At 36.2% G+C, this 58,009-nt stretch overlaps 4 protein-coding genes and 1 pseudogene across 4 annotated transcripts; 1 reads left to right on the plus strand and 4 right to left on the minus strand.

Annotated features, from left to right (window-relative positions):
- Window positions 1-2,661: 2,661 nt before the first annotated feature.
- LOC110681831 lies at window positions 2,662-3,844 on the minus strand. The gene is made up of 2 exons (XM_021857963.1): window positions 3,449-3,844; window positions 2,662-3,360 (listed from the first exon to the last, which is right to left on the minus strand). The coding sequence occupies exons 1-2, from the start codon at window positions 3,699-3,701 to the stop codon at window positions 2,744-2,746; spliced, it is 870 nt and encodes a 289-aa protein (XP_021713655.1). The 5' UTR covers window positions 3,702-3,844; the 3' UTR covers window positions 2,662-2,743.
- Window positions 3,845-7,274: 3,430 nt separating this feature from the next.
- Window positions 7,275-9,079, minus strand: LOC110681730 (annotated as a pseudogene).
- Window positions 9,080-11,368: 2,289 nt separating this feature from the next.
- LOC110681832 lies at window positions 11,369-20,227 on the plus strand. The gene is made up of 13 exons (XM_021857964.1): window positions 11,369-11,688; window positions 11,844-12,008; window positions 12,791-12,889; window positions 13,004-13,129; window positions 13,224-13,292; window positions 13,363-13,459; window positions 13,567-13,669; window positions 14,957-15,143; window positions 16,208-16,321; window positions 17,085-17,216; window positions 17,319-17,399; window positions 17,689-17,805; window positions 19,835-20,227. Exons 1-13 carry the CDS (start codon window positions 11,587-11,589, stop codon window positions 19,946-19,948), a joined length of 1,506 nt encoding a protein of 501 aa, XP_021713656.1. The 5' UTR covers window positions 11,369-11,586; the 3' UTR covers window positions 19,949-20,227.
- A 140-nt stretch (window positions 20,228-20,367) lies between these two features.
- LOC110681833 (phosphoglucan phosphatase LSF2, chloroplastic-like) lies at window positions 20,368-24,869 on the minus strand. The gene is made up of 5 exons (XM_021857965.1): window positions 24,342-24,869; window positions 22,525-22,730; window positions 22,245-22,415; window positions 21,848-22,070; window positions 20,368-20,824 (listed from the first exon to the last, which is right to left on the minus strand). The coding sequence occupies exons 1-4, from the start codon at window positions 24,604-24,606 to the stop codon at window positions 21,867-21,869; spliced, it is 846 nt and encodes a 281-aa protein (XP_021713657.1). The 5' UTR covers window positions 24,607-24,869; the 3' UTR covers window positions 20,368-20,824; window positions 21,848-21,866.
- Window positions 24,870-44,216: 19,347 nt separating this feature from the next.
- Window positions 44,217-46,598, minus strand: LOC110681835 (adenine/guanine permease AZG1-like). The gene has a single exon (XM_021857967.1). The coding sequence runs from the start codon at window positions 46,218-46,220 to the stop codon at window positions 44,433-44,435; it is 1,788 nt and encodes a 595-aa protein (XP_021713659.1). The 5' UTR covers window positions 46,221-46,598; the 3' UTR covers window positions 44,217-44,432.
- Window positions 46,599-58,009: the final 11,411 nt, after the last annotated feature.

Raw genomic sequence — 58,009 nt, forward strand, 5'->3', positions numbered from 1 at the left:
TTCGGAAGAGGCTTGCTCCGGGGAGGGATAAACCGGCTGGCGTTCCCTCACCGTAATCCGGCCTCCTCCCTTCTTAGCCTTCTTGGAACTCTTTCCACTCTTAGTCATGGCGACTGCCGGAGTGTTTGATGACTGACGCGAAATTTAGTAGCGTTCCCCACAGACGGCGCCAAATTGTTTCGGATGAAAACAATCGAATCTCGGAAGATCCTTTTATCTTGAGGGAACTTGGTCTCGGTCCGAACGACGCAGGAGCCGAGGGTTTCCTGCACAACAAATACACGTAAACTAGCCTCGGGGGGGACGCCGAGGAAGGCCCCTCCGATGCTTAAGTCAGTATATTAGAGAGAGAAAAGCTGTGCAAGAGTTTAGTTGCTTGAGGCTTTATTGTCTTACCAAGAATTGACCAAATTGTTGGCTTTTATACCTTGGCTAATGAAGGAGGCGGATTGGGCCCGGAAGTCAGTTGGGCTGGGCCAAGCTGATTGGGCCGTTGACTGACCTTGACATGGCTTTGAGGATGTTGATTTTTGACTTTAGCACATTTGGAGAGTTGAACCTTAACCTTGGGCTTTTAATTGGATCATTCAGTGACCAGGCCCAATTGGACTAAATTGGACCCAAACAGTAATGATTGTACATCGGGTTAATATAGGTGAACTGTTAAACATCGCCCGCAAATTCCTACATAAAGCCCACAAAATAAGAGTGAAATGACACTTTTGCCCTCAAACTAAAAAACACAATTTCTCTCTCTACTCTCTACTTCCACTTTCTCTCTCTAAATTATTTCCAGAGCTATGTCGAGGCGGCCCGGCAAGGAAGTGGCGGCACCGGCGGTGGGCGGAAGGCGGTTTGCCGGCCAGAAGGTAATTTTTTAAATTTTTGTAATTTTTTTTTTAAAAAAAAAAACCTCCGGCGACGGTGGGGCGCCAAGGCGAGACGCCACCACCACGGAGGAAGCGCCTAGGCAAGACGCCCATATGGTGGTGACGGCGCCTAGCCCAGACGCCACTACCACGGCGGCGGCGCATAGGCTAAGCGCCACGGCCGTGGTAGTGGCGTCTGGGCTAGGCGCCGCCACCACCGTACGGGCGTCTTGCCTAGGCGCCTCCTTCTCTTTTTTTTTTTTAAATTTTTTTTTTGTTTTTTTTTAATTTTAAATTTTATTTTCGAATTTTTTTTTTTTTTTTTTAAAAATTTGTTTTTCTTTTTTTTAAATTGTATGTTCCCTTTTTTTTTTTATCTTTTTTTTTTTAAATTTTGTTTTTTTATTTGTTTTAATTTTATGTTCTATTTTTTTTTAAAAAAAAAGATTGTTTCTGGTTTTAATTTTTAATTTTATGTTCCTATGTATTTTTTTTTTTTTGAATTATATTTTTGTATGTAAAAAAATTATAAGTTCCCTTTTTTTTTTATAAATTTTCTTTAAAATTTTGATGTTCTTCTTTTTTTAAGTTTTTGCAATTTTAAATTTTTTAAGTTTTGTTAGTTTTTTGTTTTTGGTTTTTTCTTTGCATTTTTGATTTTTTGTTTTAGTTTATGTTTTTCATTTTTTAGTTTGTTGTTTATATTTTTTGTTTTTGGTTATATATTTTGTTTTTGGTATATTGTTTTGTTCATATTTATATTTTTTTATGTTTATATTTATATTTTTTATGTTTTTATTTATATTGTGTTGTTTATATTTTTATTTTTTATGTTTATAATTTTATTTCCGTTACTTGTTTATTTGCTTTTGTGTTTATTTTCGTCCTTTTTTGTATTTATATTTTTTGTTTTTGGTAATATTTTTTGTTTTTGTTTTTGTTTATGTTTGTTTTTTTTTTGTTTGTAGTTTATATTTTTTGTTTTTGGTATATGTTTATGTTTATATTTCTTATGTTTATATGTATATTGTCTTGTATATATTTATATTTTTTATGTTTATAATTTTATTTCCGTGACTTGTTTATTTGCTTTTGTGTTTATTTTCGACTTTTTTTAATTTGTTTTCGTTATTATGTTTCGTTATTTACTTGGAGTTAGGCATCGCAATTTGGACCTGGTGCGGGGAAGAGTATTGACGTCGTGAGGAGTACGATCTACTCAATGGAGAGCTCGGGGCCCAGACACGTTAGATCCCGTGGTATTTCGGCCTCGGCCCGCAGAGAACGGGTGCACTGTTCTGCGGACGATCAAGATGATGATGATGATGATGAGGAGGAGGAGGAGGAGGAGGTCGAGGAGGAGGAGGTCGAGGACGAGGATGATGCAGATGAGGATGTCGACGATCAGAGTGGACCATATGATGATTACGGTCCATTCAGTCAGAGGCTTGATGATACGTATGAGACGCATAGGGTAGATGTGCGTAAGGGTCGAGATGGTAGGTTTGTTAGTAGATCTGGCACATCATATGCAGTTGGGACACCGACTTTTTGAGGAAAGGGACTGCATGACGAGTGCATCAGGCAGAGCTGTTATTGACGATCTGGAACGGACTCTTGAGCAGTGGCAGTGGGCGTCACAGAGGGATTACTGATATTTGAAATTAGCCATTATCTTTTTAGTTTGTAATATTTGAAATTATTGTTCTTAGTTTTTAAAATTCAATATTATCTTTTTAGTTTGTAATATTGTGAAATTATTGTTGTTAGTTTTTTAAAATGAAACATTATCTTTTAAAAATGAACACATAGAAATGACATAGTATTGACAATACAAGGCCTCATAGTAAAAGGTAGGTGTACATCAACAAAAACTACATGGCAATTAAATTGTTCCACTGTTGCACGCGAGCATGGTACAAAGCATCCCAACCCTCCACGCTTGCTCTACGAATTTCATACCACTTCGGTATGATATGTGGGACCGGAAAATCGGGTGACATGTCTAATCGGATAAAATGTCTGTATGACGGCCCAAGAAATCCAATAGCAACGTCCCTTACCGGTCTGGTGACGGTCTCGCGCGAACACCAGGGCAGAACCGTTGTACATGGATAATAGGCTCGACTATGTAAACCAAGGCCGAAATGCATGACTGCACACTTGTAGATGTTTGCAACGGCAAAGAGATCAAGTGGCGCATCGAACCAATGATTTTGATCGCAAGGTCCCCCTCCCCACCGGATACGCTGCAGAGACCTATCCAAGTCCTCGCCGTACACATGGCCATACACATCTCGGTTTGATGCGATTTCACTGTACATCAACTGCCGCACTAAACCGTAGTTGTCTTCACCCATTTGAAACACATCCGCCACAACCCGAAATCCGCAGTTACCATCTGCAATGACATCATTCCACCCGTCCAAGAATGGCATCATGATATTAGGGATCCTGTCCTTATATGGAAAATGTTCAATGTCCATTCTCCCTGTTACACACATCAATAAACACAATAAACAAGTCAACAGTAAACTAATCAAACAGTCAACAAAAGAAATTGAAGTCGAATGTCTTACCGGTGCCGGGCATATTCACCGACGACGATGATTGGCTGCCACTTGATGAGGATGTACGACCACGGCCACGGCCACGGCCACGACCGCGAATGTACTCAAACGCACTCTTGTTCCGCCGTGGTTGTCGACCCCTAGGTCGCTCGACCCCTTCCGGTTCCTCGGTATCCAAACACGATGTATTGAACATGTCATGAAGTATGTGTGTAGCACTACGAATGATCGAAGGGTGACTGGAGGACACTTGGTCAAACATCAACTGAAACTGCTCCAACTCCTCCTGTTCACGGTGAACCGTATGCGAAACAGCATGCTCTCCGATAACGAGCGTCCGCCAGAATGGATGAACCTGATCGACATGTAACGACGCCCTGTCTTGCGTAATTACGCGGTGAATGGTGCATGCACAAGGTAATCCATGAGTCACTGATATAGCACATCCGCACCGAATAGCCACTTCATCGCCCAACTCCCTCATCCTGGTATACTCGCTCAGAATCAACCCCAAACAGTGGTGTGACACACGACCGTGGAGAATCTTAAATATGAAATGGCCATACAACATGCCATGTCGTCGTCTGGAGTCCTCGAGATAGTTCTTGATGCCGTTCCTCTGAGTATCAATAGCCTTGTTTATTCTCTCGAACAGTGTATCCAGAGCAGCCGTGGAAGAATCAATCCAGTCCTTCAAAGCTCTATGAGCGCTCTCGACTCTGCATGTCGTAGTGTTCCCAAAATGAAGAACTTGGTTCGTCCAATATTTGACAAACTTTTCCCTCTGAGGTACCCACTGGTGCATCACATAGTCTACGATTGGCGGGCACCACTTGTACGCATCCTTGAAGTTTTCCAAGGCTCGATCGTACTCTGCCTCTGTGGTAGCTTGCATGATCTTCCGCCACTTACCATTTACCAATGTCTCTGCTGTTACTAAATTCTTGTTGAAAAGATTGTAGGCTTTGACTTTCACGCAGTTGTTGATGTGCCATGTGCACAGTAAATGGCTCGACTCCGGAAACAGCTCCGCTATAGGGGCAAAAAGACCTCCCTCACAATCACTTACGATGGCCGATGGCTGTACATTTGGGCCGATCAATCGCTTGTTGAGCATCTTCGAACAGGCCATCATGTACAAAAATCCCACTGTAATCATTTCCGTCTCCACCATAATCCTGTAACAATAACATATAACGTATAAATATAATTACATTAAGATTAAATTAATACACTTAACACAAAATTATCACAAACGCAATTTCTAAATTTTAAATTTCTAAATATCATTTTTATATTTAACGCATAATACATTTAAAAAACAAAATAATAACACACATTTCATTTCAAATTTATCAAACATAAATAAACAAACAAATTAAAAAAAAAAAAAAAAAAAAAAAGAAAAACAAACAAAAATAAAAACAAACAAACAAATAAAAAATAAAACAAAAACAAAAACAAAACCAAAAAAAAACAAAAAAAAAAAAAAAGGGGGATTAAATTAAAAAATAAAAAAAAAAAAAAAAAAAAAAAATATATTCCCCTAGTGGCGCCTGGCCAGGACGCCGGAGCCACGGCCAGGGCGCCTGGTTAGGACGCCGGAGCCACGGCCGGGACGCCTGGTCAGGACGCCGCCGCCATGGTGGCGGCGTCCTGGCCAGGCGCCCTGGCCGTGGTTCCGGCGTCCTGGCCACGCGCCACTACCATGGTCGAGGCTTCTCCACCAGGCGCCGTTACCACGGTGGCGGCGTCCTGGCTAGGCGCCACAACCACGGCATGGCCTTTTGGCTAGGTGCCAGCCACCATTTCGTCCTTACGATGCGTTACGAACCTCGTTTTCCGATGACGACGGCGATTCTCCGGTGATCCTCGACGATCCGGTGCTGCTCCACATTTTTTTAGTGCGAAAAATTTATCTTCGGTTAAAATTATAAAAAGGGCAAATTTGTCAAAAAATTATAAAATGTGGGCTTTATGTAGAGATTTGCGGGCGATGAATAACAAGTGTCTTGTGATAATACATTAATACCTTTTGCCTTATTTAGTTCAACTTATTTTACTTATTTTAGAAATAATAAGTTCAAATCAGATCAGAAAAAATAAATTTAGATCATATCAAATCAGAAAAGATAAATTCAGATCATATCAGATTAGAAAAAAATTAGTTCACATCAGATCATCGTTTTATAAGCAGCTTTCTATCACTAAATATCTTTAGTTTCATAATGAAAAACTTATGAAAAATTTCATTTTTTACAAAATACACATTATTACTAATCTAACAAGACCCCACTTAATATATTTTTCCTTTATAGATTATCGTACACTTAAGGTCAAGGTTGGTCAAATCAAACAATTAGATCAGATTAGATAAGCAAAAATAAACTAAACAAGCCCTAAATCAAGCTGATTTACAAATATAACAAGATTAACAAAATAAATTAACATGCTGCTTTAAGATAAACATTAAAAATAATAGAGTACAAGAATTTTTTGTTACACACCGTGTACAATAATTTTACAATAAATTGCTCGGCCCATTGTAGGGTAACTTAACCTACTTTGGAGTAATATAATATGTACGTTGTGATGAATTGATGATTGCCTTTTCGATCACATTAGGAGTATTTTTACGATGCAAAATTCTAATACAAAAATAACTTTTTCCATACAAAATGTATAATTTTATTATTTACAGAGTACTGGAGTAACTTTAAATCATTGTAAGCAATAAGTTTTGTACAAAGCGAAATTCCTTAGTTTTATTGAAAAACGGTTAACATAAGGGTGAGGGTATAATTTTATTATTTACAGTACACTGGGATAACTTTAAATTATTGTAAGCAATAAGTTTTGTACAAAGCGGAATTACCTTATTTTTATTGAAAACGGTCAACATGAGGGTGAGGGTAGCTTTAATAATTTTTATGGTAGCTTTAACCCCTTATAAGACTAGGGTAACCTTTAATTTTATAATGATTTTTATGGTAGTTTAATGTGTATTTCCTAATGGATATAAGTTATAAAATCTAATATAATTAATTTAATACATTATAAAGTGTTATTCTAAGAGTAAAATAAATTTATCTTAGGAAAATGTTAACTTCAATAGTATATAAGGTAACTTTAACCCGTTTTACAATAATTTAATAAAAGTCCGCCTTAACCAATAATTTGTGTATTTTAAGTTAACTCTAGATGATAAAATACAAATATTTATACTTTCTCCGTTCTTTTACAGCGCCTTTTTGGTGCAGTAGGCCACACCGTGTGGGCTGCTGCCAACTCAACAAAAATAACGGAGTCTGACGCGCATAACGAAGTTTGACATTTACGCGCAATTTCAAGTAACCCCTAATTTCAAGTAACCCCAAATTTCAAGTAACCCCTAATTTCAAGTAATCCATATTATAAGTAACCCCTAATTTCAAGTAACCCATAATTTCAAGTAGTAACCCCTAATTTCAAGCAACCCATATTATAAGTAATCCCTAATTTCAAGTAACCCATAATTTTAAGTAACCCCTAATTTCAAGTAACCCATTTTATAACATACCCAAAACAGAAGACAAAAACAAGTAACCCATATTATAAGTAACCCCTAATTTCAAGTAACCCATATTATAAATTTCCCCTAATTTCAAGTAACCAATACAATCAGTATCCCCTCAACAGTTAACCCATATTATGAGTAACACCTAATTTCACGTAACCCCTAATTTCAAGTAACCTATTTATAGATAATTTAAAATATGAAACAAAATGACGCAAAACAAAACCGATTCAAAACTTAGGTCAACATTCACAAAACAAATACAAAAGAAACTAAAAATTAAACAAATACAAAAGAAATTCGAAACTTCTTCAACCTAACACTCGCAAAAACAAAATCAACCCTGACATACATACAGGTAACCCTAAAAATTAACAATACAAGTAACTCATCAGAGCCACAACAACAGAAAAGTAAGCATATGCAACACAGCAACAGAACAAAAACAAAATTTAACATAAAAGAACTTATAATTAAGCATATGCAACCAAATAAAAAAACGAAACTTAGGTCGAAACACTCGCAAAAACAACAATACTGTAAAAAATAGGGCAAAATGCATATGATTTTCAAAAATTCTTAAAAATGTAAAAAATAGGGTTTGAAGATTTATCAGATCAATTGTTTTACAAGTAGACGATCTTTTCTTTCCCTTGGGATTTATGATCTTCAATTTCACCATTTTCAACAATTGCAAGAATAACATAGAGAATTTAGAGGAGAGATAATAAAAGAAAATTGCAGGAGAAGATAGAATTAAAGCAAATTGCAAGAGGAGAGAGAATAAGAGAGAGAAAAATTAAAGAAAACTGAAGCAAAAATTAAATAGAAGTGACTGGCCTCAGGGTTGGGCACAAATTTTTTTGGTAGTGGAAAAAAGGAAGAGAGAGAAAGATAAAAGTACAAAATTGCCATGTGATTGTAAACCTAAACTAAAGATTTAAGTGTTAAAAGATAAGGGTATATAAGATATTTGTAGTGTGAACACAAATATTTACTTTCCTAAAATGGTTATGGTTCAATATTTGTGAAACTTCCTTAAAAGACAAGTAGTGCAATATTTAAAAAACGGAAGAAGTATTAAACTCGATCTGAAATTTGTGAAAAAAAAAAAAAAAAAAAGTACAGGAGACTTGCCAAGATGAAGTATTTAATCAACTCATCTGTATAATATTGAGGATCCTTTTTTTTTTAAGGACAACAAAACATGCAACATTGACCTCTTTCTATCCTCGGTTAATCTTCCCTCCTCCTCCATTTTCCTATGCTCTTTTAACATTACTTTCATGATCTCATTGCAATCTTCTATGATCGTCTTTAGCATATTCTCGTTTGACCAATAAAACACCTTAAACAGCTTTAAGATAGGCAAGAAATCTTCTATATTTGAAACCCCACTCCTATTAAAACTTTGCTTTAAAAGTTTCTCAAACCTTCTAAAACATTCTATCCCTTCATCTCCCTCTTCAAAGTTACTCTTCCCCATTACCGACTTCATCATGTTGTCTAAGGTTAGCCCAAATAAGGCCGAGTTCATTTCCACCACACCATCTCCACTACTACTTTCTAACTTCATAATCCGACGATAAAGGATTGGGCCACATTGGCCCGAATCTTTGATAGGATCTACAGTCGTTTAGGAGATAGAATCTCAACGGCTGCAATCCTTCGTAAGTTTTTCCAATGGGCCCCATATGGGGCCCATGCAATAGTTGTGAAGTTATTTCCATTGTACTTTCCAGAGAGGAGCTTAGGCCGGTTCACAAAAACATCATTCCGGACTAAGCACTCCTCCACAATAGAAGAGGATGGCACAATGTGCCGAGCTCCAAACCTGAGATAGAGAATTGGACCATATTGGGCGGACAACGCGCTAGAGAACGATGGAGGGGCTTGTAAAAGAGGTAGAGGTGGCCAATGACGGGGAAAGAGAGAAAAGGGCTTGGTGGTAGTTTGATCTTGAGATTGTAGCGTAGGATTGTATGCTTAAGAGTGTAGTATGTGGCTAGGAAGAATGCTACGTATTTAGTAGCTATGACAGTTATGTTATATATATCACTATTAATTGTTAGCAATTGCATCTTTTGGACGTTGTGTTGATATACATGCCTACGTTATGTCACAATTTTATAGCATGAATGATAATGAAGGGTATAGGTGAGAATTCATTAAGATGCTCAATTATGGAAGGTTTTCTTCCAAAAATGATTCACTGGCTTGTCTAAACAGGCGGTTCATAACTCACGGAGCAATGTGGGCCACGTGGCGACATTTTGTAATTCAAACTTTCTTGTTTTATACAGCACGAAAAACATTTGTTTAAGAAATAAACTCCTTCCTACAACTTATTGGCTTATTGCATTTACTACCTCCGTTTTTTTAGTTGACACATTTTTATTATCACGCTTGCTTATGTACAATTTTAACGATTAATATCTCTAAATATCGATATTGTAAAATTAAAAAAAGTACGAGTAGATATTAATAAAATATACATTGGGATGATTCAAGTAAGATCCCATATGATTATGTCTTATCGTAGCTTTAAATCACAAAAACTAGTCAAAGTATAGTTTGTGAATAGTGCAAAACCTAAATGGTGTCAACTAAAAAAAGGAGGAAGTGCTTCCTAGGTTTTTTAATAATTGCAAAACTTTTACTTTTATAATACGTAGTATTGACTAGTGTTTAGTCCGGGTGATGCCCCAAAATAATACGTACTACGTTAAATATTATTGTATTATATATAGTTTTCATGTACTTCATTATATTTTATACAGATGAATTTGACTTTTTTTTTTATTTTTATTTTATATCTACATATTAATTTTAAATACTTTTTATTTTAGATTTAGTTTAAGAAAATAATTTGTCTTTTAGTCAATATATATCTAGTATGGAGTACTACTTAAAAAATAGCAAATGTAAAAGTATATATATATATATAGTAGTAGTTCATCATTATTTAATGTATTCCCCTTTAAACTTAAAATAGGGTGAATGGTGGATAAAAGTACTAACTTATCTCTAAAGAGGAGTACTAAATTATTTTTTAACTGATTTTTTATTTTCATAATTAAAACTCCCTCCGGTTTTTTTTATAAGGTAGAGTTACTATTTTCGTTCGTTTTTTTTTGTAAGTTAGAGTTTTTCATTTTTGGAAATCTCTTACAATTTAATAATATATCTTTACCCACTAATGTTCCCACTCTTTCTTACTTTATCACTAGTTTAGAACCCGTGCAACCCACGGTATTACTAAACTTTTTGAAGAATTCTAAAGATATTATAGTTCGACCACTATTTATACAAAAAAAAAATGGTGATTTATTGAAGGAAATTCAAATAACTTAGTCAAATTTAATTAATCACATAGCTCATAGCTTAGTAGTGTGTAGACACAAATTGACACAAACCTATAACAATGATAATGAAATTATTAAAGAATTAGACCAATAATAAAAGAAATTAATGTACTGTGGAATTTATAAATGAGATACCATTCTAAAATAATTATTCAATGTAAAAAATTCATAAATTTGAGTTTATTTATAAGATATATGTTAGGCTTCCATTAGAGGTGATCATAAGTGGTCCGTCTCAATAGTAATATTGTTAAAATTGTTATGAAAAAGGTTAAGTAAAAATAATTAAAAATTCCAAAGACAATAATTCAAAACAAAGAAGACTATCGTCAAAGTTTTTTTGGTAGATTTTTTTTTTTTAATTATTGAAAGAATATAATTATTCAAGTACTACAAATAAGATTAATTAAAATGATTTCAATTCCACTTAAAATTATCTAGGAAAACGACTCAAAAAATATTACTCGTATTTCCAATAATGTATAAGTTGACCAATTTAAGAAATAATATTGAGTTTGAAACAAATTTGATAAATTTAAATCTTGAATTATAGGAAACAATATATTAGTTGAAACAATTACAAAAGAAACAATAGGAAATAATTAGATTCTACCTATACATAATAAAATCTTTTCCATAATGGCTAAAATGAAAAGAAAAATAAAAAAGAAAAATAGGTTTTGGAGGGAAAATTTTGAACCAAGATTTGACAAGTGTCAATTTTGGTGTCTGTTTTAGTATTACTTTATTTTATATATATATATTTATTGATTTTTCACTCCCCAATGGTCCCCAGTCCCCTCTCACACTACTTTACTTTTCAATAAAATAATAACCTTATTTACCCCGCTAACTTTTTATTTTATTAAACTACCTAAAACTCCGCGCAATCTCATCTCTAGCCTATAAAAAAACGGAGGGAGTAAAAAAAATTATCGAGCTGCTCACTAGCTTAAGGAATCAAGTTATTGCTTGTTCAATGAGTCAATTCGTGCTTGTTAAAACTACAAGTTGAGTTGAATTCGAATTGAAACAAGTTGTTTTGACCGAACGTTTACCGAGTCCATATTGAGAGTTTGGTACTATCGAGATTTTGGCCGTGGGAGCAGATAATTTGGGCTTATAACAGTTTTAACGACAAAATCCAAATACACTCCCAAGTCCCAATTCTCGTTCATTACTCTCCCCTGAGCTAAAAACCCTTCAATCTCGAGGAGAGAGAAACAATGGCTGATCGCCGGCGACTGGCAGCGATTTTGTCGGCGGTCGTTGACGTCAAACCTCACGAAATCTCGCCGCTTCTTCACTCCGCTGGATCTTTCTTCTTCGTATGCAATTTCTCCCTTTTTTTTTTTTTAATTTTTTTAATTTTATTATTCAGTAATTTTTATGATCTCATTTTCCGCAATTGTTCTTGATTTTGATGATTGAAATTGAGTGTTTATATTATTTATTTTGATTTTGATTTTGTTGAATTGGACAGATTTTGAGTGCATACTTTGTGGTATTACCATTGCGAGATGAAGGAGCAATATCATTAGGGTTATCAAATCTTCCTGAGCTTTTTATTGGATCGTTGGTTCTTACTTTGATTGCTGCTCCTCTCTCTACATTGCTCTTTTCGCTGCCAAATCTATCCAAAGGCAGGGTATTGACTTTTCGTTATGTTGTTAGCTTGATTTATGTGAACTTGTTGTTCCCGAACTTAACTTGTATGAACTTAGTGCTCCGAACTTAACTTATTTGAACTTATTGGCACTGGATTTTATATATGTGAACTCATTGGTCCCGAACTTTTAACTCATTTGATTTATGAACTTATTTTTCTTGAAATAAGCGAAAATTAGGTGCTGGGAAGAGTCGGAGTTGAAGTAGTATAATGTTGTTGTGTGTAGAATCAAGGGTTGATTGAAAAAGGTCTTATTATTTTAGGAATCAAAGGGTTTATAGAAAAAGGTCTTATTGTTGTGTGTAGAATTAATGATTAATTGAAAAGGCTTTAATAATGTTGATGGATTCGGAGATCTTTTTTCTTGTTATGCTGTGACAACTGACAAGTGATAATAAGTTATGAAACATCATTGAGTAGTGAAATGATACATTCCGATCTAATCCAAATTTGGAGGAGTTGCTGAATAGAGACAGAGCTGTTGTGTAATAGTGGCATTATTTTCACTTTGCAACTTGCAAATCTGATATCAACTGTGATAGAAGTAGTCTTTTTGCTGAACCATTCAGTGTTAACTTAAAAATAATGGTGGTTCTAGAAAAGTGAAGACCTGATGGTTTAGTTGTAGAAAGTCTCGATTCATGTTACTTGGTGTAAAGTTCGTGTTACATGCTGTCTATCGGAGTTTAAAGCTAGTATTGACACTGCACAAATATAGCTGTTTCTGTGCCATTATTCATAGATGATTTTTAAAATTTCAGGCTCTGGTGTTGATACACAGATTTTTTAGCTTGTCACTTGTCATATTCTTTGTTTTTTGGCATACTTCAACAAATGGATCTTCCACATCCAATAATAAGGTGAGATAACTAATTCATTACGAGAAAATACTTATGAATGCAGTCTGCTTTAATGTTGGGATTCTGTTTCTTAGTTTTTTATTAGTTCTTAATGCTTCCTGTTTTGGGACTCAGGATTCAGTTGATGTGCATTCAGAACATGATCAAAATGTTGGCGGGGAGCATTCCAATGTTATGCACTCTAGTTGGGATGACCTCTCATGGTATTACATCTCAGTGAGAATTGGTTTATTCCTTTGGGTATGGTTATGTCCTCCAGCTTGAAGTTAAATGCTTGCTTTAGTATTTGATATTTTACGATTCTTATTTGATTTTTCTTCTTTGCTTATTGAAGATTGCTTTGTTGAATTTGATAACTATCTCTTCAACGTGGGCAAGAGTAATCGATGTAATGGATAGCGAGGTTAGTTACTATCCTTCTGTTGATTGATGGATGAAGGCTTTTGGAGAATTTAACTTGGATTTATATCCAGTCAGGCTCAAGACTGTTTGGGTTTATTGGTGCGGGTGCTACACTTGGTCAGCTGTTCGGATCATTATTTGCGACTGGAATGGCTTGGCTGGGACCTTGTATGTGATTGTCTTGTTATGACTTCAATACTTGCTATGGATTTTTTTTCTTTTTTATTTGTTTTTGCTTTTGTTATGACACAGTCCTTGATATCTGTTGCTTTCAGTTTTACTCCTAGTGGCTGCTTTTCTAATGGAACTAGCTGCACAGTCTTCTAAAGGAATTAGTCAAGGCACACCCCATATTTCTGAGGAAGACACTCCAATGATGTAAGATAGAGTACCAATTTCCTTTTTCTTTTGTTAATCCCTTGTCTGAAACTTAATGATTATAATGGTATGACCTAGGTATGTTCTATGGTTACAAAGCCTTATGCCTTTGAATGAACTCAGGGTATGAGATAATAAATATGTTGATTGTGGCCTTTGTGAGAAAATACAATAAATGAATTAATAGGACTAGAGAAAATGATGGTTAGTTGGATGTGCAATGTTACAAGGAGAGATAAAATGAGCAATGAAATGATTTGAGACAGGTGAACGTTATCTTATTTGTAGGGAACGTTCTACAATTTGATATGGATGCCCAATGTCACATCAGTGCCAAATTTAATTGATTTCCAAAAGTTGGTCAGTCAATTCCTGGTAGACTTTTTCTGAACACCAGTTTACCAAGAGTATTGAGACTTCAGTTAGGCTTTATGCAGCGTTATCTGGCCTATAGAATGTGGGTAATTGCTAATGGTCTAAGTAAGGAGACTACACGCGTTTGGACTTTGAAGAGAATCTATCTCTTTATTTATAAATTGGTTATATTTGTGTGAAAACATAATATGACTTTTTTTTTTTTTCCAATTTTAATTTGATGTGTGTGAGCTCTCTTTGGAAGAATAAGTTTTCTACAAAATTCCCATGGTAATATGACTACTTAAATTAATATGTGTGCTCACTCTCAAAGCAATAAACTTCTAATTCTTCATATCCTCTCACTCTCTATGATAATAAGGGTTTGGGGAAGCTTATGGAGAAATAATGTTTTATATAAGTGTATATAGCTTGTATTGTACTTCCTATATGGCCTCTATGCTGACTCTAAATTTTCTGCCGCAGTCAGGGGCATATAAATTGAATGTAATCATGTTTGGAATAGTGCACAAGGATTGTAGTATGGTTTGTTTTATGTACATAGAGCTATTATTGTTTGAACTTATTTGAGTTTTCTGGAGATACATTGGGTAGCATTAGTCTTAGAGAACTTGAATTTAGATTTGTACCAAATCAATATCTCTTTCTTTTGTTGGAGCTAAATTTTTAAGCTAGAGGCATAAACACAAGTATCCTGGGTAATTTCGGGTAGCATCAGTTTTTGAGAACATGCATTTACGTTTGTATCCAATCGATTCTGTTGTAGGATTTGATTTATTCAGTGAGAAGTATAAACACATCTTTTTCAAGATAATGTTCTGCCTGTTGATCTATATGATTTAAGAGGAGGATAACTCCTAATTTAAATATTCAGTATTTCAGAATCTTATTATTTTGACTTGCTGTACACAGTAAACTGGATGAAGAACAAAGTGGAGCGATAAAGAAAACATCAACGCCTAAGGAATCTTCTCCAGAAACACCTCAACTTTTGGCTATGTTGGATGGCTTTAGGCTTATACTCTCCTCATCTTATTTGATCTATGTATCACTGTATCTATGGCTGAGTGCTGTTGTCTCATCATTCTTTTACTTCCAGGTAAGATAGCTTATGTTTCATGGCAGTTTGGTTGTGTGTTATGCATGGATATTTTGAATGTTGTATCTTTGTGGAAGATGTTATGGTGCTTCGTGATAACTTTGCAATCAAACTGCCCGTATTTGGTGGCAATCACTTCATGAAATCCACCACTGTTGTTGATATTTATTCGATTGTCAGTAAGTATAGGATGATGATGAGACAAAGACATTAGAACATGAAGCCTGTAAACACATCTAAGCTGCTTGAGCAGTCACAATACTATGTGGAAATTTTCATTACCCTTTTGGGCGCTTCTGTTGTATTTGACCAATACATCATTGCTAATTAAATGTTTGACATGATTGCTAGGATAACCCTCGCTGGGGTGTATGTATTTAGTATCCACCTTGTGATTGTGAGGTTGACCTCATAATCCCTTGAATTTTTGTAGTTTTTTTTGTCCAATAATTTTTTTTCTTTATCTGAACTTTACATCAGCAACGTGCATAGGGCCTCATTATGGCAATGAGGTTTCCTCTAATGACTGAGATTTATTGAGAAAGTTGACCCTTGTTAAGTGGAAGACTAACTGTATTTCTAAAAGGCAGGGAGGGACCAGGAGAATTGCGGTTGACTGGGCTGTCTTAATAGAGTACTAGACTTGCAAATTTTTAATAACAGTGAAATTATGATACCGTTGTTAGAGGTTTTCATATCTGACCTGCAGAGAGATGACCCTTTGTCGATATTGTTTATTCTGCATAGAATGATCACTATTTCTTCTTGACTAATGTTGTTCAGATGCTTATGTGTATCCTCATAGTCCTTAATGTATTACAGGTTGCTTTCATAAGGTTTAAGGATTTACCTAGTAGTAAAGTCAGTATCACAGTTACTAATGCTGAGTTAAAAGTATGGTACTTGTCTTTGGATGGGCCATATGCTCTTCTTAGTTAGGGTTAAGACAACTTTATCTCTGATCTATGAGCCTTATATTTGGTTTTCTTTTTAATATCAATTATATTTCTCGTGAACTAAGTCACATTAATTTTTGCTTATTATTTTATTTACTGCTGTTTCAGAAAGTTTCTATAATTGCCCTGACAACATCAAGTGCTGCTGGTAGAATGAAATTGTTTGCGGAGATCAATAGCTTTATTGCCCTTTTTATATTTTCAGGGCAAATCACCTTAACGGTATGTTATGCTAATTTATGAAGTGGCAAAATGAGATGCATATTGTGGAGATTTTCAATTTTAATCTTTAACTTGTGATTCTATCTGAATTTTAAAGTATTATACAAAATAACAGTCTTCTAATTTTGGAGGTGTGGGCCTTGCTTCGCATATGTTTGCAACTTCATTATCAACCTTATGCTGAGACTTTAGGCCTCTGTTCTGGATGCACCTCAAGTCTTTTATCTACCCCTTTGCATTTCTATATTCCTAATTTGATCGCTTATTGAAAGTATAATCATATATTCATCTATGCCAAAGAGGGTCATGTCAAGGTGGAGTTGATTCACATGACACTGACCTAGTTCTGCTTATGTGTTGATCATATATTCATCTTTGATGTGTTCTGTTGCATTTAGGTAGAGGCAAGGCTTTCTCTCCGACCTTTACTTAGCTACCTATACCTTAAATGAATTTCTAAAACGTCATCAAGAGTTGCATCCTTCCCCAAATAGATGTCCCACTATCAAATTTTATATCTACCAAATCATGCCTCTTCTTCTTTGATGTCCCATGATTCAGTTTATAATGCTCTAAAATGATTTTCTGTTCCTGTTATGGAAAATTTTTAAATTGTTTTTTAGCTTCCTAACTGCTAAGTTTTTATATATAAGCCATTATTGTCCGTTTGGTGCAAATCTATGGCTTTTGTAAGTGACACTCTTATTTGGAATGCAGGTTATTGGTATTGCTAATGCAAATGATTTTGTGTTCACTAAAACAGGGTCGCATACTTACTGTTGCTGGTGTCACTGTTGCTATTAGCTCTGCTCCCTTAGCTGCTTTATTCAATTTAGTTGCTATATCTGCATGGCCAACTTGGATTGTCGTTGGTGTTTGTGAAACCCTGAGGAAGGTTTGTTTTGTATAATTTGCTCTATTTAGTTCCACGTATAGAAACTTAAATTTAAAGGGATACTATTGAATAAGTCATTGCTTCACATTCTCCCTTCTACAGGTTGTTATGTATGTTGTAACTAGGCCAGGAAGGGAACTCCTGTTTACTGTTGTTTCACAGGAGGAAAAATACAAAGCCAAGGTACGCATAATTGCTGCATTGAACATGATCTTAAAAATCTTACTTACTCTACCTTATGCTATTAATCAATGTTATAGATATAATAGGCTATGTAAGAAGAGTATCATTCCACCTATATTTTTTTACTATGAAAATTCACTTGAGGTTCCAACCCCTCATTTTCTTAAAAAAAATCTTTCTTTTCTGGCCCTTTTCCTTGCTTTTCTTTCAAAATCTGTCACAACACATAGATCTTGCTGGGCTATTTTTTTGTCTACTGACTACCTTTCTCCTTAAAATACTGATTCAGGTGTGCATAGATGTAATTGTGCAAAGGCTTGGAGATGCCACCGCAGCAGGGATGTTCAAGCTGTTTTTTGGATCTTTTGAGGGGAAAACATCAACAATATCATTCTACGCCCTTCCTGTAAGTCTTAATCTGCTTGTTTAAGATGTTTTAGAGGCAAATTTGAAAAGAAGCATGCTGTGGTTCCTTCTAATAATAAGTTTAGGTCTGCACCCAAAAATAAAGAAAGGTTTAGGTTAGCAATAAGGTTTGGAATTTAATTGAAAAGGGGAAAAAGTTGACAATATGTACAAGGATGTTTTTCTCTTCAAAGTAAATTTACAGCAGTCTGAAATTGATATCTGTGAATCGGTTTGAAGTCCATGGTATTGATGCTTATTATTCAGGCCTTAGATTGGGTATCTTACTACAGTATTGGCTTGCAAAAGAGAACTGCTTATTACGAGTTAAGAGGTTTTATCATCCCCTTTTGCTTCCCTTGCTGTTAAGAGGTTTTTTCGTCCCCCTTTTGCTGCCCTTGCTCTCTAAAGACTCTGTTTATATCATTATCCCTTTGCATTGTTGAATTATTTCAGTTCATTCTAGAGAAGATGCCTGTATCCCAGCTCTTCTTAACACGTTTTTAGTACATTGATAATTGTCACAATTTCCTCTTGGTGACCTGATAAAACTCTGGCTTTGATTTTAACTTATCCACACCTCTTGTAATTTTTAGCTACATCCCCATTACCAAGACACTTTTGGTTGAAGGTCATTTATCACGATTTGGGTTGAACTACCATCTGATTCTTCTTTATGAAATATATTATCCTTACCAAGCCTCTAGATAGTATTTTCAGTTATCATTGAGGGTAATATGGACAAATTGTAAGTTTAAAAGAAAATTTAAAAGTGGACTATTGGTTACAAAAATGCAATACTCTTACAATTGTTAGCTTTCTTTAAATCTTCATCCCTGATCCACATTAAGTTGATTGAACCTTGAAGCCCTTGATGAACTTGAGGTGATATAGCTCTGTAGCTGACCAGTCGCTTGACTATTTATGTCTTATATCTAGGTTGTCAACAATAAGATTAAGCAGTTGGCATTAAAATATTTCATGTGTCCTGCCAACTGCTTCACCTTATTGTTATCAAAACCCTTTGGACTGGAAGATGGCTAGATTTACAATCTCACTGTGTGTGCTCTTACACATCGCTTGTTCCCTGTTCCCACTCACAGGAGGCCTCCTGTCTCTGCAATGACTGATCACATTATTTGCTGTAGTTTTATGCCCTTTTTATTCAAACATATGAGACTCTGGCACACTGTTTTGTGGGTTGATGTGTGCCTACGTTATCTCACCTGTTGGATTCAAAATTTGCTGGATAGCGTAAGTTGCATGTATTCTGCTCTTAACTTACTCCAGCTATCTAGTTACTACCTCCGTTTCAATTTATTTGCAATGATGTGACATTCACCAATTTGTTTGTGAGTGGTAAATGGAGAGAGAAAAATAAAGTTGCATGTGATGAGGAGAGATAGAAAGAAATGACAAGTAAAAAAGGAAAGAAAGCATTGGTTGTATTTAATTTGTAGTATGCATTTATGGTAAATGTTACTAATAAATCAAAACGGAGGTAGTATGTAATTTTTCTGGGTTAAAACTTAAAACCCCTAGAAATTTCCCTGAAGTGAAACACTATCTGGTTTCTGCTCTTGAGGAACATTCTCCGAGTAATTTTTACTTTCACCCAGCGATAACTTTGTCCAAAACTACTATCCAGATAACCTTTTTTTTTTTTTTTTATTTTATTTGGAAGGATACTGTCCAGATAACTTATTAATGTGAAATTATGAACAAAGGCCGAGTAGAGAACCCTCTGCGTTCCTGTAGGCAATAGCTTAATATTAACGACGTGGATAGTCTTTTCTTTCATTATTGTTATGGAATAATCCCTTATTCAGTTATTCTTTTGACTTATTATTTACCAGTATCTCTGATGTGGGAATCACCCTCTCCATACGAGAAAGTTATCGAGTGAGGCAGCTTCTTGCTTCTAGTCAACTAGTGGCTGTCCTGAGATGATCATTTTGTTTCTATAACTTATCTTCCTTTTGCCTTCTTGCACTGATTAGAATAACTTATTTCTGTTTGTTTGAACATAGGTGTGTTTATTGTGGATACTTACAGCATTACACTTGGGAAATCAACGAGAACAACTGGTAAAGCTTCAGGCTCGTACTGTAACCTCAGATTGTTGTGAAGATGATCTCAGATGACACATGCCCATCTGCTGTAGAGTTTTAGATTGAACTTAGCTTTAATGCAATCACTGAAAATTTTGTATACAAATTCTTGTAGACCCTTTTAATACAATAGAAGAAAAGATCCAAAGTTATGCAGTAAAAAAAATTCTGTACAAACACTACCTCTGTTTCACATTTTTTGCAACGATTAGACATTTTTCTTCTTTACTTTATGTCAAAACGTTGCAAATAATATGTAACGGAAGTAGTATTTGTTTTTCATCCAATAATATAGCGTATCTTATGTTGCTACGGTATCAATTGTATAATTTACAAGAGATTAGATTGTGTAAAACCACCTTAAGATGATAATATATAGAGATTAGAACACAAGCTACCCCATATCTTATGCGCAATCTCAATTTGTAACGACAAAAAAATATAAAGCATGGTTCTGCAAAAACTAGAAGGCCATATTTCAATCAAGGACAAGATATACATCACAAATCTTCATCCTTCTAGTAGTATTAGGAACATTCGTCCATTCATCACTGCAAGAGAGTACATATAACATTAGAGACACAGAGAAGGGATGATCTTTATAAATTTCTTGCCTATTATTACACCTTTTCATCATTATATGATAAACTATAATAACAAGATACAGATATATGTTGCACAGTAACACTTCCACATGTATTCAGCTCGGTGGAGCTCCACGGCGCTATAACAGTGTTGGTGTAATAGCTATAGAGGACCACCATACCATTTCCTCAACCACCTGATAAGGCAATTTTTTTATGATGATTCCACGGTATTACTTTACTTTTTCAATGAGTAGTCTTATGATGAATATACAGAATCACTCTTGACTTTCTAGCACGCTCTTGCAGCTCGCCTTTGCCATTCCTGAAACCGACCAACAATTGAACAATTTATTCAGAATCTACAAGAATATGAATGATATTATTTGTGTTTAATGTGAAGACATTAACACTCGTTATACCAGCCATATATATGTACTTGCAGTGTAATCCATACCATATTTAACCTGTTTGATAGATTCGTCCGTTTCAAATGGAGGCAATAGATCAATTCTTTGGGTTTAGATATTATTAGATTAAATCAAATTGTTTAAATTTATTCTCTGCTTCTGCCTGAATGTGAGCAGTATACAGTCACAGGCATAGCATTTCAAGGGTTAAATTGGCAACAGGCTCTCAGTAATAGCAAGGGTAAGGCAGCATAGAAATGGCACCTCCAACCCCCACGGGCAGAAGCATTAGTTCCATGTTTATGTTGACACTTCCATAGGGGCAGGGTAGGTTGATGAGGAGAACCTTTAATTTAATAAGGTGTATATGAATAATCAAGCATATATTCATGTGTCTGAAAAATTAGCTTGCGTAATTTTGGTTAATCCCTCACCTTTCAAACTGACCAGGCTAATATTTCTAGCTATCTGACAAGCAAACATGGGTCATCATTGGGTCTAATAAGGAAACCATCATTTCCTCAGTTTCATACTTGTATAAGTCCTAAAGCATGACCCTTTGACACTTCCTTATGGACAGCATAATGCCAAGACTAGTCAAAAGAGCCGCGGCCATGAACACCATCTCACATTGAAGATTTTGTTTCTAAGTTCTCCTTTCTTATTTCCCTTTACCCTCATGTATAAAGCTCTATCAATCTAAGCACTAGCCTAAAAAGTTGGTTATCTTGTTATAGACTAAACCCAAGCTGTGGACTAGCATTTGAGCACAAAGTAACCAGCTCATAGCCCTAAATGAATGGCACTTGCTCAGTTCAATTGTAACAGACACGAAATCACATGTTGCCAAAGTTTCTGGACTCACAATTAAGCAATTGTACTTAAGAGAAAAGACTCCAAAACAATCTATCTTGAGCATATTTAAGTGTGAAAGATACCGTGCACCGTGTGTCTGGTTCATGTTCCACGAAGGGCACGCACACGTTCTTGTATCAGCTTCCTTTCCCAATCTGATATATCCTCAAAAGCATGCTCCGGAAGATTCTCGAATGGCTCCTTCCAAGGGTCATTTTTAGCAAGATCATAAGTAGCTCCGCGTATTGCTTTTTTGTTGGGTCCACAAGATCTTTTTGAAGTAAGTTCATCATATGCCTTTTTCAGCTGCTCCACAACCATGTAACACCAACGGAGAATTTAGTACAAAATCTTAGCAACAAGTTCCCCATCCAGACAGAAAAAATTGAATTCTGATCTTGTTTTTACTTATGGGTCACGTCATAATTCAAACATTAAACAATTTTATTAAGGCAACAAAGTCTGAAGTTGAGTACTTACATTCATGCCACAAAACCAGAACATATAAGTGATTGCAACAGCAGGGGCTCTCCCAAGTCCAGCAGTACAATGAACATATACCCTTCCTTTCCCCTCTGATATGGCCCACTCCAATGATGAAACAGCTCTGGGCAACATGGTTCTCAGCGAATCTGGATCAAAATCTTTAGCCTAGTAATATATATGAGTAAAGAGTCAAGAAGACTAAAAGAGAGTATTTCGCCTCCCCTACCAATTCACAAGATATACAAGAGAGGAGCTGAGGATAGGAATTTCTTACAGGCTTTCTCATATGACATATCCCAACCTGTTCACATTGTTTCAATATGGAGTCAAAGTCAATCCCCCAATAATCAATGTCCTTGTCCTGTTGCAAGTTCAATATGTATGCTACATTTTCATTTAGCTTCAGGTGATCAATATCTTCTGGCTTTTGAGGCTGTGAGCCCACAATTAAGTTATCAAATATCAAAGTGTAGTTCATTCCTAAGCAACCAAAGATAGATATGCAATTATGTTACCATTGCTGATATAATTCAAGTAAACAATAGCTAGAAACTTTTTTTTTGTAAGTGGAACAATTCCATTACAGAAAATTATAAAGATACATCATTGGCCGAAGCACTAGACCATACCATGTATATTGTCAAAAGTTATTGAATAACAAAATGTTCTTCCAAAAGCATAGACATGGTATCATTCACATAGATAAGTCACCAAACTCAGTGGCATACAGACAGCATGGTGATAATGTCTATTGAGAACAATACAGTTGGAGACAGGTTTTTTTAGCAATATTGATAATACATGTTTCACTTCGTTATTGCTTCTATACAAAGTCCTTCCAAGATATACCAAGGAAATGCCGTGAGGCTGTGACATATGCATCATGCATTTTACCTTAGCAAGGAAGTGATATAGGTTTTTGTTATTTGAATAATGCAGAAATATACTGATTTTCCACCAAAATAACTCTCGGGTACAACATGCTACAGATGCCTGTGGATCGCTGGGAGGCGTCAATCGGGGCGGTACTTCAAATAATTTATCTTGGGACGCGTTTTATTTGGCAGTTACTGGTTAAATTCCATTGGAAGGCTTACCTTTTATTTACATCTGAAGCACATCTCAACATCACATAACGGCACATAAAGTTTCACAACTTAATGAGTCTTCCACTTATTTGAAGAGATGTTATTAAATTATCTATGGTTAACCTCATATAGACAATTGCTTTTGAACCCCCCTTCCCTGTCTTTTCACCTTTAATTTGCTTTTTGTTGAAAGATTAATGAACCAATTAGTCCAATTAGTTCCACTAATCCTCAACGCTAAATGAATTCTTTATGCCAATATGATAAGCATGATCAATTAAACTAATATGATCACAAAGTAACTTTCTTTGCCACAAAGCTCAAACATAATCAACTAAATGAAAGTATAAAAGGAAAAAGGAAGCCACGCTACATGTATTTTAACACAATCAAAATCAATATCAATATTAACCCAAATGCCTTCAAAGAGGTTACCAAAGTTGATAGACATTGGTTTCAACTGACCCTTAATTTTAAAGGCAACAAACATGCAATATGGAGTACTCCATTCATTATACTTCGTATAATTAGTACAAATTACACAATCAACATGACTATTTTTGGGAGTAACTATTAAGTGCAAACAAATCCATTAATTATCTTCACAACGTCCAATGTAATTCAAACCCAAAAAGTAATTTACTTTGGTTCCATTAGAAAGTCACACCAATACATCATAAGGCAAAAGGTTCTAAGAGCTGGCAATGAGATATTATTCTAACCCCGCTTAACAATATGATCATAAGACATTAATCAATTAAATCACCCAACTAATGAAGCTGAAGAAGTACAAATCAAAGATAATGCTTCTACTTTTCTAATCTATAATTAAAAAATTATCAACATAAACCAATGAATCTGAATTTTCATCAACTCTTATTAAATTTAACAAGCACCCAGGTCAAATTTGGGCAAATCAAATCATATCAAACCCATAATTGATAATCTTAATAATAACATGATTATACAAAAATAAAATCAAAATATAAAATTAGAAACTGACCAAGTTCATGATGATATTCATATGGGTTCCTCATCATATTCTTCATGGCAATATTATACTCTTCCATCCTACTTTTCTTGGGAATTGTGATGGAATTACTTGAGGGTTTTTCTTCATTCCCATTACCAGATAATTTGCAGCAAATCCCAGATTTTACAGTAGCAGGAAAACTGGAATTGGTGATTAATTTTTTGCTTTTGATGCCATTTTCAAGTGAAAAATTTGTGGGTAATAAAGATAAGCAAGTTTTTCCAAGAGCTTCCATTCCACTCTCACTCTACTGTGGATCTTCTGGGCAGAAAAGTTTTCTTTTTTCTTGTTTTTTTGGCCACTTTTTCCAAACTTTACGTGATCCGAAATTGAAAATTGGACCTGGTCAATTGGTGGTTTAGTTCAGATTGGTGAATGTGGTTCAATAGATAGCCAGCCTTCGAAAGGAATTGGGCTTTGTTGTGCAATGTTTTCAATTGTGCCTTTGTCACCCATTTGAGGTATTTGGCATTAGGATTTAGGAGTAGTATTTTGCTCAGCATATATTATAACTAGGGAGAACATTGAGTATCTTGTATTGCATATCGTGTCAAAAGTCAATTCTTTTTCAGTTTTGACTCGAAATTGATAAAAAAGAATATATATATATATATGAGTTTAGATCTAGAACCAGTATACTTGATAACGTTTGGACTTGAGACTCTCAAGTAACCAATGGAATAGTGGTATTAGAATTGAGTATTTGTTGAAATCTATACAAATACAGATAGATTAAAATATAAATTTTTAAGCACTACTCATGTAGTTTTCTACTACTAAAGTGTACCTTTAACCTCAGACATATTTAATTCTCAAATGAGTAACCTACGAGACTACAATGCTTAGGCCTTGTTTAGTTTAACTTATTTTTACTTATTTTAGAAAAAATAAGTTCAGATCAGATCAGAAAAAATAAGTTCAGATTAGAACATCGTTTTATGTGCGGTTTTTTATCGCTAAATATTCTTAATTTCGTAATGAAAAAAATTGTGAAAATTACATATTAATAAACTACACATTATTACGTATCTAACAAGATCCCACTTGATATATTTTTTCCTAATAGATTATCGTACACTTAAGGTCAAAGTTTGGTCAAATCAGACAATCAGATCAGATCAGATCAGACCAAACCAGATCAGATCAGTAAAAATAAGGTGAACCAAACAAGGCCTTAGCTTGAGCAACAAAAACAAGATTGCTCATTCATGATCTACATAGTCACCTCACACTATAACCAAAAGTCAATAAAATAAAGTTATCCTAATAAAAACAAGGTTTTTTTTTTTTGTTGAAAAGATATCTTTCTAAACCTATTAAAAGGTCTTTATTCTTCTTAAAACTCACTTTTATTGTTTAGCCACATTAACGAAAGTAAGAGCAATGCAAATTTTTAATGGATGTGCGAGATTTGAATATGCGACTTATTGTACACAAATTCATAGTTTTAATCACTAGGCCAAGGTCTCATTGATTTATTTATTTGTAGTTACTCAATATATTATGTGAGGAGATCGAAAAAAAGATTGACATCACAATAAAAAAAATCCATTGATTTTTTGACAAACAATTACGCAAATACTAAGATATTTTTAGTTAATGTTTAATGAAACCCAATAATAAAATGATGATATCGACCAAAAGTAAGAAAAGTTTATTTAGATAATGTGTTCTAGGTTTTTAGGCACCATGTGTTAGTTTAATTCATCCCTATATATAAAATTAAATGCAATTTTCAAAGATGAGTATCCTTACTGGATTAATCCTAACATATCAGAAAGTGATCCATGTCCATTACCAAACATATCCTAGATTATCTTTTCATAAAATAAAAATAGAGAATCAATCTTAGAGTAGTCAGTTCAATCATACAAAAAATTTTTTAAAGGACATGGACTTGCAATAATTATTACAAGATCGAGTGAATTTTTTATTTTGAATAACTCCCACCATAAATTAGTGCTTAAAATGTCTTGATCTACCTAAAAATATCACAAATTAAAGTTGATAAATACCTTCCAAACAAATATAAAAAAAGAAAGCACAAAAGCATGTAGAAACAAAAGTTAAAAATCAAAGTTCCAACTAATAAGTGAAGTACTTGAAACCCCAAAGCTTGCTAGATGCAAAAGTAATGTGAAGATAATAGTTGGACATAAAATGTGGGCACCAAGTCCAAGTAATCAATAATGTTGGGACAACAAGAATTGCAAAGAATATGTTCTTTCTTCCTCTAAAACTAAACGTGTCATAAAATTCTATTCTCTAAAATTCAGATCAAGTTATTTTACAAGTAAGTAGAATATAAATGTCCTTTTCTTTTCTTTTCAATTTTTTTTTTTTAATTTCTTCCTATTCATTCTTTCTCATCTACATCAAGAACAATTGTATGAATCCAATGCATGCAGTATACTCTAGCAACTCTTGTACCTTCTTTTTTTAGTGACTATCTATCAAACTGCCACACCCTCCCCCCCCCCCCCCCCCCCCCCCCCCTCCCCAATTTTTTTTATTTTTTTTTTTTTAATGCAAAGAAAAAATCTCATTAATAACTATCTAGCTGTCACGTAATAGGTAAAGATTAGGTAATATATATATTTATACACATAACGACAATTATGTAATTTTTAAGCTATAAGAAGGGTGGCGGAGCTCAATGTAAGAGGATAGAGTATGTGCCTAGGGGTTTGATTAAGTACATGAATTCATTCGTTTTTGAACATGTCACCCGTGCTAGCAACTGTGACCGTCAATTCTAATGAAAGCTCGTTGTATACTACTCCTTACTATAATACTACTACGTATATACCTTCTGAAATATGATGTATGTATATAAAGAATAAAGATAATTAATTTTGATAATTATCCTATAAGATATTTTATCAATAGGTATTGTAAAACATGCATTAGTATTATCATTATTATGAACATTTGACTCTAACATTAAAAATCATTTAGAACCCAAATTAAAAATCGTACGTGAAACACATCTATCGATCTATACAAGTGGGAATCTGGCTAGGTACGATTTTAGCTAGTGTTATTCTGGCAAAGTGGTAAGCAGCAAAGAATCTTCATGAAAAACTACGTGTCGCAGTTAAGGCTCTTCAATCAAAAGGATTATTCTTTAGATCAATAATACACTTGATTGATGATAGATTAATTAGATATTAATGAAACATTAATTAGTGTTAAGTACGATTAGCTACCAATATAGGCTACAAGTTATCCTTACAATATGTACCATTGTACCCAAATTCCCCAAAACAAATTAAAATAAGGGAATAATTGAAATTGAATATTGTTTGGTAGGTCATTTTAGTATGCATATATATCATGGACGATTACTTTAATTTCTTTGTTTAGTTGCCATACATGTGGTTGATTTGTAGTATAAGATGTTTGATAATTCAAAGTTTTTTTTAATGCTATTAGAGTATATTCCTATGCTATATATTACTTTTTTCCTAGTCAATAGGTGATTTGATTATGAAGAATTTAGGACAAGTAGTGTTACTCGCTTTAATTTAATTTTTTTGTGTAATGAGTTATAAGGGAAAATGATTTGTATTAGTTGACAACCACATTTTTAAGATTTATTATTGAGAAATTTGTTTTAATTATGTGTAATCAATCATGTTTTCATAGAAGCAAATTAAACAATATATCAACATATTAACAAAAGATATGTATTTTTTTTGAAGACTATGTGATTGGATATCCCGTATCCGTTAGTCACTTTAACATCAACACGTTTTTAATAATTATTATCTACAAAACATTAAACGACTTACTACAATCAATAGGAAGGAGAGAGTAAGATATTATATTAATAAAATTCAAAGGATTTGATAGCTACCTATTAATTAAGAGATCACACAGATCGTAGCGTGGTCTTGGGCCTTAGCTTTCAAACTGAATGCGAAGGAGGGAACATTATTAGTTGTGGTAGGTGATGAGTAAGATTAGTTGAGTTGCATAAATTGCAAGAAATTGAAGCAATAGAGGAGGTCCATTAATTAGTCCAGAAAGTTTGGATAGGATAAGATACATGTGATTGCTGCATTATTATACTTACCACTTTGACATCTTTAATTTCATTAATTAATAGATCAGGTACGGACTACCGGTAATCTAAAACACGCATATTAGATACGAACTATATATGTATTATATTGTTTAGCTGAACGATATGATCATAATATTTACTCTGTGTTTCGGGTGAAAACAATGGGACCTTGCCGAAGGTCCGCTGAAACGGAGAAGGCTGGATTCGGTTCAAGTTATGTTGGGCCGAAGGTTTCCTGCACAGTAAACACACGTAAACTAGCCTCGGGGGTGTTGCCGAGGAAGGCCCCTCCGATGCTAAAGTCAGTACAATGTGTAAGAAGAGGACACTATGCAAGAGAGTTTGTTGCTTGAGGCTTTGATGGAATATATCAGAATATATCAATGAACATATGAATGAATGAACATATGAATGAATATCTGAAATTTATCAATATTGATGGCTTTTATACCTCATCATACATGGAGAGGTTGGGCCTTAGCCCAATTGGCTTGCTTTGTGGGCTGACCTTTGACTTTAGCACAATTGGAGAGTTGAACCTTGACCTTGGGCTTTTAATTGGATCATTTAATGCCTAGGCCCAATTGGACTAAATTGGACCCAAACAACTTGCCCCCCAGACCCGATTTGGAAGGATGACGGGTCGGGTTTGATTTAATTCAGAAAAGGAGGGAAGTAAATGATTTAATAAATCCAAAAATTTGAATTTAAACCGTAATTAATGAGATAACAACGGTTAAGGCGGATGATTGTGGAAGTTGGACGGATAATGGGCAGTTTAATCACAGGATCATGTGTTTAACGGTTACTTAGTGGAGTATTTAAGAGAAATTAAAATGCAGACTCCTCGTATCCCATTCCTGGAGATATAAACAGAGGCGCGTCATCTCTCCTCACTTATTCACCAACACAAACCCAGAATTCTCGAGAGAGAAACCAAGAACCCGCATCAAAACTTCGCAAATTCCCCGAGCATTAAGCTTAGAAACTGAGACTTGCCACTACGAACTCGTAAATCGGCAACTTTCGCTTCAGATTAAGGTAAATTCCTTTGATTTCAGTTTATTTTTCTTCGAATTCGAACTCCTTCCCCTTTTCTTTCGACTTTTTTCTTCGAAATAATCAATGGCAAGAGGAGTTAGAGGTAGAGCTCGTGCTCCAAGAAGAGCAAGGCCGATTCCCGATCCTAGGAACAGGATTGGGACCTGGAATGGACAAAGGCCAGAGTCTGACCCTGCTGAAGGGATTAGGGCGACTCCCCTTTCCTCGGCTCCTCCTCAGAGAACGGAGGAGCCGAGCGCTTCTGAACGGGATGATGAAGTTCCCGCTGTCCTTTGGGATATCCTCCCCGGGTTTTCAGAATGGGAGAATGCCGAAGTTGCTTCGGCCATGATAAAGAACCGCCCCTACCCATGGTGGGTGGAGAATGCCGATCAATATCGATTTGCCGAGCAAATTGAGTTGCATTACGACATTTTTGAAGCTGATGGGTATTGGTGCCGAATGCCCTCGGCATCCGATAGAATCCATCGTCCACCCCCGGGGTATGTGGGGGTGTACACAAGACAGCTTCAGTACGGGCTGAGGTTCCCTTTGGACGTATTCGTCCGAGACTTGCTGATCCATTACAACATCTCTCTATGTCAGTTAACTCCCACCAGCATCCGAAGGGTGATGACATACTTATGGGTCTGCAAGTTCTTTAAGTATGTGCCGAACCTGCACTGCTTCAAAAAGCTCCATCGGCTAGTGCCAAATATTCAAAGTGGGCACGGAAGCCATGGTTCTGGGTGGTACCGGATTGAGTCCCGGCCCCAATACCTAACCATGTGGCCAAACGACTCTTCAGACAAGGACTGGAGAGGTCAATGGATTTGGGTTAGGGCACCCACAGATCCGGGCCACCCTTGCGTCTTCAGCGCTCCCCGGTACCTCGCTGAGCCTGATCCCGAAATGGGAAGTCTAGGTCCCCCCGCAGATAACGGGGCGGATCCGAACCTTGATCAGCAACATATCTTCGGCAAGCTGCCGAACCGGGGGGGCAGTGGCCGAATGCAGCATATCCCGGAGACTTGGCTCCCCGATACGCATTACGTTTTCCAAGAGAACATGCTAGCAGCTGTTGGCCTCAGCCGAAAGTTTAAGGATGGTAAGCTTCTTCGGCTGGGGCCGAGGCTTTTTAATTATCTCTTTTTCTTCTCTCGCTTCTCTTTTTTATGATGTGCCAACCTATCTTAACTAACCTTTCCCCTTTCCTTTTTCAGAGCGGGACGAGACCAACGTTGGCATTAACTACGCTCGTCTTGGTGTCAACCGAGAACGAGTTGTAACTGAACGGGCCCCGTCTATCACTGAGCCGAGGCATAGGGAAGTTCATCTAGACTCTTTCCACTTCCAAATTGAGGTTGTTGCTCTGTATCAGAGGCGGAAGCCTTGGTGGAAGAAGAGAGACCCCTGGTTTCAGCTGCTGGACGAAGAAGCTGAAGCTGCCCGTACAGCCGAAGAGGTTGCACGGGTTCTCGAAGCTTGCGAAGGAGGAGAAGGGTCCTCCAGAGCTGCTGAAGCAGAAGCTGCAGCTAGAGCAGCTGAAGAAGACGAGGCTTTGCTGAAGACCTCGGTGAGCTTTCAGACTTAACTTTGTCTTTCTTTTTTCTTTTCTTTTTTTTTTTTTACTCACATTCTTCCTCCCCCCTGTCTGTTACAGTCTGAAGAGAGTAACAGACATAGAGAAGGGAAAGCTCCTGTTCGTCCCGAAGACCAAATACAAGGAGAGTCTTCAGACTCAGATATGGACGAGCAGCCCCTTCAGAAAAGGCGCCGAAGGATGGCCATCATCGGCCCTTATGACTTTCAGCGGAGGCCGATGACCATCGGCGTTGCAATAAGGGAACCCGAGGAAGGCAATGGATCGCCGAGGGTTCCTCGGCCACCACCCCAATCACCTCAAAAGACCCCTCCGCCACCTCCTGAGATGGAGGTGGATCAGAGAACTCCCGAATCTAAGGGAGGGGTCCAAGAAGAAATTAAGGAGAGTGCTGCTGAGCACGAAAACAAGGATGCCGTGATGTCCAGTGCTGAGGGCTTCACGGCAGACATCGCAAGAGAGTTTGAGGCTTTCGTCCTCACCCCTGAAGAAGAGGAGGTCATAGGAATTGACTCCTCTGAGAAGGATGATGCTGAGCCATCCAAAGCTAATCAAGCTCCATCGTCATCCTTCCCTTCCTTCCAGACTCTGCAATCTGGAGAAATGGGTTTCTCGGCCCCCCGAATTCCAATCCCAGACCACATCTGGGACCTCATATGGGGTCAGAACCGAGAAGGAGCTGCAGCCTACTTCGGCGATTTTGCTGGCATGTCCGAAGTAGATAGGGCAAGGATCTGGTCGCTGAAGGCCACTGCTGGGATGGGCGAATCCAGCAGATCAGTTCCTGACCCAGCCAGGTCTAACCAACTGCTGATGATGCAGGTAATTTTCCTTGTCTTCATTTCCTCTGAAATTCAGCTCTATTTTTATTATTATAAATATATATTTTTTTTATTTATTATTTTTTTTTTGTCTTCCTGTTTTCAGTTCGTGCACAATCAGACTCTCACTGTAGAGCTGATAGATACCCTACAAGATAGGGTAGACGCTGTTGTGCACGACAAGAAGGTAGCTGAAGAGGAATTAAAGCTTGCTAAGCTGAAGCAAGCAGCAGCTGAAGAGAAGCAGCAGAAGGGTGAGGAGTACGAGAAAAAAGCTGTTGAAGCCCTCAAAACCTTCTGCGACGCTATGGAGAAGGAAGTTTTTCCCCCACTGATGGAAGGGGAAAAATTCCTCCAGAAGCATATGGGAGTGGACGTCTCCAAATTCAAGGCTGCTGTTGAGAGCCGTATTCAGGAAGGAGCTGCTGCACAAGCTGAAGTGCAGCAACGTCTAGAAGCTCTTGAAGCCAGCCGAATGGCTGCTGAAGAGCTGCTCCAGGCCAAAGATGTCCAACTCTCAGAGGCTGCTGCTGCTGCCGAAGCTCAGAGAGCTAAACTCCATGAGGCTGAGGATCAACTGATGACCAAAAAAGTTGAAGTGGCCCAGGCTCAGACAAAGGCTTCCCAAGTTCAGCAGGAGCTGAATGAGCTGAAAGGTTCCTCCTCCAAGCTCGCTGATGAGCTGAAGAAATCCAAGGAAGACTTGGAGGAGACCCAGAAGAAGCTGGCTGATGCTGAGGCTCTACTCAAAGTCCGTGTCTATACCCAAGAGGAATATGAGATGGGTTTCAGAAACGGGTTCAGAGTATGCCGAAGAGTCTGCCTTCATGCTGAACCAAAGCTGGACTGGTCTAAATGTGCTGAATGGGTCCAGAATCCCGAAGACCCTCATATGAAGTATGCAACTCCAGTCGAAGCTGAAATTCTTAAGGCTGAGGAAGCCGAAGAGGAAGCTGAGAGAATGGAGTTGGAAGCTGAACAGAGGGAAAGGGAGGCTCGGCAGAGTGCAAAGCCCGCTTCTTCTGCTGCTGGGGCTGAGGCCACCATGGGGCTCAACGCTGATCAGTCTGATCCTCAGGCTGAAGCATAGGAACTCGGGCATTCGTCTTCAGAATCTTGCGGTTCATCATGCGCTTAACTTTAGACTTGCCGCTTTCTGAATTTTTTGCCTTGTTTTTTGCTTCAGCTTGCCTTGTCGTACAACAGTTTATTTTTTTGCTTATGTACGTATTTCGGCAGCTGTTATTTTCCGCTTGTGGGCGGCTGCCGATACAGTTTAATTGAACTTGTAGCTCAATTTCTGAGCATGAATTATTAATCTGATGCTCTTTTCTTCAGTTGCTTTGTTTTTGAATGCTTTACTGTTTCTGTTTCTTCAATTCTGCCGAACATACTTCAATTCTGCCGAACATACTTGCACTGAGAGTGCTTCTTGCCCCCCCAGAATTTGAAGTATGACTTCAGCTGAATAAGCAATTTCTTCACTTCTTCAAAATGGGTATCCGAAACACAGGGCCAACTGAAGGCAATGCTTCTGGGATACAAGTCTTACTGAAGATTGACTTCATCTGAAAGTTGGATATCCGAAACACAGGGCCAACTGAAGGCAATGCTTCGGATATTAGCTTTCTGGGATACAAGGCTCAGTTAAGGCAATATCCCAGAATTGTCCATGGACTCATGTCTTTGGAGAACAAGTCTTACTGAAGTTTGACTTCAGCTGAAAGACCAGTGTTCTTTAAAAAGACGCATATCCGAAACACAGGGCCAACTGAAGGCAATGTTTCGAATAATGGCTTTCTGGGATACAAGGCTCAGTTAAGGCAATATCCCAGAATTGTCCATGGACTAATGTCTTTGGAGAACAAGTCTTACTGAAGTTTGACTTCAGCTGAAAGACCAGTGTTCTTTAAAAAGACGGATTTTGTCAGCAATCTGAAACCCAGTTACCCGAAGGCGAAGGTTTCAGACGAGGCTGAATAAAAAAATTTCAACTGTTGCTGTTATCCTTGATTTTCTGTCTATCTTTGAAAAATGGATACCCGAAACACAGGGCCAACTTAAGGCAATGTTTTGGATAATAGCTCTCTGGAATACAAGGCTCAGTTAAGGCAATATCCCAGAATTGTCCATGGACTCATGTCTTTGGAGAACAAGTCTTACTGAAGTTTGACTTCAGCTGAAAGACCAGTGTTCTTTAAAAAGACGGATTTTGTCAGCAATCTGAAACCCAGTTACCCGAAGGCGAAGGTTTCAGACGAGGCTGAATAAAAAACCCTTAAAGAGTAGATAGAACAAAGAAAATTTTGAAAGGATAAAAAGTTGTAAACATTTATATAAATGGCGGCTCCAAGGCCTTTCATTAATTCAAAATGTACTTACAAAGATTGTTCTGCCCCGAAGGGTTTACACATGGTATTTTTTCAGTACATCAGCGTTCCAGTGATTTTTCAACTCAGTTCCATCCAACTGCCGAAGTCGGTATGTCCCTGGCTGAAGCTCATCATAAATTTCATAAGGTCCTTCCCATGCAGCTGAGAGTTTCCCATGGATTCGGCCTTTCTGAACTGCAGCAGCATTCCGAAGGACAAGGTCTCCAATTTTGAGAGGCCTTGAATGGACCCTTCGGTTATAAAATTTGCTGATTCTCTGCCTATAGGCGGCCATTCTGTCTCGGGCTGAGTCTCTTACTTCGTCGAGGAAATCGAGAGATTCCCTCATCAGTCGCTCATTCTCAGCCGAGAAGTGGTGCACTCGAAGGCTCTCAGAGACAATTTCCACTGGAAGGACTGCTTCGGCACCATACACCAGTTCAAAAGGTGAGTGGCCCGTTGCCTCTTTTTCAGTTGTCCGAAGGGACCAAAGGGTTCCAGGGAGCTCCTCCAGCCACTTGGACTTTTGATCTTCCACCCTCTTCTTGAGGGCATTTAGGATCTGTTTATTTGCAGCTTCGGCTTGTCCGTTACTTTGCGGGTGGCATACCGCTGAATATGCCAGTTTGATGCCGAACTGATCTGTATACCGCTTCAGCGGCAAGTTATCGAATTGCCTCCCATGATCGAAGACAAATACTCTCGGGATGCCAAATCGAGTGATGATATTCTGCCAGATAAATTTTCTGACAATTTGCTCTGTAATGTTCGAGGCTGCTTCGGCCTCGATCCATTTACTGAAGTAGTCGACACCAACTATCAGCCATTTTTTCTGGTACACAGCCTCTGGAAATGGTCCTAGTATATCCAGTCCCCATTGGGCAAACGGGAGTGGATTAAGGATCGGCTGAAGATCCCTTGCTGGCTGATGGATAATTGGAGCGTATTTTTGACATTTTTCGCATTTCCGAACCAGCTCCTTAGCATCTGCGATCATGGTGGGCCATTAATATCCAGCCCTCAATGCCTTGTGGGCTAAGGTTCTTCCCCCAATGTGGTTCCCACAGATGCCGAGGTGAATCTCCCGTAGGATATAATCTGCATCTGTTGGTCCCACGCATTTCAGCAATGGGGCTGAGAAGGACTTTTTCAGAAGTTCCCCCCTGAAGACAATGAACCTAGAGCTGGTTCTCTTCATCTTGGAGGCCAAACCTTTATCTTCAGGAGTTTCTCCCCGAAGCTTGAAAGCTAGGATGGGGTCCATCCAACTAGGCTCTGGGTCAGCGCAGCACACTTCAGGTGCTTCGTCGACACTTCTCTCTCGACGCACTTCTACATATACAGATCTGTTCAGCTCGGTAAAAGATGAACTAGCAAGTTTGGAGAGTGCATCGGCTTGAGTATTCTGACCCCTTGGGATCAGCTGAACCTCAAAAGTTTTCAGCTCTGCAATGACTGATTTGATCTTGGCAAGATAAGCTATCATGGAGGGCTCTTTGGCCTCGTAGCTGCCACTGATCTGATATGCAACTAGCTGAGAGTCTGTTTTTAAGCAGACATGATCGGCTTCCAGGGAGATGCACAATTCTAGGCCGGCGATTGCTGCCTCATACTCGGCTTCATTGTTCGAGGCCTTAAAAGAAAACTTTAGTGCATACTCAAAGGATTTGCCTTCGGGAGAAGTTATCACTACTCCTGCCCCTGAACCGTTTTCGGTGGAAGATCCATCCGTAAACACGGTCCAAACTTTCTTTTCACTGTCTAGCGCTTCTTGGTATGAGCATTCGGCCAGGAAATCCGCTAGAGCTTGAGCCTTAATGGCAGCCCTCGGACGGTAGCTGATGCTGAATTCGGTGAGCTCAAAAGCCCACTTGGCTAGCCTACCAGATTTTTCAACCTTGCCGAGAACTTTTTCCAACGGCTGATCAGTTAAGACCACTATCTGATGGCAATCAAAATAGGGCCTCAGCTTCCGAGCAGCTACTACTACTGCGAAAGCAACTTTCTCGAGTAGTGGATAGCGAGTCTCGGCATCCGTCAGTGTATGACTGACGAAGTAGATCGGTTGCTGACTTTTACTCTCTTCCTTCAGCAATACTGCGCTGATGGTGGCAGGGCTAACGGCCACATATAGGTATAAAGTTTCTCCTTCAGCTGGGCTAGCCAGCGTTGGGAGTTCAGCCAGATGCTCCCGAAGCTGTTTAAAGGCGTCTTTTTGCTCTTCCTCCCAAACGAGCTCTTTTGTTTTCGGGAGTTTCAGGGCTTTGAAGAAAGGTAACCCCTTATCCGAAGCTCTGGAAATGAACCTCGAGAGGGCTGCCATTCTTCCGGTGAGCCGCTGAACATCCCGCTTTGTTTTCGGCTCAGGAAGGTCGAGTGCCGCTTTGACTTTAGAGGGATTGGCATCAATCCCCCTTTTGCTGACCATGAACCCAAGGAATTTCCCTGACTTCACGCCAAAGACACACTTCTTCGGATTCAGCTTCATTTGATGCTTTCTCAAGGTGGCGAAAGTTTCAGCCAGGTCCTTTACATGGTCCTCTAGTTTTTTGCTTTTGACGATCGAATCGTCAACATAGACTTCCATGTTTCGGCCCTTTTGATCGGCGAAAACTTGATCCACCAGCCTTTGATAGGTTGCCCCCGCATTTTTCAATCCGAAGGGCATCATTTTGTAATTGTACACCCCAGCGTTCGTGACGAATGTTGTCTTTGCTCGATCGTCGGGGTGCATAAAGATCTGATGATACCCCGAGAATGCGTCCATGAAACTAAGCAAGGCATGGCCACTTGTCGAATCGACTAGCTGATCGATCCTCGGCAAGGGATAGAAATCCTTTGGACAAGCCTTATTTAGGTCCGTGAAGTCAACGCACATCCTCCAGGTACCATTGGGCTTCTGAACCATCACCACATTTGCCAGCCATTCTGGATATTGGCAAGGTTCGATGAATCCTGCCTCCAATAATTTTTTGACCTCGGCTGCGATGTCTCGGTTCTTATTGGCGGAGTAATTCCGCTTCTTTTGCTTAACTGGTCGACACGTCGGGTCAACATTAAGCTTATGGGAGATGAGGTCTGAACTTATCCCGGGCATATCAGCTGCCGAGAAAGCAAACACATCTCTGTTGTCCCGAAGGAGCTGAATAAGTTCACAACGGGTGTTCGGATCAAGGTCCATCCCGATTGTTACACATTTCTCAACGTCTCCTTCGGCCAACTCAACTGTTTCAGTCTGTTGGTCCATGTCCATTGCTGATGGACTGGACTCTTCAGAATCTGGCCTGCTGCCAATGTCAGCAGGTGTCCCAGTCTTTTTGTTCTTCGGCTGGCTCTCTGAGTCTTGCGGCTCAGCTGAAGAGCTAGCCTTTTCCCTTCCGGGCCCTTTTTCTCTGGGCACAGATCCTTGGGCCGAAGCACTTAGGCCTTTTGGCTTTTTTGTGCTTGGCTCTCTTTCTTTTTCTTTCTCCTCCTCATCCTTGTCGTCATCTGGGCGACTACTGGATGGCTTGAGGTAGTTGCACCTTCGGGCGTCCTTTTGGTTGCCCTGTATCCTTTCGGGGAAGCCGGCGTCTGAGACGTAAATCATCAGCTGATGATAAGTTGAGACGACCCCTTGGATCTCGTGAATTATGGGTCTCCCCAAAATCACGTTGTACACTGAAGGAGCGTCGATGACCAAAAATTCAATCATGACGTTCCGGGCTGCCTCATCGCAACCGATGGTGACAGGAAGTGTCACCTTCCCATCTGGATAAGTTGAAGCCCCATTGAACCCGGATACCGGGTAGGGTACCGGCGTAAGGTGCTTGGGCTTCAGCTTAATTTGATTGTAGGCCTTTCGGAACAGAATGTTTGCTCCACTGCCACCGTCAACAAGGACCTTACTGACGTCGTGGTTGGCCACCGTGGCGATGATCACCAACGGATCCTCGTGAGGGAACGTAATCCCCCGACAGTCGGCGGCTGTGAACGTCATGTTCGGCACCGGCGACTGGGGAGATTGAATGTCAGCGTTGTTCACCTGGTGAGTCAAAGCTCTAAGGTGTCGCTTGTGCTCCCTCCGAGAGTATATTCCTCCGAGATAACATTGATCGGAGGGAATTTCCCCTCCGGCTTTTTACTGTTTTTCCGGGGGAAGTCGAGGTCTTGCCGAGGGTCCTTTGCTGACCTCTCGGATTCTTTTTTCTCGCGGTGATCCGCGATGTATTTTTTCAAGTATCCCTTCCGGACCATGTCCTCTATCTGGTCCTTCAGTTGGATACACTCCTCAGTGTTGTGTCCCGAAGACTCGTGGAACTCGCACCACTGATTTTTATTTTTTTCGCTGATACCACTCTGGGAGTGGTCTCGGCTTTCGGTAACTCTGCTCCTCCTTCGTCACGCTGTAAATTTTGGCGCGTGGAAGAGAGAGCGGAGTGTAGGACTCGTATCTGCCTGTGTATGAGGCAGATCTTTCCTTCTTTGGGTCGCTGGCCAAAGATTGCTCCGGGGCCTTTGACTTTCCCTTTGCCTTATGGCCTTGGCCTTCAGACAAGGGTATTTGTCTCTGTTTCCCTCCCCCGAATTGAGGTTGGGTTTTCGCTTTGTTCCATTCTTCGGCTCGGATGAACTTATCCGAAGCATTAAGAGCTTCATCCAAGGTCTGCGGGGTATGCATGACCATGAAGTCTAGGAACTTTCCGGGCTGAAGGCCATTCTGCATTGCGAAAACGGCTAGCCCCTGGTCCAGCTGGGAGACGCTTGATGACTCGTTACTGAAACGGGTCAGGTAGTCTCGGAGGCTTTCGGTTTCCCCCTGTTGCAGACTCATGAGCTCTGCGGTAGTCTTCTCTCGGCGGTTTGCCGTGGAAAACTTGCTCCTGAACTTGGAGGACAGATCATCCCACCCTGTTATGGAGCCTTGCCTTACTCCCTTGGAGATCCACGCTTGCGCGACCCCCTTGAGAGTGGTTGGGAAATATTTGCACCAAGTCGCCTCGGATCTGGGGCAAAGATGCATATGAGTCTCATACGAGGCCACGTGATCCTTCGGATCCGTGGTCCCGTCATATGTGATGTGCGACGGTATTTTAACCGTGGGTACGCGCTCTTCCAGTATCCATTGCTCGAATGGTGAACTGGCGGGTAGCATAACGGCCTTGCCCTTGTTCCTGGCCGAAGGGACCGCGCTCCGCCCTCTTAGAGAGGTAGGAGTGGTTTTCGTCCCTGGCTGGGAAGTCTGGGCCTCGGCTGCAGGGAACGAGAGGCGACTGTGCACGCTCGGTTCCTTGCCGCCGAGTCGGTCAAGGACGCTTCTGCGAACAGTCTCAGGTTCTCGGTGAGTAGATTCTGGCCGAGAAGCTGAGCTGCTGCTCTTATGCGCTTCTGGTCTTGAGGATGAGGATCCTTTTAAAAATTGAGGGTTCTTTTTCCTCTGTTTTTCATTTTTCCAGGAATCCTCCTCCCACTCTTCCAGTTCCCGGAAGGAAGGAAGCTTCCCACCATCATGGTCTAACTTCCTCCGCTGATGCCGGGTATGCGGAGGAGTTCGATCACGAGGTGGTGGCATATTTTGTGCCCTCATCGCCTCCATGAGTACTGCCAGCGCTCTTGCCACCTCTTCCGAGCTGGGCCCCGTCAAAGGGGTCCTCGGCCGAGTGTGGGAATGAGGGCGCGCAGCCGATGGTTGGCTTTGGGACACTGAATGTGTCCTATGATTGGACTCACCCCTGCTAGACCGAGAGTAACTCGGCCTATAATGAGAGTCATGAATTACGGGAGATAGGGAATTCTCCTTGTATGATCCTCCCCCCGAGCCGGCACCCTTGGGAGAGTTCCGGTCCGGCGAGGGTGATGGTGTAGGGGTTTTAGGCTTTTCGCCCGCTCCTTGACGGAGGCTTTTGCTCTTGCGGTTCTTAGCCATTGCTGCTAAGATAATTGCAAGATGATCTTGGTTAGGAATTTGGCTTAAAGATTTTTGAAAGTCTTCCCCACAGACGGCGCCAAATTGTTTCGGGTGAAAACAATGGGACCTTGCCGAAGGTCCGCTGAAACGGAGAAGGCTGGATTCGGTCCAAGTTATGTTGGGCCGAAGGTTTCCTGCACAGTAAACACACGTAAACTAGCCTCGGGGGTGTTGCCGAGGAAGGCCCCTCCGATGCTAAAGTCAGTACAATGTGTAAGAAGAGGACACTATGCAAGAGAGTTTGTTGCTTGAGGCTTTGATGGAATATATCAGAATATATCAATGAACATATGAATGAATGAACATATGAATGAATATCTGAAATGTATCAATATTGATGGCTTTTATACCTCATCATACATGGAGAGGTTGGGCCTTAGCCCAATTGGCTTGCTTTGTGGGCTGACCTTTGACTTTAGCACAATTGGAGAGTTGAACCTTGACCTTGGGCTTTTAATTGGATCATTTAATGCCTAGGCCCAATTGGACTAAATTGGACCCAAACACTCTGTATTTCATTTGAGTAAACTAGTTTACTCATACAGTGCGTTATCATTATCATTTACATTAATTTGTCAAAAGCTCAAAACTAAACTTAATTGGCTCTAGTTAACCTGATCAATATTGAAATTATCTTATGGTCACACCTGATTGAACCTAATTAACCACGATTAAAAAGGTTATCAATGATGATTAGTTCTAATTAATTATAAAACTTATTTTTATAAGGCGAAAATAATAATCTAATATATATTATATAAATAAAGTCGGTATTTTTGGAGAGCATACGGAGCGCCACGTAAGAAATATACTTATTTCGACCAATAAGAAAAAAGATTTGTATTTTATATTTGAATTAAAAAATTATGTCGCCACCTAGATAAAAGTAACGAATTAGATTTGATATATCTAAAAATTTTAATGCCACGTAGATTATAATCCACGAATTAAATTATTTTAATGAAAAAAATAAAGTAAAAATAATATAGGAAAAGATAAATTTATTAATTCAATACTACGAGTATAAGAAATCCAAAAAAACTATACTAAAAAATATTTAAATGATAAACGCTTATAATAAAGTTTGATACCTATCATTATAAGATAAAATTTTGATAGTATTTATGATAATAAATACAAATTGTTCGTTAATTATAATTAAATTAAAATTTATGATACCTACCATTATAAATTGACACATCATACGACACAAACAAAATTTCGTATCAATAAAAAAACCCCATCAAGCGAATTTTGTGTTAATTTTTGGTCATCAATGGCCGAGTAATTTTTAGCTTAGTTTTTAAAATCCTATGTTTAAATTTGTATTTTTAATTATTACTTACCTTGTATTAATTTGGGATACTCAACGATTATATGTTTATGTTTTATTTTTGGTCATCAATGTCCGGGTAATTTTTAAAATCTTATGTTTAAATTTATATTTGTAATTATTGGTTACATTGTATTTATTTAGGATACTTAACGATTATTTGTTTATATAATGGCATACGATTAGATGTTGTATACTTAATATATGGATGGCTTTGGTTATTTTTGGAGATGATGAAAAAATTCTAATGCATAGATTTGAATTTACATCGCAACAATTTTTCATTTATTGGTAAATATATTGATTTATTTTATATAAATATAAAGATTTATTTATATCAATTTCAGTTTGGCTAACATTTCACGGTTCAATTTATCCATTGATGTAGTAGGTTGGTTATGGACGAGGTTGGTGATTCTATCGAAATAAAAGATATGGTAAAACAATGAATAATGATTTAGGATTTAAATTATTAAAAATTTATCATTTCACATTAAAGATTTTATATAACGGAAAAAATATCATATTTACAATTTATTTATATTTAATAAATTCATTATAAATTATAGTAAAAAAAAAAAATTAAACTTTTGTAATTTTGTCTGAAATTATTATTATACAATAAATCAAATAATAAAAAATCTTAGATGAAAAAACCGTGTATTGCAAGGGCTTCCATCTAGTTATATACTAATATGAAGAATTTTCCATGCCTTACAGTAAATCGAAGATGAGATCGCAAATAATTACCTTACCTTTCTGCTTACACACGTACAACATAAAGAAAAATAAATACATACGGCCCAAATGTGGGATTTTCCTGTCTCTCTCAATTAGTGATTGTCCATTTGAGGATTGTATGAAGAGAATGGACAAAACATTGCATGGTGCAGGTTTTTGTTTTCTAGTAATTGTCAAGTACAATTATTTTGGATGATTGTTGTATAATTGAAAGAGTCAATTGAGTCAATACTCTAATTTCATAAAAGTCAAACTAATTCATACTTTTAATTATAAAGAGAATTATTATTCTCAAGCTTCTGATCAAGGTTGTACACATATATGTTCAACGATTTGTTTATTATTTAATAATTAAATTTACATTTTTCATTAAAGTGAGAAATTAAGTATGCTTGCATTTGGAGATGGGGGGTCAAATTTGTGACATCATACCACAAATCCTCGGCTCATATTAGTCGCTAGGTCATAACCTTATTAAGACGAGACCAAATATTAATAATGGTCTTACGAACATTCATTAAATAGTTGTAATTGAAGACAATGATTATGTTACTAACTGGATAGCTTTAGCTCTATAGCTATCCATACTTGTATCATTATGAGACATTATATAAATATTGTAGAGAGTAATAATAAGTAAAGCACCCCCACATCTAATGATCTAAACAATATAATTGAAATGTGAAAGCATTTAACGCTAATTATATGCATAAGATTAAAGACCATAAACTAATTAGCTCGAATGCCACCTTACCAAGTTAAATTTAAGACATATTTATTCCATATGCATTTTCAAGTGGGGAATTATCACAATGCAACAAGTGTAGTCGAGATATTTTTGTTTAGAAGAACATCAACCACACTCCAAATTTGGGACACAATTAATATGGCATTTATGTCAACTTCTCTATCACAACTTTTTTAGGTTAATAGTTAATTAAGTCTGATTTTGTGGATAATAGATTAATTGATAGGATCAATGTAACTTCAAATCACGAAATTATTAATTTTGTAAAAGGATAAACTTTTATATAAACAACGGGACGTACATATTAGAGGTGACTAAACATATATAAATTATAAAACAGATAGTGTATGACTTATTGATCATAACCTCGTCTTTGAATTTTCAAAGCATCCAAGTACAAGATAAGAGGGAGATCCCAATTCTACACAATTGGACAAACATGTTGTCTAAGGACTGATGACTACATGAGTGCTAAGACTGCTAACAAATCAGAATTTTCCTTTTGTTTTTCTTTTTTGCAAAAACAAGAAAATAAAATGGAATTTGTCAAATTAAAGCCTAAGAATTCCATGTATTGGTGTATAATTAATATTCCAAATATGAAGCTTTCTGATCTTTTCCTCTTTTCCTTTCTCATACCAGGCCCCAACTTAAGCTGTATTTGAGACATAAATTCAGATGAGAAGAAGCCTTATTCTCTTCTCTTCCTTGGAATTTCTCACATTTTTCAGGCATCAAAAATTCAAAAGACCCTCAAAAAGTACTCTCACTTGAGATGTTGTTTCCTTATCATTCTATGTATTAGACTTTGATCATTCAAGCTCAAATTCCTTTTAATATTTTAATGATTTTACCCAAACATAAAGTGATAATTCCCTTTAACATATAAAAACACCCGAGGTAATTGTAGTCATTTGGTTTAACATAAGCTGACATCGATCTTTCACCAAAAAAAAAGAGATTAGACCAACTTTAACACACAATTATTATACTTCCAATTTTAAGCCATAATAATTAGACTATTTAGTTTTTGTTGTATTATGTCCTCTTCAATTTCTTCCTGTATTTAAAATTGGCAAAAACGGAAAAAACAAACATGTCTACATACCACACAATAGTCTATTGAATCATGAAACACAATGGGATAATTAAACACGCTAAAAAAGAGAATATACCATTAAAAAGGTTTTGTATCTTATATTAGCTTTATAATTATAACTAAAAATATGTACATCTTTGAATCTAATTAAATCATAATCAATCCCCCATAATTCCTCTACCCCTTCTCTTCAAAAACATTTAATCACCAAAGGAAAATTACAAAAAAGAAAAAAAATAAATTATTTACATCCTAGGAAAAAAATTACTATGTTTAGTAACCAAGTACTATACCTCAAGCTCTTTAATACTTCCATCTACAATATTACCACTACCACCATGATTATTAATATTGTTATTAACACCATTAATTGCAACTCCATCATTTCCATTTTCACCACCATTTTTGCACTTTGGTCCCTCAACAATTCCAAATTTGCTTAGAAGCATCACACTCCAATCCCAAAGATGTAGCACAATATAAGTCCCAATTCCTCCAATTAAACCATATGCTATAGAATATGTAAAAGGGGTCAAAATTAATGTTACAAAAGCTGGAATTGCTTCCCTCATATCATCCCAATTAATATCAACCACCGATTTCATCATCAATACACCCACCAAGATCAACGGCGGTCCGACCGCCCAAGCAGGAATAGACGCTAATAACGGCGTTATAAACAGTGCTAGGAAGAAATAACTTCCTGCTGTTAACGCCGTTAAACCGGTCCTCCCGCCTTCACGTATCCCTGTAGACGACTCGATAAAAGTCGTCACGGGAGACGTACCTAAGAGTGACCCCACAACAATTGAAACAGCGTCACTCATAAACGCAAAATATTGTCCTTCAAACTCCCCGTTTTCGTCCACGAAACCTGCGAAACGTGCCATTGAATATAGAGTTGCCGTGGTATCCAAAATATCGACGTATAAGAAAGTAATTAGTGCTACCCAAAAGGGCCCTTTGGTAATTCCACTTAAACTAAGCGCACCGGCCGTATTTTTAATTGTGTGGATGTCAACTACCTTCTTAAAGTACTCGAACGCGGCGTTACCGGCTTCCGTGTGAGGAAACGCAGTGACGCTCGTGTTTCGAAACCACGAAACGGCTGTGACAAAAACAATACCGTAAATCATTGCCCCTTTAATTTTTTTAACCCAACAATATGCAATTATAACAAACCCAATTATACCCAACCATAATGTGGGGCTCTCCATACGATGATTCAGGCAGTAAATGTCGTCGGAGATGCTGCCGCCGGGAAGTACAACGGTGCCATTTAATGAATTTATCACCGGAGCAACTGAAATTCGTGATGAAGCTGGACAACCACCTAGTGTTAACAGAGTTGATCCGCTGTAACTGATTAACCCAATTCCTTGGCTGTTTTGTAGTCCGATGAAGGCTAAGAATAAGCCGATACCGGCTGAAGACGAGATTCGAACCGGTTTCGGAACTAATTTAGCAAACCGCGCTCGCAAACCAACCGCGGATATCGCTAAAAATATTAATCCCTCTACGAAAACTGCCGTGAGGGCAGTTTTGTAAGGGATGTTCCCAGACCCGTGGAAGCCTACCACAGTGTAGGTAAAATACGCATTGGTCCCCATCCCGGGGGCCAACGCAAGTGGTAAATTGGCAAAAATGCCCATTACAAAACACCCGATAAGGGACGACGCTACTGTGGCGACAATTAGGTCTTTCCTGATCCTCGCCAAGCAAGCGTCGTACCCCGGGTTCACCGGGTCAAACTTGCACGTGTCATCCGGTATGATGACACGTCGAGTAGGACCCGAACAATTAGAGACGGATAGAGTAGGGTCGGAACATAGTGGTATACAATCAGAAACCGAACACGTCCCGCCTGAGTCAGCTAAAATGGAGGCGTTTACGGCTAATATATAAGCCATCGTAAGGAACGTGGCGGTACCGGCACGAAGCTCGGTAGTGAAAGTGGTACGACGTTCGGTAAGCTTAAATCGCTTACCGACTCGGCTGCGCGCCACGAAGGCGTTCAGCCGAGTGATTTTGGAAGGTTTAGGAGAAGGGGAAAGGACTTGGGAGTCCATGATCATGAAAAGTGGAATGAGAAAAAAAAAAAAAAAGGGGTGAAGAAGAAGTGAGGAGAAGAAGGCGGGTGGAGAGAGAGTAATAAATGAGTAATGAGTGAGAAAGAGAATAGGGAGAATATGGGATTCCGTTGTTTAATAAGGATTTTTTTGATTAGGGAGAAAGTATCTCCAATTTTGTTTCATAATTTTATCAACTCTTTGAAAAAAAAATTTGATTGATTTTTAATTTTTAAAAATATAATAAAAATAGCAATAAAAAATGGGGGATGGGTTAATCGTTGATTAGCTAATTTAGCTTTGTGTCCTATATAAAACCACGTCTAGAGTCTCTAGACTAGTTTAATTTACAGGTGCTTACTCTCAAATAATGGGAATAAAAAAATGCAAGTCATTTTTATTGTGATATGGGGTAATAAATTAATAATTGTTGTTATTTAATTATGCCTACAATTATACCATCTTTGACTTGGAATGCAAGTGAAAAATCGCCTTGGATACTTTATATTAAAATTGTAAAATAACTTATTATTTTTCTGTTTTTTTTTTTTTTTTTTTTTTTTTTTTTTTTTTTTTTTTTTTTTATCAATGATGTAAATTGACATTTTTAATAATGCATGCATTCGACTGACCTTTTTTTTGTATTTTAGGTCAAAAAAATTAGCTTGGACAACTCTCTATTGGATTGTACCAAACGTAGTAAGCAATTAGTTTCACACTAATATGGAGTATATGTAAAATGACATTTAATATTGCACTCAATTGACTTGTATTTTAGGTCAAAAGAAATTAACTTGGACAACTCTATCTTGGACTATACCAAGGGACTAAGAAATTAGGTTCACACTAATGTATGTGATTAAAGTAGGAAATACTATGTATTAGCTAAGCCTAAATGCAAGGTAAAAAACACATTATATTTGCACAAAGTATTCATTACCAAATTAATGATCATAATTCAAAACCCCCTTCTCCCTCCATATTTATACGTAACTGAAAGGTTTGGTCGCAACTCTACCTTTTATATTCGACCTTTAGCTTTTGTTTGTGTGTGTGTGTTTTCTATATTTTGCTCTTGCTTGGGTTTAGTACTTTTGTCTGCGTAAGAGTAACAAATCTCATTCGTTAATGAAAGAATATATTTTTTAGATTGTTTTGTTTCCATAACATGCATGGATTATATACAACAATTATTAAATTGAACATAGGCTATAATTTTGAAAGCTTAACATACATGCACCTACCAATTACATAAGATCACTACATAGTTACAAAAGGTTACGAATGTATTTACATATATCCTATGATTTCTTTCAATGAACACTACTACTCTCTAATCCATTTAGCTAATAAACCGTTAAAAAGAAGAGCACACGATTCAGTCTTTAAAAAATGATAGACTAAAAATAGTAAATTAGTAAACGTTTGACTCGCTTTAAAATATAAACAGGTTTATGAAGCCGCGAATATAGCAAGAAAATATAGCTTTCTTTCTTTCTTTCTTTCTTTCTTTCCCATTTTTTTTTTTTTTTTTTTCTTTTCGGAATGGAAGCAAGAAAATACAGTTTATAGTAAAATAAATGTGCTAGCTAGCAGTCAGCCAGTCAAGCTTGATGTAACTTCTTCAATATTTGAATCACGCCAAAAAAAAAGAAGCTTGCTAGACCTAAATTCTAAGTTAAAAATTAATAAAATTGAAGAATCATAAAAGATTTTACCTAACAATTTCAAAAAATAGACGTTATAACATGCATTTTCACTTTTGACAATAACTCAGTTGACCTTTTGGGCATTTTTGCACCAAATCTTTATTCAATATTTATCTAATTTTGTAGCTTAGTGCAATATAAAAACTACAAAATATGGTTTATTATATCAAAGGATTGAATTTTAAAATGCAAAGTGATCGAAAGAATATCGGATGATCTAACTCATCTAAGCTAGCTTGCGTGATTATCTATTTGTTCGTAGTTTGGTTGGCATATATTTATTTGATAATATTTCTATAGAGACCTATTTGTTCATTAACTTATAATATTTTGATTTGTTTTTTGTCCGTCACTCTATATATTGTGAATCAGTAAACAATACATGTACGGTTTTTGATAAACGGGCCTAGGCCATACCCGTTACAAGTGTCCACTATACAAGTCCAAGGAGGTTCCACCTCAAAACCATATGGCAATGAAGGGAGTAGCCCCTTAGCCTTATAAAGTGGACACAACTTTCTTGTTTCTTTAATGTGAGATACACTTCCCAACACTTTCATACTCTTTTGATATGAGACAACACTTTCACTCACATGTGGGTTTTCACATGAAATTAACGTGAATTAGTTATAACAGTTTGTACATAACAACCCGAGTTTTGATCAAAATTATTCGATCATGCATTGTTTGTTCTTCAATATAATAAGAATAGTAAGTACAGATTATACTATATTAGGACATCTTAAGCTAAACAAAATGATAATTATTAATTAGCAAAATTTCATTGCGTGAAGAGATCCACTTCGTTAAATTAAGTACTATATAATGATGCATAAACAAAACAAACGCACATTTACAAAAGAGGAAGGGTCCACAAATATAAACAACGCCAACCTACAATATTTTGCTTTCACACTGATTATTAGCAGCCAAATTAAAGTGTATTCATGTCTAACAAAGACGTGCTCATACGCAAGTAATAATGATGTGCATTACGTTGCATTAATATTATGTAGTCAAATATAGAAGCTATATATTATTATTTTTAGCAACTTGGTATTGTCTAATTACATCTTAGCACAACCAAAATTAATATTTTCTATAATTAAAAAATTATTAATAAGTTGAATAAAGAATGTATGTTTTAAAGGGTGCAAGTTGATTTATACTCTATTACCTTAGCTTTGAGCCTAAAGTGCTTCAAGTGCTTGTATCATCATAATGATTTATTGACACAAACTTTTGGTAAGATATGTTATTTTACATGATAAAGAGCAGTAATTATGATCTAATTTAGAAAGATTTACATGTCTCATGTTGCTAGGCATGTTGAATATAAGAAAGTATGATTGTGTTAATATACAAAGAACCGAGATTTTGCCTTTAGTTTATTTGATAATATGAGTAGATCAAAATTCGCTATCTTGCAATTGTTTGGGCCCTAGCAACTAATAACCGAAATTATTAATACATCACTAGATAATTGGTCTTCGATTCTATTTATATTTTGTTAACCTTATTTTCACATACTTTAGAATATATAAGTTCATATTAAAATAAGTCAAATTAAACAAACATACATAAGTCCAAAATCCAGCTGATATATTCTCTAATAAGTTTAGATACATAAAAACCAGGTAACACAACAAAATCTTTAACAAGGGCAAGATAAGCGGGCAAGCATACACAAACAAATTCATTGTACACGAGTTCAACAATGCATAGAGCAAAGAAATTGTTATCATTCAAGTAGACAAATATGAAAAGGATTAAGAAAGGGGTGAAATGATTAGTATGGTAAACGAATTAAGGTGAGTTTGAACTTTAAGGTCATATCCACTACCAATATAAACATAGATGATGCCTTTGTTCCATATTTTGATGTCTAAATTGGCCTAACATCTACCTAACCCCCAAAAAAGTTGACAACACCAATAACTACTACACATCCATCCCCATATATATGCTATGAAGCATTATTATTCATTAATTCGTGGTCCTTTCTTATGTCCCCGTACATATAATGCCTCATTTTTTGAATGTTTTTGGTGATTATCTTTACCACAATATTGCTCTTTTATAGGCAGTGACGGACCTACACTTTAACATAAATGACCTTTAATAAAAACATAAATAAAAAAAAAGTCATTTTTTATTTTTCTCTGCATTGAACATTTGAACCTCTTGATTTTGTTTTGTTATAATGACATAATGGATTAATGGATATAAATTTTAATTGGGCTTAACTTGTCTATAATTGACAACTTTTGGGTAATAGTACAGTTTGATTTGTAATAAGATACGTGGATGTAATTAACCTAGGAAAAAATTAATGAATAATCCATCTAGTATTCTCATGAACAAAATTAGCCCTGAAGTCTTAAGACTTAAAATGATATCACTTTTTAATAGGTCCCATTAAAAATGATATCATTGTATTAGCTAAAACTCTTTTAATACTCACTTATATTTAGTCCTTTAGCCCTATACCCACTTAAGATTTCTCATACCATATATTATTATATTTTTTTTTTTTTATTTTTTTTTTTACTCTTAGTAATAATTAAAAAAAAAAATAGGGCCCATACTCAAGTTTTAAGTCGAGTCTTGAATTTTCAAGACTCAACTTGAAACTTAGCTAAGATTTCTCAAGAAAAATAAGATCAAACAAAAAGTCTTGTCTTAACACCCAAAATAATGATGTCATGTGGAGTTTTAAGAATCAGGGCTAATCTTGAGCTCCTCTTCTATCTCCTTGGGGATTTTTTTTCCCTCAACCTCAATGAAATTCCCACCAACTCAACCCCTAATGAAACAAATATATATAGAGGGTAGACCTCACTTTAGGACTTGAAGGCACATTGGCCACTTAGACTATATTTAGGTGGTGGTGGTGCTCGAAAATACAATGTTAGGTGACTACTATGTCCCAATATTTCTCGGGCCAATAACTCATGTCAAAATTGCACTGTTTAATATAATCTTATACAGTAAAACCTAATCACCTATACACCTTAGCTTGGAAATTTAATTTTTTCCTAACATAGCAACGGTAATTAATCTTAATTCTTTGATTGGTATGTATATATACTTTGTACTTTTTAGCACAAGGACAGTAAAACCTAATCACCTCACTATATCACGATATGTACGTACGGAGTACTTAATATAATTATATAGACCTCAAATAAGAACACGTTTCTTCTTACTCTCAATTTTTTTTTCCGATTTCTTCCTACAAATTATATTTTGACTCTTTGAGACCAATTGTATATAATTTCCTTTAAAGTTGTTGATTTATTTACGTTTTCGCCATTTGATAAACATATTTTGTTTATCAAGGAGATAAACTTGTATTTTTTCGTTTCCTTTTCCCTCATGACCTTGGTTTCACATTTATTGCACGTGCTACAATGGAAAAGAACGAAAACTCTAAGTGCATTCTTCAAACCTATTAGAAATTCAGTCTCACACTCCCATGTAAATTTATCGTAATATAGTAATTAGAGCTCTAGTTAGAAGGTGTTAAAAATGAGAATGTGAGAAAGATACATATTTAACCTTTTCCAATTAAGTGCTTTTTTTCTTTAGAATTTTTTCTAGGACAAAAGTGTTAGCTTGTTCTAATTCTCTTCTTTAGTACCAGTTTTATCTGATCCTAAATCATACGAAGTATGATGTAACATATGCACATCTACTACCCTAAATAAAAAAATAAAAAATAAAATAAAAAGCACATCTCAATCAGTTCAATGATTTATCCTTCACTAAATTTGGAAAATTTCCCAATCTATATACAGTCAAGGCACATTTATCGGGTCAACATGAAATTCTAAAAAGCTCATATAATATATCTTGCCTAAATTCTATTGTATTTCCTCCGTATTTTATTACTTGCTCCACTTTCCTTTTGTGGTCATATTTTATTATTTGTGTCATTTCCCTTTTTGAAAACTTTTGACAATATTTTACTGTTTTCTTCTCATTAGTGGTATAAAGAGTACTAAAATTGATAATTCTTATTTGTTATTAAGTACAATAAGAAAAATCCCTCAAAGAAAAAGAACAATAGGAAAAATGCAAAAAATTAAAAAAAAAAAAAGGAAAAGAAAAAGAAAGAGGAACAAAATGATGAAAATTGTACAATGCAAATTAATGACAAAGACGTCATAATGCACGAGTTAACACAACAAAAAGGTAGTTAAAGTGAGCAAATATGAAAGAAATGACGAGATGATCATGCTTTTCTTATTCACACACTTTAGTTCGAGTCATTATTATATAAATCCAATGAGATAGTATCGGAGACTTGTAATTATTGGCGCTATAAGCAATTCATCAATTTAGTGTTTTAAGTTTTAACCCAAGGCTTGACAAAATATCTTTATCTATAACTATTTGCTGGTTCATTAATTTTGAATCAATATAATTCATTATTTAATCAATTTAGATTAGTTCAGTCCAAAAGAACATACTCTCATTATAATTCTTAATAAAATTAAGGTGAATTGTAGCTAATTACCAAAATGAATTATTATTAATTAAACCTAAAAAGATTTGTACTTGTAATTACTACTTACCACAATTGTGACCCGAATTGAAAAAATTCCCTACCTTATCAAGAGGTCAAAATATAATTCAAGTTGTACGTAGATGTCAACTAGCTTAATTGGTTAATATCTTAAGGGGTGGAGTATCCAAAGTTAAAATCAAACTTTTACTACTATGTCATTACCTTTGCAACATTCTTTTAGATCAAAAAGAAATATAACTCAAGTTGAATGAACACGTACTAATAGAAATCAGCTTAATCAAAACTAACAACCATATATAATGTACTTCCATCAAATTTGATACCTCATCACATGAAATAGACTAATTTATACCCCCTCTAGCAAGATGAACCAAAAAAGGGGGGTTCATGGTTCGTTGGAAAGCAAAGTGATGGTATAATGCAATATGGCTCAAGCATCTAAAACTAGCTTTAATCTTGTCATCGTGTAGTCATATTAGAGGTGGGGATTAGTACATTAGATAATGGGTCCATTCCACCACTTGTAGTGTTGATGGATTGGTCTTAAACTATTTATGGTGGTGGTCAATTCAATTTAATTCATCCATTTTTTTTTTTTTAATACAAAGTCCGATCAATTATACCAACAAAGCACAAAAGAATAAGAATGGGGTCACAATATTTGCTTGTAATTTGTAAACCCCCCCTTTCTATTTCATCCTTTTTCTCCTCAAACTCTTGCACTTTTGCCCTTAGACTTTGGACTCTAGTTAAGAATTGGTGTTAACTAGCTACCATTGTTGGAAAGTGATTGATAGCAATTTTTTGCAACCAATTTCTACTACTAAATTATAAGAATAGTACATGAAGCAAGACAACAAAAATAGTCTTATAATACCTTTTAACACAACTCAAAAACTCTCTTTTTTTTTTCCCTTAATATATATCATGGGTCCCATGATATTTCAAGGGAATGAAGAGACTAAAGCTGGTCTATTTCATCAAGGAAAAGAAAGAGGCTCATGCCATGACATACAATAATATTGAGATGAGAATTTGGAAGGACATAGATGCTATGTTTCTCAATTAAAATGTATTGTGAAAAAAGTCTTATAAATTAATGTTGTTTGAAAAGGTCAAATTGAACACATGCATGTTGCAAATCGATCAAATTGAAATGATCTTTGGTCTGTATTTTTTGATTTGTAAGTTGTAACTTTAACGTACGACGATGTACGAGATATATGATAGGATCGAAAGCAAAAAATTTAAAAATAATCTATTGTAAGACTAACAAGTGGAGGGAGTAGGAAAGGTAGGGAAACATTATTTTTCAAACGAGCGTAATAAGTCACCGTGTTCTTTTTATATCTCTTGACTTCTTGTGTAATACTTTGTATATTACCCCTATCACTTCTCTAGCCCTCCTTTAACCACAACTATTTTTTATTATATATATATTATAATCAAGACGTAAAATTATGCAACTGATCACACAAATAATATAAGATAAGATGAAGATTTTACCTTAGTGTAGCATGCATTTGTATTCTCTAATAATGATAAGGGTGATAACCAAAATGCATTTCATAATTGATGGCTCAATTAGAAGACTATCCATTATTATCTCAAATAATCCCCACCTAAAAAAATCCCTTTTTCACATAAACTATTTTCTAGAGACGAGAGAGTGGATGGTCCAAATAAACCTACAACTAATAGTATATAAGTAGGGAGAAGAGTTGCCTTTTATTGTGACATAATGATTGATAGCACAACAATGCCTTTTTTTCCAATTGGTTAGTGAAACATGATTTGGATTGAAAGTACAAGTCTTACAAGTTTAGTGGTTCAAAAAATTCTTTGTTACTCTTTAGTTAGATCAGGTGCTTCTTGCCAAAATTCTTAAAAGAAGTGATCTAGATGTTGCTCGTCAAATCACTTGTTACTTGCTTGTTTCTACAATTCTTAAAGGATGCACTAAAACATTAATAATTACAAAAGCAGTTTAATTAATAAGGATTGCTAATTTAATGATTGGGAAAAAGTATCATTTCGATTGTGTTCTTTATGTTTAAAATTGATATAGTATAATATCGGGACGTATTGAAACATATTGTTATTTAATGTGAAGAATTGCAATAATATTAGCTATGTACTCGTCAAATCATCACTTGTAACTTAACTTGTTTAAGCTTATTGTTCTTATGTGTAAGATTTTAGATTTCATATATATAAAAATTAATATAGAGTAATCCTTTTGTATTCATGCAATTTTATTTATTTATTTATTTATTTTTTTTATTATTTTTTTTTTTTTTGTGTGGAGATATTCATGCAAATTATGCTAAGTGTGCAATTTCTTTTTAATCACGGTAATATTGTATATTCAAAAGATAAAGATTAACGGTTAAATTTAAAGAACATGAATATTATTTAATGAGCATAATGTTAAATCTCTTAATCCAAACTAATCTCATGTAGAGTATAAAAGTTGTCTCGTGTCTTTTAAAAGGTCGTTTATACATATGTTGTATTGTGCAAGTCCCTTTATAAGTCCTTTTTTTTTTTTTTTTTTTTTTTTGTTGTTGTTGGGAGTTGATTATGACCTAAATTGTATAGTTTATAGATATTTTAAACTAACTATTCCTGGAAACCTTTATTGCTTAAATCAATAACTTTAAATCAATCAAATTCGTCCATTTGGCCCTTCTATTATTAGCCAAAAGAATAGTAAATTGGATAATTTGTAGAGAATAACCCAATTCTCACCTTAAACAAAAATAGAGTAGAAAAAGGTTGAAAAGCGATATTTTACTATGCCTCAAACCCGAAGGAGGAATTTAGCTTGTTTTGGAACTTAGGACAAGCACAAGTAATAGAGATATATGTAGAGCTTTTCATAAGGGAATAACTTTTAAACAATCTTGCTTTTTATCCTTCTTACTATGCTTCTTCTCCTTTTATTCAATCCATAATTCCCACCCAAAATAAAGAAAAACTTTTCTTTATTCTATTTCTCGTATCATCTTTGTCTAATCATGTCTAATTTTAGACCAGAGTGTATAATGCAATGATGGTATTTCAAATCACATAAAATTTGTCTAATTATGTTAGATTGATTATTGCATAATAATTAGTGTATGTATTCTTAACTTAGCCACTTAAGTCATATAAAATTCATCCCTTTAAGTGATATAACTGTACGAATAAATTAAATTTGGAACATATAATGTAATCGGGATTAATTGAAGCTTAATTTCATATTTTGATGTTAAAGTGTAGCTAAAACACGCTAACATCACAATCACACCAAACTCCACTCGTAACTCATGCCAACGTACCAAAACACTATAGATTCACTAATTCTTTATATGTAGATGTTGAAATATCTTACTTTCAAATAATGTCGACTTTTCACGATTATTCCCTACAAAATAATGAAACAAAAAGAACAACTTTGACTATTATTTTAGCCCACATAAGGGTTATCAATTATTTCTATATTTCTAGTTTAATTAGCTTTCTGATCGATTTGACGATAAGATCCATTTTAAATTTTTTAATACTGGCATGCATTATACATATACTTCGTATATTGCTGCTAATATAATACAATACGAATGCATGACAATACAAAATCACGTGTTAATTATCAGTGTCATATTAATGTTTTGTTTCACTTATATTTCCACTTATAGTTTCTTATATACGGTTTCTCTAATTTTATTAATAAAAAATCTTTTTATTAGTAATATTGTATGTCAAATATTTTTTTTGTAAAGATTAGGTTAGATAAGCTAATTACAAGATAAGTAAACACTCCATTTATTTCAAGCTATTTCTAAATAGTTCCTAGTCGATCGATCAAAGATCAAGTATTGTGCAATTAATTTGTAATTTGTTTCACATCGGAGATGTCAAAATAGAATGACCATATCATCATAAGATTCATTACGTACCTATTTCACGTATAATCAATTGTTTATGGGCTGAAAGCTTCTTTAAACTTGTTATGTGGTAAAAATCTTATCCTTCTCTTCCTTGGGGTAGCCATTGACATTTGTTTCAATTCTTTTTTTAATTAATAAGTTGTTGGGCCTGCAAATAACTATCCTTTAACATGGCAAAACTTGTCCCACAAAAAAAAAAAAAAAAAAAAAAAAGCAGATTTTTAGAAAAATGGTTAATTTTGACCAATTTTGGTCAAATAACTAAAATTCGAGAGTAAGGGGGAGACAGAGACATAGGACATTGTCTAGTTCGCACATTTATGTAACTAATGTAAGTAGCGCAAGTTCTATTCCTCTAATGATGGTGATTATTTGGTACCATCAAAATTCAAACTACTTTTTAAGTTACTATTTACTCCGTACTAAACTAACTAAATTAATTAGCCAAAAACATGTTAAATGTTAATTGATTATGTACTGTAAAACAATCGTAATTAATCGAAGACAGCTAGCTTATGCTTATCAGATTATCTTAGATTCAATAACTTTAGGTTAAAGATTTTCCATTAATCTTTAGTGATTATAGGTCAATTAAGTACTTCAATTCATTTTATGGATGCCTCTTTTCAATTTCCTTGTATCATTTTTTGAAGATTTCTTTGTGTTGAATTTATTCATTGTGCATAGCAGTTAGCCGACCATACATAGAAACTTATATTTTGTGTGGCCGACAATATGTCGATATTGTGAGTGGAAGGGGAAAAAATATACTATACGCCTTTTTATCATTTGAGAAATATACTAAGTGTTTTTAAAAATTAATATTATAAGGATTACTTTAATTATATGTATCCAATTTATTAATCTATATTCAAATTTTCTATTTTGAGACATGAACATAGGATGACTAAAAAAAGATTGTGCTCATTTACTCAATCACCTATTTCTCACCCCGCAAGTGTGAAACCGAGTGAGGAGAGAACGTATGCCTTCGATGTCTTTTTATCGAGTTGATGACTAATAGCTTAATCATCACCTTCAATACGAATGTTATGAATGCCTTGTACAATTGCCAATTAGACTCCCTTATGAAGAGTTGTAGCTTTTCCTATTAATTTTTTGATGTAGTTAAGGTTGATTGTACATGCCTTGGCGAGAATTATGTTACTATCTCAAATGAATATTTGGTCGATTAGTCATGGACATATGTTAGACGAACCAGTAAAAGTAAGTATGTATTTATTGTTCTATTCTAATTCATATGTAAGATGGAAGATTTTCCAGACGTAAAGAAGATCCATGAAAGTGTGCTCTTAGTAGTATACAACCATATAAAGTAATAATATAACAATGCGAGCAAATTGCACCACCTTGTTGATAACATAAAGATTTGCCAAAAGAAGATAGAATAGGAAAAGAAAAAGAAAAAAAAAAAAGAGAGAGAGAGAGATTTTATGTTTATATTCTGATATTTCATGTTGCAGGTACATAACACATTATTACAATGGCCCAATCTTATCACATGGGCCGCTATATAATCTGGCCCATAATGGCCCCAATCTCTGAAAAATATAATTTATGAGCAACGTTGTTAAAATTGGGCCCAAGAAAATTATCACT

Source organism: Chenopodium quinoa, unplaced genomic scaffold (assembly GCF_001683475.1).
Source record: "Chenopodium quinoa cultivar QQ74 unplaced genomic scaffold, ASM168347v1, whole genome shotgun sequence".
Taxonomy (NCBI): Eukaryota; Viridiplantae; Streptophyta; class Magnoliopsida; order Caryophyllales; family Amaranthaceae; genus Chenopodium; species Chenopodium quinoa.

Excerpts from the sequence above, each read along its gene's own strand:
- LOC110681831 (XM_021857963.1), bottom strand. The coding sequence starts at position 3,701 with ATGTTTGACCAAGTGTCCTCCAGTCACCCTTCGATCATTCGTAGTGCT. Across the intron at positions 3,361-3,448 it reads GGTGAATATGCCCGGCACCG|GGAGAATGGACATTGAACAT; the intron begins GTAAGACATTCG and ends TGTGTGTAACAG.
- LOC110681832 (XM_021857964.1), top strand. The coding sequence starts at position 11,587 with ATGGCTGATCGCCGGCGACTGGCAGCGATTTTGTCGGCGGTCGTTGAC. Across the intron at positions 11,689-11,843 it reads CCGCTGGATCTTTCTTCTTC|ATTTTGAGTGCATACTTTGT; the intron begins GTATGCAATTTC and ends TGAATTGGACAG. Across the intron at positions 17,217-17,318 it reads TTTGTGAAACCCTGAGGAAG|GTTGTTATGTATGTTGTAAC; the intron begins GTTTGTTTTGTA and ends TCCCTTCTACAG.
- LOC110681833 (XM_021857965.1), bottom strand. The coding sequence starts at position 24,606 with ATGGAAGCTCTTGGAAAAACTTGCTTATCTTTATTACCCACAAATTTT. Across the intron at positions 22,731-24,341 it reads TGAATATCATCATGAACTTG|GAATGAACTACACTTTGATA; the intron begins GTCAGTTTCTAA and ends TTGGTTGCTTAG. Across the intron at positions 22,071-22,244 it reads TCTGGTTTTGTGGCATGAAT|CTGAAAAAGGCATATGATGA; the intron begins GTAAGTACTCAA and ends GTTGTGGAGCAG.
- LOC110681835 (XM_021857967.1), bottom strand. The coding sequence starts at position 46,220 with ATGATCATGGACTCCCAAGTCCTTTCCCCTTCTCCTAAACCTTCCAAA.